General features: G+C 36.1%; 5 protein-coding genes across 6 annotated transcripts; 3 read left to right on the plus strand and 2 right to left on the minus strand.

Annotated features, from left to right (window-relative positions):
• Nucleotides 1-15,076: 15,076 nt before the first annotated feature.
• LOC113313045 lies at nt 15,077-16,360 on the plus strand. The gene has a single exon (XM_026561771.1). The coding sequence runs from the start codon at nt 15,077-15,079 to the stop codon at nt 16,358-16,360; it is 1,284 nt and encodes a 427-aa protein (XP_026417556.1).
• A 1,553-nt stretch (nt 16,361-17,913) lies between these two features.
• On the plus strand, nt 17,914-18,483 carry LOC113313046. Its single transcript, XM_026561773.1, has one exon. The coding sequence runs from the start codon at nt 17,914-17,916 to the stop codon at nt 18,481-18,483; it is 570 nt and encodes a 189-aa protein (XP_026417558.1).
• A 2,865-nt stretch (nt 18,484-21,348) lies between these two features.
• LOC113313635 lies at nt 21,349-24,036 on the minus strand. Of its 2 annotated transcripts, XM_026562430.1 has the most exons (4): nt 23,760-24,036; nt 22,489-22,556; nt 21,836-22,403; nt 21,430-21,718 (listed from the first exon to the last, which is right to left on the minus strand). In XM_026562430.1, the coding sequence occupies exons 1-4, from the start codon at nt 23,854-23,856 to the stop codon at nt 21,678-21,680; spliced, it is 774 nt and encodes a 257-aa protein (XP_026418215.1). In that variant the 5' UTR covers nt 23,857-24,036; the 3' UTR covers nt 21,430-21,677. The 2 variants fall into 2 exon arrangements, with proteins under 2 accessions (XP_026418214.1, XP_026418215.1); XM_026562429.1 differs by having other exon boundaries at nt 21,349-22,403.
• Nucleotides 24,037-49,781: 25,745 nt separating this feature from the next.
• Nucleotides 49,782-52,297, plus strand: LOC113310295 (STOREKEEPER protein-like). The gene is made up of 2 exons (XM_026558915.1): nt 49,782-51,027; nt 52,196-52,297. The coding sequence occupies exon 1, from the start codon at nt 49,881-49,883 to the stop codon at nt 51,024-51,026; it is 1,146 nt and encodes a 381-aa protein (XP_026414700.1). The 5' UTR covers nt 49,782-49,880; the 3' UTR covers nt 51,027; nt 52,196-52,297.
• Nucleotides 52,298-52,302: 5 nt separating this feature from the next.
• LOC113310294 (polyphenol oxidase I, chloroplastic-like) lies at nt 52,303-55,071 on the minus strand. Its single transcript, XM_026558913.1, has 2 exons — nt 54,719-55,071; nt 52,303-54,125 (listed from the first exon to the last, which is right to left on the minus strand). The coding sequence occupies exons 1-2, from the start codon at nt 54,835-54,837 to the stop codon at nt 52,481-52,483; spliced, it is 1,764 nt and encodes a 587-aa protein (XP_026414698.1). The 5' UTR covers nt 54,838-55,071; the 3' UTR covers nt 52,303-52,480.
• Between the last annotated feature and the right edge of the window lie 17,018 nt (nt 55,072-72,089).

Consider the following 72,089-nt stretch of genomic DNA (forward strand, 5'->3'; position numbering starts at 1 on the left):
TATTTATACAAGTCATTGAGCCTAACCCTCGTCTTTCATGGGAAGTGGAGGAAGTGGAGTGATGGAGTATTGGAGTCGTGTTAGTGTCTCACGATCAGTCTTGGCCCACTTTTCCCATCATCACTAACCATCCATGTCTTCCTGACACGTTCTTGTGTTGGCGCGTTGCACGCTGCACATTGTAAACCGCCAGACCAATACCCCAGTAAGTATCCCCCAGTTTGTGACATGCTTGATGTCTCGATTGTGTGGATCGTGGGACCCACAGAAGGTAGCATACGGTGCTAGGTTAAATAACTAAGTTATTTGGGAAATCGATATTTATGAAATATCGTGTACATTTGATGTATGTAATGCATCGCAAACAATCAGCATGCATGAAGCATTATCGTTTCGAAGCATGTCCGGATAAGTCGCGGACTAAGCATCTTAGAATAGGATCATGTCCAACCATCTTCAAGTGATCGTTTGGAGGCTGCGCAGGCAAGCCCTCCCTTGGTCGATCACTCCATGTGGTAGGGTGACGGATGGTGATCACCACGACATCTTATTGGCCACTTAACTCCTAGCTTGGGCTGCCCGACCAAGCTGGTAGAGTTGGACGGAAGAGATGATCTATGACGCTCATCTGCGACCATTGATAGTGTTTTAGGGTTTTGAAGAGGTGTGCAAGCATCACTCTTCAGCTTGGTCGAAACCAAGCATGGGAGGCGTTTTTGGCAGGACCGACCGGACATGCGTGTAGACAGCTTGCCGGTGTGCATGTCCGTACCTCACTGTCTCATGAAGGTGTGATCTAAGCCACTCAATTTGACCGGCAAAGTTGAGTGGTTGAGATCAGTTTGCGGAAGAAATCCATTGCCGCAAAGGAATTGGAGACCACGCAACATGCCTAGTTTGGGCGCATGAATCGAGGCATTCGGCCATGATTGGCCTTGGACGATCGGTCATGCGTGTAGATGGGCCCACGGTGATCATGTTGACATGCTCGAGACCTTTTAAGTCTATATCTACACCCTCCATCCAAGCTTGCGAAGATGGATGCTCATGATCGATTAACGACACATGTAACATGACGCAAACCCGAATTAGGGTTTTGGATCGGTCGTGCGCATGCAACTTCAACCAAACGGTTTGGCAATCTATGCTCCTCCCTTTGGGAGGCCGATTGTGCGGGTTCCACATTGGGTCGGTGGTGAACGTATTTGTACCTGGCTCGTGGTCCTAGGTGTGATCTAAGCCATCCAACCATGCTTCCGAAGTTGGATGGTCACGACTTCTTTGAGACTGTTTTTGACAGCTTTGCGCATACAAACCACTCCGTACTAGCTCGACCATCCTTCTTCAAGGCTGGCGTTTGGTGGTTGTTTGGGAGCATGGCATGTGTTCGACCGACCAGGGCATAAACGGGCCCGCTGGTGGTCATTGTTGTGATAGCCTGCTCCTGCTGAGGATTGTCTAGGCTGGTTGAATCATGGGGCCAACTTGCGTGGTCGTGATTGTTTCTGAGACTGATATGGACAGTCCATATTTCCCTTAGAAAATTAAATATGCTCAATCGGGCAAGTATAACACACCGAGAGATGTAGCATGTACGGGTATTTCGTGCATGCCTCACTATTGACACTTGGAGATTCGTGTTACTCTGCTGAGAGCAACACTCAGTCGTCATGCCGCACCAATAATGAGAGTTCTCCGGGAACAACACAGGAAATACAAGGCTAATCATGCATTAATTAATAACGCTATTAATTCACAGAATATCGGGATTGTTGCTACATGCTCCGTTCTAGGTAAATTTTGTGTATTTAATTCACAAAATATTGGGATTGTTACCACATGATCCATTCTAGGTGATTCAATAAAGCGAAGAAGTATTCATCACTTATCAAATAGCTTTATCTTCTACAAGATGTCAGCGTATTAAATTTGGATTTTATAATTTTAGCCCTGAACTAAAATCCACCATCAACACAACCCTATGCAGTCATAGTGTATTGAGATGAGCATTTGGCTCATCGTCATTGAATTCTTCTTTCTCTCCTTCAAGGGGATTTAGATAGGAATTACACATCATAGTTGAAGAAGGTTTAACAAGAGAGGAACTCGAAATACCTGAGCCAGTTGCTATTCAAGTCTTTTCAATGCCCCGTTTGAGTTTGTTTATGCTGACCTTAAGTTATGTGACTCGATTATTAATATGCATGAAGTCTGGATCAAGAGTCTTGGAACCACATTCTTCTTCAGGGCGAGACAAGGAATTTACCCTTTTTCCTATGCCTTTTTCTCTTTTCAGAGTTATTTAGGAAGTCAGTAGCTCTACTGTTGTTCTTCCTCCTACCTTTGTTGGCGTTTTTTGATCCAACGACACAATCAAGAGAGAACTTGTTACGGTGTCTTGTTTGATTGTAGGAACTGTTATTTCGCCCAACAAAATGAGGGACAGGTTTAATAACTTCTTTAGACACCCATGCAAGAATGTTGTGAAGTTTTTCATTCCTAATCCGAAAACGACATTTCTGCTCAGGATGTCCTTTGTTTCCGCAGTAATAGCAGTTCAAGGGTTTGCCTATCTTTATGCGAGTCGATTTAGAGGGAGAACAATCCTTGCCTTTAGATATATTGGATGCTGCAAGCGGTTTTTCACATGAGGAATTTTCGATATCTTTAACGAAATTGATCTTACTAGTTCTTGGAGCGTCTATTCCTTTATATCCCAGACCACGTGTATCACGATGTTCTTTACATGCTCCAATCATATAAGATAATTTTGTAGAGCTCGAATTGAATCTACTCGGATTCTCTTCCAGTGATTTTACTCTATCAAGAGCAGCAGCAAGGTCAGTTTCCAAGGATTTTTCTTTGGCAAGGAGACTGAGTTCTTTGTCATTAAAACATTTTTGTTGAGAGTCATATCTTGCATCAGCGTCTACAAGTTTTTATTTCAACAAATAGAGATTTCGGAGAAGATTATCACATTCATACCTTTAAGTGTGTAAATCTTCATCACGATCTTTAACGGTAGATTTTAAGAGTCTATACCCACCATCATATCCTTTAAAGAGTTTTCTCAATTTTATGTTTTCTTGACAAAGAGGAGCCATGTATTTACTCAAGCAAGTTGATGAGTTCTTTTCTTTCAAAGCACGATCAAACAGCTTGATATATTGAGCAACTTCCTCATCAACAATTTTTCCCAATCGAATGTAGATTCAGACAAGGGACAAGAGACAGAGGTTTTCTTAGAGGTTTCAGGACTTTGAAACAGACCAGAGTGATTCTGAAATGATGTTGCGTCATTAGAGATAATATCTTCCATCCTCAGATCGCCACAAACACAGACTTGTAAGGTCTTGAATGTGTTTGCCTGCTCTGATACCAATTGAAAAAGCGGGGGTCTAACAACACCACCTAATATTTCGCTTAGCAATCTGTATGGACTAACTCCGAAACACTTTCTAGAGAATCAACTAGACAATCAGACTCAATCTAGGTAAAAGTATCTCAAGGAGTTAATATCTCTCTCTTGTTTTGATTTACTCAAGCTAATAGAAATCAGCGAGTCCTAATCAAACACAAGGAATAACTTGGATGGTACCAAAGACCAATGTCCAAGGATCAATCAATGATAATCAACAACCAAAGGTTGGATTAATCTAATTGATGATCTAAACGCACAATCTGTATTATTTCAATTATAAAGATAAACAATATAATGAAGAAACTGAAATAACACAGACACCAGAAATTTTGTTAACGGGGAAACCGCAAATGCAGAAAAACCTCGGTACCTAGTCCAGATTGAATACACACTGTATTAATCCGCTAAAGATACTACCCTACTCCAAGCTAACTTTGGACTGGACTATAGTTGAACCCCAATCAGTCTCCCACTGATCCAAGGTACATTTGTACTCCTTACGCCTCTGATCCCAGCAGGATATTGCATACTTGATTCCCTTAGCTGATCTCACCCACAACTAAGAGTTGCTACGACCCAAAATCGCAGGCTTTAACAATAAAAAAATATATCTCACACAGATAAGTCTATCAAAGGATCAATCTGTCTCCCACAGAAAAACCCTAAAGTTTTTGTTCCGTCTTTTGATAATAATCAAGGTGAACAGGAACCAATTGATAATCCGGTATTATATTCCTGAATAACATCCTAGATTAATCAATCACCTCACAACAATCTTAATCGTATGGTAACGAAACAAGATGTTGCGGAATCACAAACAATGAGACGAAGATGTTTGTGATTACTTTTTATATCTTGCCTATCGGATAAATCAAACAATCTCAAGCCAATCAATATGATTGTACTGTTACGATAGAAGATGCAAGATCAGATCACACAACTACGATAAAAGTAGTATCGGTCTGGCTTCACAATCCCAATTAAGTCTTTAAGTCGTTAACCTGGTTTTAGAAGAAGAAAACCAAAGGTTAAAGGAGAATCGACTCTAGCACGCAAACTAGTATCATAGGTAAGGTGTGGGGATTAGTTTTGCAGAGTTGCTAGATGTCCCCTTATATAGCCTTTCAAATCAGGGTTTTTCCTTAGTCACAAAGCAATCAATATTCATCGTTAGATGAAACACTGATTTAGATTCAAGGTAATATTTCTCAACCGTTAGATCGAAAACTTATCTTGTTATACACAAATGAATTGCACGCCTCTAGGTTTGTTAACCGTACCCAAACGTGTGCATTGTTGGTTCAACAATAGTTTAACCGAAAGGGTAACGATATGAGCATTTCATACCAACCATGTTCTTCTTCACCATAACTAGCTCAAATGACTCAAATGAACTAGTTAAGAGAGTTTTTCAATTGCAAGGAAATCTTATGTAACTACACAAGACACAATTGAACATAGATGATTTGATTCACTCGAATCGGTTCATGAACTTAAATAGCCACGGTTTGCAAAAACATTCCTTAGTCTTTTAAGATAAGTTCAGAAATCATCTTTAGATATATAACCTTCTCAAGTTCGCAGACTAGGTTCGCGGACTTAAGACACCGGATAGAGTTTACAAACTCCAGCAGAAATTCTCGGGTTTGATAACTTTGCCGGTTCGCGGACTGGGTTCGCGGACTTGGCTCACGCAAGTAGTTTGTCAACTCCAGCAGAAATTCTCGGGTTTGAGAACTTCGGCAGTTCGAGGCCTGAGTTCGCGGACTTGGCACTTACCATACTTCCGGTTCTCTTGATCAACAAAGTTTGAGAACTTCGGTTCAAGGAATCCATTGATTATGTAATCTAAACTCTCATTCCAATCATTGAAACATTCTTAGAGGACGTTATATAGTTGTCACATTATTTCTCATCAAAGCAATTTCCAAAGTGATTGAAACATTCATGACTTTCGTCATTAGGTAAAGATAAACTTGGTCGAAACGAAAAGCTTAAAAACACATATTTCGATATATAGATAGGCGAGGTATACTCGGCTCGAAATATCAAATGTGTATAATCTAGTCTATATATATAGCATACGACTTTTGTCTCAAAGAGTAGGAGATAGAATAGATATATTTTTGAGTGACAGATAAGTTCAAGTCTCCACATACCTTTTTGTCGAGAAGTTCCACCGGTTCCTTGAGTATATCTTCTAATTGTATGATGAATCACCATGAAGTCCTTGAGCTCAACTACACTTACTATCCTAGTCTGAGACTTAGCTATAAGAGACTATAAATCAAGAGTTATAGTTTTGATCACTAACATTGACAAACATGCTTGAGATAGCAACGCATGCGAGTTTGACCGAGCAGTGCTCTAACAAGTCTATTTCTATTTTATCTCCTCTTGAGACAAAAGTCGTATAACTATATAGACCTTACATTATACAAATTTGATATTTCGAGCTGAGTTTAATTCGCTTACATATTTCTCGAAATATGTGTTGGTAAGCTTTCGCTTTAACCAAGTTCATATTTATTCTTGATGAAAGTCAAAAGTTGATCATGTGAAAATCACCTGGTAACATCTTACATGATTTGTGTGAGACGGTCATTTGATGTAGACTCTGAGTGTTTCGTATTGATCTATTGATCACTTGAAAATTGCTTTGAAGCTAATTGTTTGCGTGAGACAACTATTCCCGTCTTCCAAGAATGTTTCAATGATTAAGATGGAGTTTAGAACGATTAATCATTGATTGGATATAACATAGTATGCGTACTTGTATGCTAACTGTTGCAAGTTATTGTAAGTCCGGGAACGATCATATGCATACCCGTCTGCGTACTGGTTTGATAGTTAAAGTCCGGGAACCATAGTATGCATACCGGCTGAGAAGTTCAAGTCCGGGAATTCAACTGAGGTTGGTCATGTACGATATGCGAACCAGTTCGCATACTGGAGAACCCAGACCAAGTCCGGAACTCTAAGTATGCATACCAGTTTGCATACTTGAGTGGGTTAAGTTTTAAAATCGGTGTGTTCATGAACAAATATATTTATATGTTAAGGAATGCAATTTTTTTCAAACCATGGATATAATATTCATGAATTGATTCAAGTGAATCAAAATCTATTTTCTTCAATTGTGTCTTGTATACTTCTAAGAGAATATAAACAATTGAACAACTTCATAACTAGTTTCATTTGAGTCATTTGAACTAGTTATGATTAAGATTAACAAGGTTGATATGAAAGTTTTCGTATGAATAACTTTGGTTAACTATTGTTGAGCCATCTATGTGCACACGTTTGGGTACGGTTACTCATACCTAAATGAAGTCATATTTCATTTGTGTATAATAAGTTAAGTTCGATCAAACGGTTGAAAGATATTAGCTTGACTCTAATAAGGTTTTCATCTAACGGTGAATATTGAATGCTTTGTTACCAAGATAGCATTGATTGCAAACCCTGATTTAAAGACTATATAAGGGAGAACTTTATCAACTGGGAAACCTAATCCCCGCACCTTCTGTGTGATTCTAGTTGCGACTAGATTCGATTCTCCTTTAACCTAGGTTTTTCCTAAAACCATTATAGGTTAACGACTTAAAGACTCCATTCGGATTCTGAAGCCAGACCCAGCTATTTTTTCTGTAGTTGCGTGTTCTAATCTTACTTTGTTCTATCGTGTTGAGTACTATCTTCTCTAAGATTTGCTCGAGATTTAATCTCCTAAAGGTAAGATAAAAAGTAGTCACAAACATCTTCGTCTTATCGTTTGTGATTCCACAATATCTTGTTTCTCTTCCATACGATTATTGTGAGGTGATTGATATTACTAGGATGTTCTTCGGGAATATAAGTCCGATGTATCAATTGGTTCCTGTTCACCTTGATTTATCAAAAGACGTAACAAAAAATCGTAGGTATTTCTATGGGAGACATATTTATCTATTCAATAGACTTCTGTGTGTGAGAAGTATATGTTTATCAAGTCGTCGACTTTGGGTCGTAGCAACTCTTAGTTGAGGGTAAGATCAGCTAAGGAAATCAAGTGCGCAGAATCCGGCGTGGTTCAAGAGGCGTAAGGAACGCGACTGTACCTTAATCAGTGTGAGATTGGATAGGGCTCAACTACATTCCTGTCTGAAGTTAATTGGTAGTAGGCTAGAGTCTGTAGCGACTTAATACAGTATGGTGTTCAAATCTGGACTAGGTCCCAGGGTTTTTCTGCATTTGCGGTTTCCTCGTTAACAAAATTTCTGGTGTCTGTTTTATTTCTTTTCCGCATTATATTTTTATATAATTGAAATATCATAGGTTGTGCGTAGTTCAATCAATTAGATAATCCAACCTTTGGATATTGATATAAATTGATTGATACTTGGATATTGGTCTTTGATACCATCCAAGTTATTTCTTATATTAATCCGGCTCACAGATTTCTATCTGTTCGATTGCAGATTGATTTGAGAAATTGAGATATAACTCTTGGATGTATTTTCCTTGATTTGTCTCGTTGATTCTCTTGGAAATATATTGGAGTTAGTCCATATAGATTCCCTAAATGAAATATTGGGTGTGGTTGTTAGACCCGCGGTTTTTCACTTCTGGCCTAATTGTCTCTCTAATATGGATGGTAGAGCCTATCACGCTCTCAAAAGAATTGTTTCTCTGGAATGTTAAATTCTTTACTGCCTCTCCAGATTGTCAAATTCTCTACTGCCTCTCCAGATTGTCAAATTCTCTACTGTCTCTCTAGAATGTCAAATTCTCTAGCAGTCTTAATTTTCATCTTTTCAGAGAGAAACAGTATGTAAACTCAGCTAAACGAATACCATGTGACTCTAAAATTTTCTCCCTTACCCCCAAACTTAAATCTAACATTTTCCTGAATGTTCTAAAGATGAAATTAAAAGCATAAACAAGGAGAAATTGTTACTACTTAAAGGAAATAAAGAAGGATATTACCAGAGTACCGAAAACATGGGTTACCTCCTAGCAAGTGCGAAGTTTTAAGTCTTTATCCAGACTAGGAAAAGATTATTCACCTCGTAGAATCATATAACAGTAACCAAAATATATGTATATCATCTGAATTAAATAGTATTATCCAAAGAAGAGAAAACTGCAATAAGCCAAGAAGATATCAAACAGACTTTTATCTGTTTTTTCTTTCTTTAAGACAACTACATCTAGTTGCGGTTTAGGTTAAGGATATATAAAAGGGTTTAGATAAAATGTTTTCATGGGTTGGATTACCTCAAAGGCGGGATCATGAAGATTAAGTTGCAGAGTTTGGAAAAACTCAACTAAGAACTTAGAAGCACATAATATTAATTTGAATAATTGGGGATTTTCAAAGTCAATAAGATTTAACTCGCATAGTTGACCACAGTGGTGGTCATTCTTAAGAAAATGTCTTGATTCTATTTTCCTAAGGTAATTAGGTTTAGTCTCAAAACTTAATAATTAACACATATGAAGCTCATACGTTCCCACAATTGGAAGAAACTTTTTTGGTGGGAAAACAAAGTCAATCTTGGTATCGTAGCCTGGGTTAACCACATCAACCAGAGGATTGGTTTTAAACAATTGAGCTTCTTTCTGGACATCATTAGGTCCGGGAAAACGTGTATGAAGATAATCTCGTAAAATGGTTGAGGCACATATGTCAAGTCCCAAGTCAGGGAACTTTCTAAGAGTTTAAGGTAAGGTACAAGGAAAGTGATAATCACCCCCAAACTTAGAATTTTTGGGTGTCTCTAGATAGACTAGTCCAATTTCCCTAATTTCTAAATCATCAAATTTGTTAAAAATGGTCAGTTGATTCTTTTAAGTTATAATCAGGTGAATCCCCACTCATCTCTACGAGTCTATCTTAATCTAAGTCCAGCATTTCTAAATCGCTAGACTCGGAAACGATATTCTCAGGATAAACCCGTACTCCGTCTAAACCATCATCAGCTTCATAACAAGGAAATAATACATCATTCAAAACGGCAGTATCTCTAATCAAATCCTCGTCCTTTGAATATGTAAACAATGATTAAAATTATTTGGATTTGAACTAGAAATAACACTATCATTATGAAGCTCAACTGGAGTAGCAATTTCCTGATCACTGTGCCTATATATCTTAGAATCTTCATCAATACTATCATCATCATAATAATAATATGTAGATGGTCGAACCTTATCTAAAGCAGTGTTTCCAATTCTAACCTCTTCATCTTGATTAGGGTGAAACTGGGAACACCTTATTAGCAATAAAAATTATCCTGAGCAATTTTTTTCTCCTCTCTAACTCAAACCTACTAGTCGACTCAGCTAACTTCCCAAGGTTATCTTCTAAAGAAGGTTCACTCATTATTGTAGGTCTTTCGTCCATATAGCGAAGTCATACCTATGTCACATCTCAGTTTCTAGAGGATGAATATTCAATGTTGTATCTCGTTCCTTCAGTTCTAACTCATTCTGACATGTCATCTCAGCTAACTTCCTAAGATTATTTTTTTAAAGAAGGTTCACTCGTTGCATTTTGTTCCTTCATCCATAACTTAAGCATACGTGTGGGTTCATCTAACTTCCTAAGGGACTGTTCTAGAGGAGAAATATAAGGAGCTTACTTGTATGGCCGGTGCGTCTGTGGATAGTAATTCGTATCACCATGGTATGAACCATAACCTTCAAAAAGGTGGCGTTCCCAACCACTATTCATACTATGGTCATAAAATTAATAATGTCCATGTTGCTCAGTCGGATATTCATGGTACTGGCTATTGTGATACGAAATCTTAATTATAAAGCATTTTAAAACATCACAAACAAGGCTGACTCGACCAAATCAAACCTATTTAATCTATCCTACAACAAGCATGATGGTTCCACCAAGGTTGTTTATCTAGACAACATCTACTCTTCCGAAAGGCAAGTAGTTACAATTTTAGCGAGCCTCTAGGAAAGATCTGAATTAAAGTAAGTCCAAGAGAGACAAGAGAAGCTCAAGAGATTGAGTACCTCTATCTTTGTGGCTAATTTTTCTCGGGTTACAAGGCGACCCTTATCGACTTACAGTAATCTTACTGTTCTTTGAGTCAAGCTAACAAAGTAACCGATACTTAAAAGTCCTTTTGAACGACTTTCCTACAAGATTTACACCCTATCAGTCTCATTCTAGCCAATATTCTAAGGCTTAGGTTCGCGTTAGGTACGTTTTCCCAAGGTGGACAAGAAGGAAACAGTGATGAAATCCGAGTCCTTATCTTATATTGGTTAGGGAAGCAATTTGTAATATAGGCAATGGTTTGTCCTTTCATAACATTGAGGCCTTTTGAGCACAACTGGCTCTATAGTAACGGAAAAATTTACAGCTAAGCATGCTCGGGCGATTGTAATCCAAGGATCGTTGCATGACCTCTTGGGAAGTTGCTAGAGGATTACCCTAGCGAAGCCCGATGAAAACCTCACACTGCCGGATAACCGCAGTGGCTAAGTGGGGACAATATCGGTAGAGCGTCGAGTCATTGCAAGAAGGACATTCCACATAAGGTGTCAGTTCTTTTATGGTCAATCTTTCATAATCTAATACCAACTTAGAACCTACAATGCAAGAATATTTCAACAGCAGACACGCTGCAAGTTGCATTTAGAATCTCATGGTATATGCAAGAAAAAATGCATCTAAATTTTATGGAGTGAAAACATCATGGAACTGTTAGCAGGAAAAAAAGAATATAAAAACTATTCTCTTACGCAGTCATATGGCAACTATGGAGAGAAAGGAATGCAAGAGTATTTGAAGAAAACTGAATATTATGCTCTGATCTACCAAGAGAAGAGAAAGCTTTAATAATTTTATGGTCTTGTAATTCTGCTCTTTTTGAGTCTATATATTTCCTTCTTCCAACATATAAAGGCGGAAATGGAACATTTCATTAGATTAAGAATTTTTTTGTCTTTTATAAATTTTTTTTGTTATTTTCCTAGTTTACCATTTTCTCAATCCAGTACAAATCTTAAATATTTCTAGATCTATGTGTTTCCATCTCATATTTAACTAGAAACTTCATAAATGGGCTTCTAAAAATAGTGGCCAATAAGTAGGGGCTCCGTTAGGGGTGTCTAGAGTATACTAAACGTCTGAGGTACCTTTCCATCAATAAAAAAAAATCTCTAAATCCAATCAATAACAACCTAAAATCAATCATCATCAATGGTAATCCAAATTCAATCATATATCAAGGAGGTGTGGTATAACAGTACATTCAACACTATGGTAGAATTGTGGTTTGCCAGAAATGTTGTGATATATGAAGGTATTCAACCAAATGTAGAGAAATTCAAGCAAAATATCATAAGGTTCACAAAGGAATATATGGTAAGAATAAAAGGTACAATGTGGGGTACTATATATGAGCTACAAATATTTCAATATTTTGGTATCACAGGGATACAAACTCACAACAATAAGGTGAAACAATGTTTCTTCAAATTGCCTGCACAAGATCAAATCCTTATTTGTTGTGATGGTGCCTCCAAAGGCAATCCAGGGAAAACTGGGGGTGGATTCATAGCAAAACTAGCAGTGGTGATTGTATTGGAGTTGCTTCAACTGGTCTTGGGAGTGCTACAAACTATTTGGCTGAGTTTATGGCTCTTATCATGGAAGGTGAATGGGCTGTAAGTAAACAGATGATGGAGGTATGTTTCAGTCTGGATTCAAAGGAAGTATTAATGGCTTTTACAAATGACAGAATTCCATGGATTGTTCAAAACAAATGGGATAAGGATAAAACAATCAATACCATCTATTTCATTCAGATATTCATATAGAGAGACAAACTTCTCTGCTGACAAGATGGCCAAGAAAGGGGTTACGCTCAATAGAGGTGAAGTTATCTAGTATGATGAGAAACGATCCTTCCTAGGGTCTTTGGAGAATGAAGATGGTCTACACTTTAGATTTTCATAAATGTAATATTCCTTTGTTTTAGTTTTGCACTATTAATTGCCTTAAAAAAACCTCTTGGCTCTTTTGTGATCTGGAATTTTGGTAATAAAATTCATGATTTAGAAGAAAAAAAACTAAAAAAGCGAATAACAAGTTTTTGCACAATTTCAATCTAATATTATTTAATTTTAATTCGACAAATCCACTTTTTTGATTAGTTTTTGTGCTTGAAATAAGTTAGAATTACTCAAACTAAATCAAAACATGGGGTTGCACTATCAATCACGGATAAAACGAAGACCAAATTCCTAATTGTGAATATAATTATTGTTATTACCGGCTAGGAAACGAAGAACTCCTAGTCATAGCCCATGCTTTTGAAAATTTATCGCAATTTTTTTAGCTATAAAAAGTTTATTCCCGGCCTTAAATTCAATTACCAACATGTAGAAATTTTTATAGGTTGTTTATTTTCCACTGGATCTGAAATAACTATCTATATCTAGCTAACTTCCTATACAACCCGGTCGTAAATGGGTTATGATTGGGTTATCCCAATTTTTCCCAGATATGGCTAGAAATTCATCATTTTTCTAGCCGCAAGCATTGTCTATGCATGAAAGTACGAACCTAACCGTAAATAGGAATGATTCTTTTTACAAAAAAAAATTGTTGGATTTATCATATAATAATTCACCGATCGCAAATTTCTTACTAGAATCACTCATTTTCATTTAGCGTATCAAATTTTGGATTTTCCATTTTTCTTTTATCCTATTTCTTCGCTCCAATTTTTCTAGTCTAACTTTTCTATCACTAACTATAAACAAAAAAGCAGTAATCTAACAATTAAACTAATGAACGAAAGAACGCTGAGAATGAGAGCTAGACAAGTCTCTAGAGAGGAAGAAAAATCATCACAAGGATTTGATGGAACGCAAGATCTAGAAAGAAGAATCATCCAACTTGATAGAAAATCCTTTTCTATTGAGGTCGAATATTATGGTAATACAAAAGTTATAAGGATTACGGAGAAGAGGTTACAGAGCCTGGCTTTCTTTTCATCTGAAGGTCATTCAGTGGTTGAAGAAGACATTGGATATCATCTTAGAGGAGAAGACTGAAGATTATCAATGGAAGGAAAGAGTAGGGGAAGACGTATACCTGGCACAATTACAAGAGAATAATGAAGGAACTTATTTGAGGGTCTCAAGGTATAAAAGGGGTGTGGAAGGAAAATCTTACAGCATTTGTTTTCCATCTGGAGAAAGAAAACAATGTTGGATGTCTCTCTCTGAAGTATTGATTCACTTCATACCAAGGAAGGAAATTTTGGGGAATGTTGGAAAAATGAATTCAGATGGTGATTATCCGTCTATGCAAAGACAGGGAGAGAAGAAAGGAGTGATTAAAATCTCAAAAAATATTGGATGGGGTAAGATTGTTGGTAAACAAAAGAGGAAGTTTGGTTGGAATAGGTTTCTGAAGATAGATGAAGTTAAAAAGCTAATTGCGGTCGTGCAGTTGGAGAATGCAGAATGGAATCAGATTTGGAAGCTTGTGATCTGGAAAGAAGAAGGGATCATTATCAAGATTTACAAGTGGCAGGGAGCAAATCTGGAGACTCAGACGACTAGAACTAATGCAGAAGATGTAGCAGCAGAGGATAGAGATAAGATCAGAATGAACAAAGAATTTATAATTCCTACAGATTGTATAAGTTCTAAAAAAAAGTGGGTGAAGATTAGAGGGCTACCTCTCAAACTATGGAGCTCGAAAAACTTCGCGACTATATGTGTTGCATTAGGTGGTCTGGTGACAGTCAGCTCTGAAACACTGTCGCTTCAAGCAGATCTAGAGCTCGTTATTTCCGAATATCAATTGATGGAGATGCTCTTAAGATTCCGCAGTTGTAGATACGGTAATAGGAGGAAGGCAAATGTTGCTAACGGTGCAATGGGATTTCAAATACTCAGCACCAGTCAGGTTATCAGCGTCTGGTTAACATTGGAGCTTAAGAGTTTTGATGACAGATTTTTGAAATATGCCGAGAGTTGTAATACACCTCAAACAGATTTTGGAGAAGGATGCATGAGAAAATCGAATAGTAAAGGCTCTAAGGAAAATGTTCACTCCATTAATCGTGGACATATAATAGAAGAGGAAGACGACAGTTGGGTTTTTGTGCCAAGAGGGAGTAGACTACACAGTTCAAATATCTCATCTCCTTCACGAAGTCATGAGAACGGATCTAGATTCAACTCTTTACTGCGGGTGGATGAAAATGGGGTTGAAGAGACAGCCTCTCAACAATCTGGTTCTGGTTCTCGTTTCAGCAGAAATGATAGGGAGGATGAGGTTGTAAACAATCTAGAGGAGGTGCAACACACTAATGAGGAAGATGAGGAAGAATCATTTTACAAGGTAGCGGAATCCTTGGTGCAGGTTTCTTGTAGTTACGGTACTATAAGTCAATCTCACAGACAAACCTTGAAACATAACATGGTTAAAATGGTGTTAAGCTACAGACAACGTTTCAATAATCAAGTAGGTGTTGTTGTGGACATCAATACTGGAGATGGAGAACGATGTAGGGGAGAATGATGTTTTACAGTATGAACAATAGGAGAATCATGTAAATGAAGATGAAGAAGGAGATAATAGTGTGGAGCATATCAGGGCTGCAAGGGAAGAAGTCATATTAAATGGAGTTTAAGATTTTGTGCTTGAACATAAGAGGCATGAATGATTTTGACAAACAAATTTCAGTCAAAAATCTGGTGGCGTCTCAGAAAAGTGCATTTTGCCTACTTCAAGAGACCAAAATACAATACATTAATGACAACTTTGTTCGTCAATTGTGGTATGATGATAATTTCGGTTGGGCTTACATTCCATCAACAGGTAGCAGTGGAAGACTTCTTTCTATATGGTATAGTGCAAGATTTGAGAAGATTGATGAAAGGATTGGTCTAAACAACATTACGGTGGTATTTTTTACAAGGATCAATGGCTTCAGGTGGGCATTGACTAATGTCTACAGCCCGTGTGAGTATGCTGCTAGAACTGACTTTTGGTTAGACATGAATGGGATTACAAGCTGGTGGAACGACCCTCTTTGTATAGCGGGAGATATGAATGCAATGAGATCAAATGCTGAGAGGAACAGAGGTGATGGGGATAGTAGAAACAATGCATTGTTAAATAACTACATTCTGGATAATGAATTGATTGATCAACCTTTGCTTGGGGGTTCGTATACTTGGTCGAATAATCACGATGACCCTATATTGTGTCGTTTAGATCGATTCTTATTCATTCATGCTTTTGAGGAGACTTTCCCTAACGCTCTTCAAGTGGTTTTGACAAGAACCATATCAGATCATAATCCAATCCTTTTAATTTCAGAATCGGTGATGCCTTCTAAATCGTATTTTAAACTAGACAGAATGTGGGTTGAGCATAAGGAGTTTGTGGAGAAGGTTCAACAGTGGTGGGATGTGATGAATTTCAATGGTAGTGCAAGCACACAGTTTTTTCTTAAACTGCAGAATTTGAAGCACTTAATTAAGCCGTGGAGATTGTCTGAATTTGGAAGTGTGGCTAGGGAGAAAGTAGTTCTTACTGGACGCATACATGACCTGAATATTTTAGAGGAAGATGGAGCTTTGTCGAGACAACAGTTAGAAGAAATGACTCAATTTAAGCTGAAGTTGAAAGGTATAGAAACATTGGAAGCTAGAAAGTGGCAGCTAAGGGCTAAGCAAAACGAGTTTAAATGGGGAGATTCGAACACAAGATACTTCGCATTGCCACTGCAAGAAGGAAACGTAATACTATTTCCAAACTTCAAGTTGGTGGGGATGATTGTTTTGATCAAAACATTATCAGGGAAGAACTTCGAAGTTTTTATATTAATCTTTTTACTCAATAAGACGAGGTTAATTCGTACATGGAGAATCTTAATTTTCCAACGGTTAAAGAGGTAGATAAATCTTAGCTTGAGAGGGAGTTCACAAAGACTGAAGTTTGGGATGTAGTAAGGAAAATGGGTTGTAACAAGGTCCCAGGTCCGGATGGGTTTACGGCTGAATTTTTATAGAGTTGTTGGAGCGTGATTAAAGAAGATTTAATGAACCTTATCAAGGATATCCACAGGTTTGGTTCCATAGATTGGCGTTTTAACTGCTCTTTTGTTACTTTAATTCCTAAGAAAGAAGATTTTTGTACCCCAACGTATTTCCGCCCGCTAAGTCTCATAGGCAGTGTATACAAGATTGTTTCTAAGTTGCTTGCAGTAAGGTTGAAGAAGGTAATGCCGGATTTAATTTCGGATTTTCAAGCTAGGTGCTTTCATTCACGAAAAATAAATTCTTGATGGAGTTCTTATCGCAAATGAGTGTGTAGACAGCAGACTGAAGGCTAAGAAACCGGGTATTCTATGCAAGATAGACATGGAGAAGGCTTTTGACAACATAAATTGGCATTCTTTGTTTACAATTCTTCATAAACATGATTTTGGCGCTAAATGGATTTCTTGGATCAAATGGTGTGCTACTTCTCATTTATCTGCGCTAGTTAATGGTAGCTCCACGGAGAAATTCAAACCAAGCAAAGGACTAAGGCAAGGTGACTCTTTATCCCCATACCTTTTTTTGTTAGTTGTGGAGGTTCTTTCCAAGATGATTAATGATGCGGTACAACGAGGCCAACTTACTGGTTTCCAAGTGGTGGGGCATGGTACAATTATCTCTCGTCTTCAATTTGCGGATGATACTCTTATCTTTTTAGATGCAAATGTTGTGGAAGTAAGGAGACTTTTTTTTATCATTTTGGCGGTGTTTGAATCCATCACATGCATGAAGTTAAATTTGGACAAGAGTACAATGATTAGCGTGGGAGCATATGCGGTTATTGAGGCGCTTTCTAAAGAGCTTGGATGCAAGACAGGGAAGTTGCCTTTCAAATACCTAGGAATGCCAATAGGGGAACATTGGAGAAGTACTACAGTTTGGGAGCACGTTTTGATAAGAATGGAGCATATGTTGGCAACTTGGAAGAAAAGAACTTTAAACAAAGCAGGTAGACTCGTTTTGATAAAAAGCTGTCTTGCAAGTTTACCAATTTATTACTTGTCCTTATTTCATTTGTCGGTGAGTGTGGAGAAGCGAATGGTGAAGATTATGAGGAATTTTTTATGGGGTGTTGTGGAGGGAAGAAGAAAGCTTGTGTGGGTTTCTTGGAAAGAGGTTAGTAAGTCTTTTGAGAATGGTGGTCTAGGAGTTAAAAACCTAAGGATTACCAATAAATCTTTACTTGTGAAATGGATTTGGAGATTTTTAAGGAATAAGCATAGCCTTTGGAGGAAGATTGTAAATCAAAAGTTTAAAAGGAACAATGAATTGCTAATGCCGGATGTTGATAATAATCCACAGTGCCGGAATCAATGGAAGAATGTGGTTAATTTGGTTCCCAATATTCATGATTTGGCTGTTTTCACGTAAGGAATGGAAGAGGCACTCGTTTTTGGAAGGATAAATGGATGCAAAGGGGTCGTTTACAAGAAATTTTTCCGGTTGCTTATAAAGCTTCAAGGCATAAGGAAGCTTCTATAGCCGAGATGATTGAGAATGGGAGGTGGAAATGTATTTTCAGGAGGAGTTTAAACGCAAATGAAAGACTGGAGTGGGATTTGTTGTGCCGTGACATCCCTATACCAACTTTGGAAGATGGCGACGATGAGGTAATCATTTTTGAGAACTTTAGTTCCAATAGGTGTTATGAATTACTGTCAGGAGATCAAATCCCGTGTGATTTCAATAGACACCTTTGGAAGACTACAATTCCAAACAAGGTAAGCTTTATACTCTGGGCTTCTTTCCATGATTTTCTTCCAACTAGAGATATGTTGTCTCATAGAGGTATCCAAATAGATGGCGCTTTATGTGTGTTATCTGGAGGCGAAAAAGAAACCACTGACCATATGTTTATGCATTGTTCTTTATGGTATGGGATTATTTCATCAAGGCCTTCAAGATCTCTTGGCCTTTGCCGAGGACGTTGTTTCAGTTGTTTGAAGCATGGAATACGATGTCCTTATTGGAAGAGGTAAAGCGGTTTGGAAAATCATTCATTATGCTATTTGTTGGATTTTGTGGAAGGAGAGGAATGCGAGAGTTTTTGGGGGTCGTCAGAAAAGTACTAATGAGATCGTTGATCTTGTTAAACAATTAGTTGTACTTTGGTCTTTTGATTCGGATATTTTTAAGTTTGTTCTCTAAGTATCATTTGGATTAATTGGGAAGCACTCATGAATGAGTGAGTGACTTGATTGTATTCTCTTTTTCTTTCAACATAACTTTTTTCTTCGAAAAATTAATCTAATTATCAAGCACACTTTAGCCATTGCCGAAAATAAGTGGATAATGGGCTTTTGAAATATAGCAATAGACGACCTCCTCTATTGGATTTCTAAGAGCAACTGCAATGGTGGGAGTATAACCAAAGACCAAAGAGGGAAAAAAGACCAAAATTTGGATTTAGTCCGTGTTGTGACACTCCGGTACAAAACTAAATTTGATGGAGCGTAGATATAATGTTCGTTTGATGAGGGGCGGTGGTATACTATACGCCTGGATGGAGCGGAGGTATTATGCACGCCCGACAACGGGCGGAGACTTTACATGGGCCGGTTTTGGGGCGAACGTATAACATACGCCCCATAACGAGACGGAGATATAGTGTTCGCCTTGTGGGGTAGCAGAAGTAGTCAATCTTCTAGAAATCGATATCTTTATGCAACCAATCAGGCTGACCTTGTTTACCTGTAGTGTTGTGAATGATGGATAATATACATGCACGCAATTTAGTTACTTGACAACGAAAAATCTTTTTTATTTTAAGGATAAACTTCACAATCAAATATGGGATGTGTTGTATGCTCGATTATTAATGTTAGATGTGTGATTCCAAACAATTGGTGACAGGTGATGCCATGTAACCAACACCGACTAGGTTGGAGTTTACAACAGTCTCAATGGGGCGGTGTGTATATCAACGCCTGATGCCATGCGTAAACTTCAGCAACGCCCAATCGGGCGTACATTTCAGCAACACTCCATTGGGGCGTAGTTTATATGCACGCCTCTTCGTGGGACGAAGACTATACATGCGTTTCATGTCAAGCGTAGTTTATATAATCGCACAATAACAAACGAACATTATACCACCGCTCGATTATATTTGGTTTTAGTCTTAGTCCCAGACTAAATATAGTCTGGGATTTGGTTTTAGTCCGGCTTTTAGTCGATAGTGTCCCGTAGTGTCTCGTTTTTTACCAAATATATAGATTTACTCGCCCACTGTGGTTGCTCTAAGAGCGTCCACAGTGGTGCGAGTATAACCAAAGACCAAAGACTAAAAAAAAGACCAAATTTGGGTTTAGTCCGTCATGTGGCGTAGTGGGAAAAGAGTATATTTGGTGGCGCGTTGATAAACATTACGCCTGGGATCAGGCGTTGGTAAAGATAACGCCCGAGTGGGGCGTTGGTATAGTCTACGCTTCAGAAACAAAAAAAATAAAAAAATAATGGGGCGGAGGTATAAAGCCCGCCCCATGCAAGTTTCATAAATTGTGAAGTAGAAATTGGAGTGGGGCGTTAAGTATATGAACGCCCCATTTCGCGCGTTAACTTTATAAACGCCCCATCGGACGTACATTTAATCAACGCCCCGTTTCAGGCGTACATTATATCAACGCCCGATGAATGGCGGAGATTATATCAACGCCCGATGTGTAGCGGAGATTATATCAACGCCCGACTATATTTGGATTTGGTCTTGATCGCAGACCAAACTTGGTCTGGATTTTACTCTTTGATCAAATTTTGATCGATGGTCCGTCCCACTACGCCAGCCCACTCGACTGAAAATTTGGGTTTACTCGTCCATTGCAGTTGCTCTAAGCCCCTGTATTAGACTTTTTTAACTAGATTGTAGTAGTACTCCTACTCCTACATCGAAAGTAAAGCATATATGGAAAAGACAGACTTAAAACTGGAACTTGCCCTATCTAATGGGTCAACCAAACTCCTAAACTCAACAATTATACGTGGGATGGAGGGAGTAATTGGGAGTCTGTTCTATTTCCAACATACCTTGTAACTTCGACTCATATGATGAATTTTAAAATGAATTTCAAATTTTCTTGTCAGAGAAAAAGAAAGAAAGAAGGAAACCGTAGTTTCTTACCTTTCTCTCTTGCTTATAGTATATGTAGTAGTAGCAACAGCAGTCAGTAGAGACTTGTTATATCTTGATCACTTTTCATAGGTTTGTTTGAACTTTAAATGTATATTATGTCTTATGCTTCTGAAATGTTAGTGGGAAACCATGGGGACTTCCTCGGAAGAATAGTGAGTTACTAATGACACCACCATTATTAATAAATAATACTTGGGGATGGTAGGTGATTGTAGATCATTTAAATGTCGGCACAACGTTCAAGCTAAGTTTTAAATCTGTTCTGTCATTGGGTTTCATAAGCTAAGTTTTATGAATTTTACTTCAGTGAAATCGAGTTTTTTTTTCCTTTGGTTGTTATCTGGAATTGGGTTTCGTAAGCATCCTTGTTATTTTTCAAAATTGATGGATTTATTGTGTTATATCTTTGTGCTTGGATTTAAGAAGCATAACAACCTTAACTCCAGTGACGCATTCTAAAAAGAGAATCACTACAATCCCAAGTTGGCATCTCCAAAGCGAAATTACAAGGTTTACTAGGAGGGATGTATGTGCAACACATTTGCTTTCGACTTACTGTTCTAATCTGTATTTGTCATGGCATCTCTTTCTATCCTAAGCCAGTTTCTAAAAGTGTGGTAAAGCATCATGATTTAAGACAAAAACTGGAAACTGGAGTTCTACCAGTAGTATGGACTTATGTACTAATTAGAATGTTCATAATTTAAATGATATCTACCGATGAAGCTTGGAATTTCAATATCAGGAGAAGCTCAAATGAACATGAGTTAGGATCAATTGCAAATGTAGGCAATGATTTTACAGTTGCCAACTGCCAAGCTTCGCTTGATATGGATGCCATGCTTAACATTTAAGTTTGGAACCCAAAAATTCCTCTAAAGGTGTCTTTCCCAATTTGGACTTTATGCTACAAGGGTGCGTCCACATTGGATTTTCTCCTTAGAGCTGGTAAGATCAACCCAACTTAAGCCTTTTCTGTACATCTAAAAAGTAGACTCGCCAGCATCACTTTTAGCGCGGTAACTCCTTGATATAGTTCTGGTGTCATGGCAAAATATTTGTAGTATACACAAGTGGCTTTGTACCTGTTAGATTTCCTTAATCATCATTATCACTGACTTCAAAAACAATTTTTCTTATAAGCGACTTCGGAAACTTGTCAACTGTAGATAGGCAGGCAGAACTCACTGATGTCTTAGTACCTGTTGAAACCCTGATACTATTTGCTGCTACAGCCAACCGTTTACCAACTTCGGTTCTTCCAAATTTCCCCCTCGATGTTTCTTGTTTTGGTTTTGTACACACTGGACCCTGTAGCAACGAAGATGGTGTTTTCATAATATGAGGTGGTCTCTGATCTACATTATTTTTGCTTCTCGGGAACTTTTCTAGGTCAACCGGGCAGCCTGGATGAGCTTCAACATGATTCTTACTGACATTACCTACATCCGGAGACTTCGCCTCTTCATACTCGGGGAAATATCTTGTAATAATACCATTCACTGATACGGGGGTCTCGACTGCTGGCAGAGAAATCCCTTCTTCTCTGGGGTTCGAGTCTACTTTGTTCCCAACGTTACAGCGATGTCCTCGGGGAGTAACTCCAGAATCTTCATTAGATATGTCACCAAATTCACCGGCACAAGGGTAAGAAGAGTTGCTCACCAGATCTGCTTCTATGAGAAGAAACCAGGTTCCCTTCCACCTCTGAAAAGCATTCTTGATTGGCAATGAATCAGGGAGATGATAGAAGAATGATTTCCTTTTCACCTGCGGAAACCGAGAATAACATGAAGTACACTGGAAAAGAAATACAAAATTGAAAATTTAAACCGTCCAAAAGAATTTCTCATACCATCAAACCGGTGATCCTGATTTTTCCAACACTGGGGAAGCATTTCAAGTGTTCCGATATGAACTCTCCTAACAAAAATTGTGACAAGTAACAGATTATACAAGACTGATGATTATGATAATGAACAACTGCACAATCAGTATGCTAGTGGAAGATCTTCACATTTCTAAGAATAAGTTACCGAATCCCCCAACTGAACGTGGTCAAATTTGAGGAACAGAGCGTCACAATGAAGTAAGAAACGGGAACAGATGAGTTCTAGCCTTTTCTCCGCAAAAAGCAGAACACCATAAAAGCAAAATACAAATATGTTTGGTACATGAAAAGAGGTTTAACAGATATCGGTGTGGCTTTTTTGTCCTCAAAAAAGTAAATGTATTAAGGGCACACAAGCTGCGCGGGGGCGCATACAGAAGCACAAAGAAAAAATTAAAGGAATAAAAGTTCCAAGAACATCAGAACGAGTAACTAGACGTACCTAACAAACATTTCTTTAACTGAAGCAAGAATGCTTGCCTCTATGGTCAAGTAAGGCTGTCATCAAGTAAGGCTGTCATCAATCTCCTCTATGGTCAGACCCTCATGATTTTTCATGACATCACTAAACATGACTTGCCGATCTATCTTGGAAGAAGGGAAGCTTAGACCCTATATGGAACCTGCATCCATGAGATTGGATGCCGAAATCTTATTAGGATCAGTAAGAGAATTTGAAGATCAATTCTTCTTTGTACTTAAAGTACCATTATGGAGGAGTCCTGTTACTTTAGACTTTAGGCTCATTTTGGAGTTGAATCCTTGAATTGGCTCAGATAAAGGCGGTTTTGCGATTGCGATAGAGTCAGCGTGGCTAACTTATAACACAAATAACGCTTGTCTTCTGCTAAAATGCTAATTGAATTCCTTAAGACCAATGAATCAGTCTTGATACAGTGAACAATCAGTACATTATGTAAGTAAAATTATCAGACAGCAAGAAAACCCATCACAATGCGTAACTTATGCGAGTGCTGCTAAGCTTCTAGCACCAAAATTGAGAGTATCTACTAGTGCAATAGCATCATGGACGGAAAATTGGAAAACCCTAAATAAGCATCAAAATGGTGTTTTACTGTACATACATCCGAACGAAGGAAATAATCGAGATCATACATTACAAAATCCAGTAAAAAAACAATGTTATCCTGAAACCTAATTGTAATATTTTGTTATTCAATCCATGAAGAAATTAAAATACACAAATAGAAAAAGATGAAAGTCTCCTTACTTACTTTTTAGGTCTTTCACAGAGGCATCGGGAGAGACAGGCATCAGTATGTTGGTTTCTAAGGTCGTATTTATAAAAACAGGAACTTTGACAGACGCCATTGGAGGAGAATAAGAAACTCTGAAATGCTTCTCTGTATATATTTATACTGGCGTTGCCTACAAAGTTTCTCCCGCCCCACGCATATTAACACCCGAACAAACATCCGTCGTAAATCATGGAACGAGGAGGAGCTAATAAGGAGCCAAGGCGGTGCAAGTGGGTCTTCCGACCTTGCACGATTTTTTTTGTTTTTTTTTTTTTTTTAAGTGACAAGAATTTGAATTTGGGTAAAAATATACTAACTGCCTTCCCAAGGGTTACTATTATTATCATTATTTTTTTGTGATTTCTCTCCTGACAACACGGGAACATGGCAGCCCAAAAATCTTAAAAATAAATTTTTGTAACATTAGAGATGAAGCACCATGAAATAATCAACATTTTTTTATTTATTATAGTGTACATATTATTAGGTTAATGGTGGGGAATCAGCCAGCGAATCATCAATTAAAGGGGCATATTGGCGTTGCTGTGGCGATTTTTCTTGCGACGTTGACTAAGTCAATCTGGATTTCTTCTTCGATTTTATGATCAACTGAGAAATTTTATCTTAAATCCATCACTTTAATCATGTTCCTTGCTAATTTATGTTCTGTTTTTATATAATTTTTGTTTTTTTCAATTAGAATCTTTTAAAGAGTTTTGTCGAATTCGTTTTTCCCTAAAACTGATTTCAACCTAATTTAATTCTTTCTTGTTTTCATTTTGATTCATTACTTATTCTTTAATTATGGCTGATTTCTCTGAATACTGATTTAGATTCCTGTTAGTTTCCTCCTTTTGATTTTATTTTGATTTGTTTTCTAACCCCTTCTTTTTCTTCTCCTTATTTTAGGTTATGAGCTGATGGAGGTGCATCCATAGTAATCTGAGGAACATCATCATGAGATTCGATTAATCTACAGAACTGGGTTAGAAGCTATACTCCTTTTATATTGGGTAACTCTCAATTACACTCCATCATGGACTATGGATCTAGGTTTTGACAAAGTTTACTTCGCTTTTGTCAATCATCGATACATCTTACTGAGCTTTAATGAGAAGTCATTCAAAGTATCTTATGAATTTTTGAGATCCTACTTTGAGTAGGGATTTGGTTATGTGATTTTAATTTGGAAAATCTTATCCTTTTTATCTTCCCGGGAATGAATATCTGTGATAAATCAAACATCTTCATGATGATATAGCTAAGATGTTTTAGGGAATCTTCATCTTTAATCAGACCGGGTTTCTTGTTGAAGATGATTTGCTACTGGTTTTCCCTTAAAAGCAGTGTTCTGATTCTCATTATCCCATTATTTTATTTAATTACTTATAAATTAACGGATTAATTATCTTAACCCAAGAACTCTCTCAGTAATGGGCGGCCTGATCAGTTCTTTTTCTACACTTGGCATATTTTCTTAGCAGAGTTTTTTTTCTCTGTTGAGAATATTAGTTTTGATCATTAAGTCTACCTAGCTTTTTAGTATTCAGTTCTCAATGGATAACTCCTCATTAATTGACTTGTCTGCAGCATTACTGCAAGCATGCATTTTTTCTCTTTACTGCATGTCTGGAAATTATCATTCCCTAGATAATCCCAGCATGCTCATATATTATTTCATCATATTTAATCTAAATCTGCTCTCCTTTTCTTCTCACTCCCATTCTCAGTTCCTCAATCCATACATTGTTCTCCATTTCTTTAGTTGTGTTATTTATGGCTATCCCTGCTGCTCAAGTTAGAGCCTTAGACTTAGATGAGGATGTAGAAGAATTTCCTTTTAGATATGATTGCTCTCATTTGTAACAAAACCAACTACTACCACAAAACCTCAGTTAAGCACAATCTTAATAGAATTTGGACAGTTCGTTCTTCTGATTTCAAACTTGCTAAGCCATATGTTCAGGGGATGGGTATTCAAAATCTTTTTGTGGTTATGTTCAAGAAAATAAGGGATAGGGATATTGCATTTGATGCCAGACCAACCCTCATGTTTGGTCAATTGTTTGTTGTCCAACCTCTTGGTGACCTAGAGTCGGTTTTTGATCTTGTCTGGGACAAAACACTAATACTTGTGCAGATTTCCATTCCTTCAGATTTGGTCAATGGTTGAAAGGCGAGGGAAGTTCTGGACGAAATTGGCACCTTTGTTTCTGCTGAATCAGCTGCTGGGAACTACTACAATGCAAAGATTATGGTACCTCTTAATACTCCTCTTACCAGAAAGGTGGTCATTAATACTTCTAAGCGTACCTATATCATGACTGCTTTCTATCCTAGGCTTCCTTATCTTATGTGCAAGGAATGTTTTGTTCTTTATCATGATGATATTCTATGTAAGGAAATTCAATCCAACATATATGTTCGTGCATTGCCTTCTCCCTCTTCTCGAGCTACCCATGTTGTTGTCACTAGAATACCTTCGAAGAAGGGAGATAGCTCGAGTGCATCAGGTTCTTCAAATGCTCGTCCTGAAGGAGTAGCATCTTTTAACTCCTCTAGACCTACTGCTTTCTCGGTTGGTTTGAAACCAGTCAGGGCTCTTGGTAACAGAGTTTCTTCTTCATCCGCTCCTGTTATGTCTTCTGTATTGCCTGCAGTCTCTTCATTAACTATCAAATAGCCACTCAATAAGGTTTCACCTTTTGTTCTTATTACTCCTAGTGTCGGTAACAATAGCTTAAATGTTTCTCCTTTTGATGCCCTCACTTTTGGACTGGATGGACTGGTCCATGATAGGAAAGGAAAAATACCAAGAACTACTTTTGAATCAGAATCTTTTAGCACTACCTCATTTTCATCTTCTTCCTCTTTGAAGATTGTAGCTCTTTGGCTTGTTATTAGCTCTCTGCCTCTGTTTAATCCTCCCTCAGACACTGCATTCAATGTGGGAAGTTTAGGAGTCACGTCTAGTTATGGCTCTCCAGAGGAAAATATTTTCTGATCTACTTATTGCACCTCATTCTCCCAAGTTGTATTTGCTACTACTGGTCTCTCTATTAACTCTGCTTCTGAAATGAACTACCCATCTGAAATTTTTATGAGTGCAAATCTAGAATGCAACTTTGGAAACCCTAATAACCAGATCAGTGATCTTAAGGAGGATGTTATTCTTGAGCCCATGCCGTTATCTATGCTTCCACCGGAACCAGTTGTTGCTGAAGAAGATTTTAACAAAGATATCAATCTCATGATGACTGACCCTCTTGTTTTGTATGTTGATTCCTCCTCAGCTCATAACCTTGTAAGTCTTCTTTCATTTTATATTATATTTCGCTTTACTTATTTGTTTGCTGCAATTCTAGCACTTTTCTCCCACTCCTGTTTGCTCCTTTGTTTTTTGTTGTTTCCTTTCCTAGTTAATCATGAAATTTTTAGTTTGGAATATGAATGGTTGTTGTTCGGATAAAAAATGGCTGCATCTTTCTAGTTTGTTTAGGAAATTTCATTTTGATGTTATTTGTCTCATTGAAACTATGGTAGATAATGACATTGTGAAAAAATATTGTCATCACCTTCCTTTCGATTCGTGGTTTTTTGTTCCCCCATCTGGAAAGTCAGGTGGTCTAGCTCTGAGTTTTTTTGAGAAGTCTAATATTGAGGTTATCATTCTTCACATAATATGATCCATATAATATGTGATATTACTCCAAGAATTAAAAACTGCCTGATTTCCTTTGTTTATGGTGCTCTGAATGTTGTTAGAATGAAAGCGCAATGGAATGTTTTAGATGGTATTAGTGATGATGTTAATAGGCTATGGATGATGTTAGGAGATTTCAACTTTTTTATGCATGCTTCTGAAAAACAAGGTGGTATAGCAGCTAACTCTCTAGTGCCTGATTTCATTAGAGCAAAGATGATAGAGCTTAACTTTAATGAAATCTTCTCTTTTGGTAATCCTTTCACCTGGTGCAATAGAAGGTTCAAAAATCCTGCTGAGCTGATCTTTGAAAAGCTTGATAGAGGGTTTATGAATGATAAATGGGTATCTTTTCTGCCTCAGACTAGGGTCAATAACTTGGGTAGAGTTTATTCAGACCACAATCCTATCCTTGCAAATTGTTTTCACTTTGAAAAAAATCATTACATTCCCTATAAATTCTTCAAGTGTTGGCAACTGAGTCCTGATTTTAAAGATGTCTTGTCCTCTTCTTGGTCTAAGAGAGTTAAGGGTTCTCCTAGTTTTTTCGTAGCTGGGAAGCTCCGAAATGTTAAATATGATCTTAGCAGATGGAATGTTAATTCGTTCCGTCACATTAAAAATATTATTTATAAACTCAATGCTGAAATAGAAAATCTCCAATCTTTACCATTCACTCCAGTTATTGGTAATTTTATCTTAAATTATTCAAAGCAGCTTGACTTCTGGTATGAGATCGAAAACTCTTTCTATAAGCAAAAATCTAGGATTAATTATTTTGTCCATTATGACAAGAACACTCAGTTCTTTCATAATTCTTTTAATCTCAAAAATATGTATAATACCATCCATACAGTTAAAGATAAGAAAGGTAACTGGTTAGAATCTAGAGATCAAATTGTTGCTCTTTTTGAAACTCATTTTAAAAAGGTTTATCATTCTTCGCATCCTTGTTCTGCTGACATCCAAGATGTTCTAAAAGATGTTCAGCCAATCATTTCTGAGGAAGTCAACCTGTCCCTTGTGGTTATTCCTTCTCCGGAGGAAATATTGTTCACCATCAAATCTATGGAGCCATGGAAGTCTCCAGGCCCGGATGGTTTCCCCGCAAGATTTTTCCGTGATAATTGGGATATAGTTTCTGCCCAGGTAATTGAGCATATTCAAAACTTTTTCAAAACTAAGTACTTGCTTAAACAGTTGAACTACACTTTCATTTCCTTAATTCCTAAAGTTTCTAATCCTTCCTCGCCTAATGAATTTAGACCTATTAGTTTAGCAAATTCTGTTCACAAAATTATTTCAAAGATATTAACCAATAGGCTCAAACCACTGCTAGATTCCCTCATTTCTCCCTTTCAGTCGGCGTTTGTTTCTAATAGGCAAATTCAGGATAACATCATAATAAGTCATGAAATTCTGCATTCGTTCAAAAGAATAAAAAAAAAGAACTAAAAAGGGTTATATGGCTATTAAACTTGATCTGTCGAAGGCCTTCGATAGATTAGAATGGCCATTTATCATTGCGGTTTTTCAAAAACTTGGTTTCTATAGTGATTAGTGCCAGCTGATGCTTCAATGCATCAGTACTGTCTCTTACTCGATTCTTGTTAATGGTTCTCTGGGACAAGTTTTTTCACCTTGTAGAGGGATCAGACAAGGTGACTGTCTTTCTCCCTATATCTTCATCCTTTGTATGGAAGTCCTGTCTCAGATATTATTAAAAGCAGAATCGGATAAACTCACTCAAGGTTTCAAACTTAGAGCCAATAGCCCTTCCATCACGCATCTTTTCTTTGCAGACGATTGTATGTTTTTCTCTAAAGCTTCTTTACTGTATGCAAAAAATCTGTTGCATATTTTAACTAAGTTTGCAAAAGCTTCGGGTCAGACTATCAATCTTGAAAAGTCTAGATTCTTTACTAGTGCAAACATGCATCACAAACACATTAAAATTCTTTCTAGGACCTTAGATATAAAGTTTCTGTCAAGCACAGAAAAATACTTAGGAAGCCCCCTGTTTGTTAATAGAGACAAGTCGAAATCTTTTACGTTTCTGATTGATAAGTTATATGCTAGACTTGGTAACATGAAGAAGACAAATCTTAATGGTGCTGGTAGAACTGTTGTCACTCGTCATGTTTTGTCGAGCCTTGCAGTGTATCATATGTCTGTTTTTCCCCTTCCAAAAAAGCTTACTTCTAAGTTTGATTCCATTCAGAGGACTTTTTGGTGGGCTAAGAAAAACCCCCATAAGGCTGTTTATTTTCGATCTTGGTCAGACATTGGTAAATCTAAAAAATGTGGTGGTCTGGGTATAAGGAATTCTTATGCTCTGAATAGGGTACTCATATCAAAAATAGCTTGGAGAATTATTCAATTTCCTGGTCATTTGATTTCAAAATTCCTAAAAGATAAATATTTTCCTAACCAAAACTTATTAGAAATAGATAAGGTTGTTGACACCTCTTCTTGGATTTGGAAAGGCATTGTAAATAGTCTAAGCTTTTTAAAATCCGATGTTGTCTTTAAAATTAACAACGGTAACTCTACTAGAATTTGGACTTCTATTTAGCTACCATGTTCTTCTTCCCCTTCTTTATCTATTAATGCTAATTATAATGAGTACACCTTTTTTAGTGAGCTTATAGATCCTTATCTTAATACATGTAAGCTCTATACTCTGAATTCATTATTTTGTCTTGAAGATGTTATCAAGATTCGTTCAATTTGTCCGAATTCTTCTCTTGAGGACAAAGTTATATGGGCACACACTAAAGATGGTATTTTTACAATTAAGTCTGCTTATAAAGTGTATTCAAATGAATTTGCTACTGTTGAAGAGTCTTATTTTTGGACCAAAGTCTGGTCACTGAACTGTCTGCCAAAAATTAAGTTTTTATCTGGAAGGTTTTTGCTAGTATGTTGCCAGTTAATTCCACTATGAATGTTTACAACAACACTATGGATCCATCATGTCCTCTCTGCAATGATGAATCTGAAACAGTCCTTCATCTCTTTTTTCATTGTAATGTGGCGTCCCATATCTGGTTTGCTTTATCTCATTAACATCTGATATCTTTTGATTTTCTGTGGCCTGATGATTATTTTCTAAAATGGTTTGATATAAGGCCGGGTCAGTTACCTTACCCTGTTGGCTGGCCTAGTGTTGGTGCAGTTATTATGTGGTGTATATGGAAACTGCATTGTGAAGTAGTCTTTCAAAAGGCTGTGATAAACCTTGACAGTGTTATCCTCAACTCTAAAAGAATGTTGAATACTTATATTCATCCTCCTCTTCCGACTGTTGTTCGTGTGGAAAATAAAACTCCTATCTCTGAAGTTGATCATATACTTTTCATTGATGGTTCTTATAAAAATTTTAATATGGGAGCTGGTCTGATTTTATGTGATGTTGCAGAAAGAATAATTTCTTGTAATTCGAACTTTGGACTTGCTCCTGGTGCAGTTAGTGCTGAAGCAATGGCAATGTTTTGGGCTGTATCCTGGGAAGTGGAGCTGAACTTATCTAAAGTTATTCTTGTTAGTGACTGTCTGTAAGTGGTAGATTTTGTGAATGGAGTCAGTCACTCGGACGGGTGGAGATGCAACGATATTCTTCAAGACTGTTGCTGCATTATCTCTAGTAGTTCTGTTTTTAAGCTTGTCTATATTAAGTGTGCTATGAATAAATTTGATGACCGGATTGCACGCCGGGATAGGAAGTTATGTGTTAAAGCTACTTGGTCTTCATGTCCTATTTTTTTGAACTACCTTGAGAGGGAACTGATTGTGAATGCTTGTAACTTCCTTCTTTGTCAATGAAAAGTTTGTTTCTTAGCAAAAAAAACATATTATTAGGTTTAGATATAATTATTTGATGTGTTCATAAGTATAAATATCCATAAATATTTAGATTTTATGTATAAAAATAAAAATTTTGCATATAAAAATATACGCTAAAATTATAGGACGTATCCCCTCTTAGAATATCTCAAAGTATCTTATGTTCTCTTTGTAACTTTAATTCTATTTAACCCACTAATCTAACCCACCTTCAAACCCACCGCATACGTGGCAAGACTTTTCTACTTTTCATTTTTTTCTCTTTCTTGCTGACGTGTTTATTTTTATCTTTTACTCCCTCTTTGCTACGAACACCAGAAAGAGATCAGAATAGCATAGGCTTTCCATTTTCTATACTTCTCTATTATAATGAGTTCCATTTTTGATTGAATAGATGGAAGAAATCAGAAACCAGAATTTTCCCCCTAGTTCGTCCAATTTAATGCTGAAAAAGAAGATCAAGACAAAAATCTTTCATTTGTCATCCAAAATTTCAATCATCGGATCCATGAAACCAAGGTATTTAGTCTTAAACAGATGAGTGTTGCATCTAAGTTCAAGAGTATAATTTTTAATTTTAAAATCCGTGAATTTACTATTTCTTAATTGATAAAGGTTCTTACCATTGATTTTGATAGAAGATTATTTTGTTTAGGTTTTGAAAATTGAATGGAATTATTGTCTTTGTAATTAAAAAAAAATGATACTTTAAATGGAGTATCTGAGACGTATCCCCAGGTATCCTCAAGTATCTGATACTAATACGGCGTCGACATGGATATGTCAGCAATCTTGAAGTATTTGTGCTTCATAGTTATGCGTTTAAAGATTGATATGTCCAAAGCATTCAGTAGAGTTGAATAACCACTCATCATTGATGTTCCAAAATCTTTTAGATTTTCAAAATATTGGTGTGAGCTTATTCACTAGTGCATCAATACTACCAGCATTTTCATAATGCTAAATGGATCCCCTTGCAAAGCCTATAGACCAACTAGGGGTCTGAGACAGGGTGACCCCTCTGACTCCAAACCTTTTTATAATATGCATGGGGTCTTTTTCTAGATACCCTAATCCATGCTGAGAATTATCAGCTCATCCGTGGATTCAAGGTCACTAAAGATGCGCTCAGTATCATTCATCTTCTCTTTCCAGACGACTACCTTGTTTTCGCCAAATCTTTTCACATTGATGCTGAGAACCTAATGGCCTTGATAAAAGACTTTAACCTGTATCTGTCCAGGTCATAAATTTTGAGAAATCTGGTTGTTTTTTTTAATAATAATTTTGATCTTAGCCTTGTTGTCTCTCTTATCAGGAAACTTAATGTTAATAATATGTCCCTAAATGAAAAATATTTGGATATTTCTCTTTTCATCACTAAGTCCAAAACAGATTCTTTATCCATATTACTAGTCAATTTGACAAGAGAGTAGCAAAATAGTCAGGTAAAAACATTAACCAAGATGGAAGGTATGTTCTTGTCGATCATGTGCTCAAGGCTTCTCTAGTATATCACATTAACACTTTCTCTATTCCTGATAAAGTTATTCACCAGACGAAACAATCCCAAAGGGATTTATGGTGGGAGAAAACAGACCTGGTGGCTTATACTTGAAACCTTGGGGAAAAATTTGTACCCACAAATTTTAAGGGGGTCTTGGTTTTAAAAATATTCTACATGTTAATGTAGCTTTACTCACTAAAACTGCATGGAATTAAATCCATTATCCGAATGATCTTTGTTTTAAGATTTTAAAATGTAAGTATTTCATAGATTGTTTTCCACTGCATTACTTTCTGAGTAGGGACTGTTCTTGGGTTTAAAGAAGCATCTGCAGATGTTTAGATTTTATTCTCTATACTGCTGTTTGGGATCTCAGAGATGGCAATATAATTTTGCTTTTAGAAACAATTGGATTCCCAATGGTTCTTAGCCTTTACGTGATGCCTACCCAAATCCAAATTTCTTAGTATCAAATATGAAGACACTAACAGCTGGAATCTTGAACTAGTTAATGCTTATCTCAGTCCCTAAAATGCTCAATTCATACAGGGTACTAGAATTCCTCTTTCTGGCCATGACAGATTAATAAGGCCATTCACTAAAAATGGTCAATTTTCTGTCAAAACTGCACATTGTAATAGCATTTCTCGGTCGAACTCACAAGTGTTGCTATCTCAAGCTTGTTATCAATTTTAGTTGATCAAAACTATATCTTGATTTCTAGTCAACATTTAATCAAGTCGCAGATTAGGATAATGTGCGTAGTTGAGTATCATATATCACTACGTTCTACCGTTTGAAACCGAAGATCAACAGGAGCTCTGGAGAAATTTTGCAAAAAAAGGTAAGTGAAGACTGAACCACTTATTTCTAAAGTTTTCACCTTTTTATCTATGAGACATATTGTCGCGCGACTAAATCAGACACTCATGCATAATAGAAATTCGAGTCAAGTTTATCTTGATTAATCATTCTCGAAATATGCTAAGCTTAAGAGCGTTTTTCATACTTGATGAATTTGGTTAAGAACAATTTATCGTTTATGACCAAAATTACGATTAATCATTTGAAAATATCTTGGAACAGTGATATGTGGCATTGATTTTATTCGGAAATATTTCAAATCGATTATTAGAGAGATATAGAACTAATTTAAATCTGGATACATGACCGTATGCATACCAATTCACATACTGGGAGAACTGTTATAATTCCGGAGTCGCAGTACATGTACCAAGTATGCAAAAAGTCTGTTGACTCGCGAACCAAAAAGGTACACATACCTAGTATGCAAACTAGAAAAGATCTGTTGGTTTCTAAACCGAGAAGGTACACATACCCAGTATGCAAACCATAAAGGATCTATGTATATCTGAACCTTTTTTTGCCTTAAGGGTATACACAACCGATACACATACTACGTGAAAAAGCGGGGGTCTAACAACACCACCCAATATTTCGCTTAGCAATCTGTATGGACTAACTCCGAAACACTTTCTAGAGAATCAACTAGACAGTCAGACTCAATCTAGGTAAAAGTATCTCAAGGAGTTAATATCTCTCTCTTGTTTTGATTTACTCAAGCTAATAGAAATCAACGAGTCTTTAATCAAAAACAAGGAATAACTTGGACGGTACCAAAGACCAATGTCCAAGGATCAATCAATGTTAATCAACAACCAAAGGTTGGATTATACTAATTGATGATCTAAACGCACAACCTGTATTATTTCAATTATAAAGATAAATCAATATAATGCGGAAACTGAAATAACACAGACACCAGAAATTTTGTTAACGAGGAAACCGCAAAAGCAGAAAAACCCAGGGACCTAGTCCAGATTGAATACACATTGTATTAAGCCGCTACAGACACTAGCCTACTCTAATCTAACTTCGGATTGGACTATAATTGAACCCCAATCAGTCTCCCACTGATCCAAGGTACAATTTTAATCCCTACGCCTCTGATCCCAGCAGGATACTGCGCACTTGATTCCCTTAGCTGATCTCACCCACAACTAAGAGTTGCTACGACCCAAAATCGCAGGTTTTGACAATAAACAAATTTGTCTCACATAGACAAGTTTATCAATGGATCAATCTGTCTCCCACGGAAAAACCCTAAAGTTTTTGTTCCGTCTTTTTATAATAATCAAGGAGAACAGGAACCAATTGATAATTCGGTCTTATATTCCCGAAGAACAGCCTAGATTAATCAACCACCTCACAACAATCTTAATCGTATGGTAGCGAAACAAGATGTTGCGGAATCACAAACAATGAGACGAAGATGTTTGTGATTACTTTTTATATCTTGCCTATCGGAGAAATCAATCTCAATCCAATCAAAATGATTGTACTCGTATGATAGAAGATGCAAGATCAGATCACACAACTACGATAAAAGTAGTATCGGTCTGGCTTCACAATTCCAATTAAGTCTTCAAGTCGTTTAACCTGGTTTTAGAAGAAGAAAACCAAAGGTTAAAGGAGAACCGACTCTAGCACGCAAACTAGTAGCACACGTAAGGTGTGGGGATTAGTTTTGCAAAGTTGCTAGATGTCCCCTTATATAGTCTTTCAAATCAGGGTTTTGCCTTGGTAACAAAGCAATCAATATTTACCATTAGATGAAAACCTGATTTAGATTCAAGCTAATATTTCTCAACTGTTAGATCGAAAACTTAGCTTGTTATACACAAATGAAATGCACGCTTCTAGGTTTGTTAACCGTACCCAAACGTGTACATTGTTGGTTCAACAATAGTCAACCAAAAGGTTAGCCATATGAGCATTTCATATCAACCATGTTCTTCTTCACCATAACTAGTTCAAATGACTCAATTGAACTAGTTAGAGAGTTGTTCAATTGCAAGGAAATCTTATGTAACTACACAAGACACAATTGAAGCAAAGATGATTTGATTCACTTGAATCGGTTCATGAACTTTTATAGCCACGGTTTGCAAATAGCATTCCTTAGTCTTTTTTAAGTTTAAGTTCAGAAATCATTTTCAGATATATAACCTTCTCAAGTTCGCACACTAGGTTCGCGGACTTAAGCAACCGGGCAGAGTTTACAAACTACAGCAGAAAATCTCGGCAAAGACTTTCCGCCGGTTCGCGGACTGGTACTCACGCAACTAGTTTTTCAACTTCAGCAGAATTTCTCGGGATGAGAATTTAGGCAGTTCGCGGACTGGGTTCGCGGACTTGGCAACAAGCCATTCTTCCGGTTTCTCTTGACCAACAAAGTTCGCAAACTTTGGTTCAAGGAATAGGACTTATACATAAATGTGTTTCCACAACAATGTTTATGTCCACCATTGTTTATATAATCTAAACTCTCATTCCAATCATTGAAACATTCTTAGAGGACGTTATATAGTTGTTACACCATTTCTCTTCAAAGCAATTTTCAAAGTGATTGAAACATATCATGACTTTCATCACTAGGTAAAGATAAACTTGGTCGAAGCGAAAAGCTTACCAGAACATATTTCGAGATATAGATAGGCGAGGTATACTCGGCTCGAAACACCAAATGTGTATAATCATAGTCTATATATATAGCATACGACTTTTTGTCTCAAAGAGTAGGAGATAGAATAGATAGACTTTTGGGTGACAGACAAGTTCAAGTCTCCACATACCTTTTTGTCGATAAGTTCCACCGGTTCCTTGAGTAGATCTTCGTCTTGCATGATGAATCTCCATGGAGTCCTTGAGCTCAACTACACTTACTATCCTAGTCCGAGACTTAGCTATAGTAGACTAGAAATCAAGACTTATAGTTTTGATCACTAACATTGACAAACATGCTTGAGATAACAACGCATGCGAGTTCGACCGAGCAATGCTCTAACAATCTCCCCCTTTGCCAATTTTAGTGACAAAACTATCAATACATATGGAATACAAAAAAAGATAATGAAACTTTAGTAGCTCCTATTCCACATGTCTAATCTTCAACATTCCTCGAAATCTTCGTCACTTCGAAGTACTCCAATGATCCCAAAGGTTGTAAGTTTAGCACCATCGTTGTTGAAGATCCTTAGATATAACGATGAGAAAGCATCGGTCTCGATCATTGTTATACAGTGTCATAGTATTGTTGCACAGTGTCAAAGTTCAATTGTATTACAACTTCAACAATAATTCTATGGTGATATGTATCACTCCCTCTTAGTCAATACTCCATCTCACATGGAAACCACTCCCCGTTACACAATGATCCGAAAACCATATGTATTTGTAGTGTGAACTACATATTAATTCTCCCCCTTTTGTGAATAAAATTGGAAAAGGTATAAGAACGGATCATAATGAAATTTCCGTAAGAGATATTTCATGACTGAGAGAAAGAAACACACATCATCTTTATTTACATGCAATCATATAGCCGAAGCTAACAACATTCATCAAGGAGTTTAAAGATACAAGTTAACCCCTCTAAAACTCCACATCCGCATACCCCTCAAGATATGACCATTAAGCACAAGTTCAAAAGAACTCTCCCCCATTTGATGTCATTCCCAAAAGAACAACAACGAGCGACCTTAATTTCAAGAGAAAAGAAGGATTTTTATTGGACACCAAAACCATATGAATGATTTTTATATCCAAAACTCAATCAAATTAACCATAAGTAAACTCATGATTAATTTAATCGGAATACATAATCAATTAAACACAAAAAGTGATCAATTTAATTGATTGTGCTCAACATAAGTAAACTTACGGAGCAACGACTAAGTTAACCATACAAGAGAGTGATTGGCTTAATCGTTCATATACTCAACACAAGAAAAACTTATGGAGTAATAACTAAATAACCAAACAAGATGATTAATTTAGTTCTAAATGCTCAACATAAAGTACCTTACAGAACAACCAACAAAGCTAATCAAAAAATAATCAACTTGGTTGTATCGTGCTCAACATAAGACACATTACGGAGCCTCACAGTATTACATAAAATATGGATCAGTGAAGATCAATACTGTGGAAAACACAAGGATTCATTCTATCTTCAATTATTATATGCATAACAATAATTAATAGACATAATCCTTGATTACAAAATATTTTGACCTATCTTCCATCAAAAATTGACAATATAGGCTTAACTTTTGTAATTGTCAAAAGTCTATTCATCCTTAAATCAATACATGAATACCGATCATGAACGACTTTACTTTTGACAAAATATGGGACAACATAGTTCACGGAAGTAAACACCAATATCCCATAACAAGTTGCAATATAACAAATCATAAAGATTAAATACTGCAAAACATCATCCTCCAAACAGTTTTAGAATTTTAAACCAAAAACCTAAAACACAAGAAGATGAAAATAATAATAGTTATGTGTAGTCACAATCATCGCTATTCAAAGCACTAGTTATTCTTCCAACTAATCCAAAAATAAGACATATTAGGCAACAAAAATACACGTTACTCATCTTCTTCCTCATTGGAGATACTCCAAGATGCTTTAATTGTGTTCAATTCTTCCTCGAGCTCGGGAAACTTTGTTGCAACCAAAGACAATTGTTCTTGAACACACTTCACTCTTGAATCAACCTTACATACACCTTTATGAATTTTTTGAAGAAGGCTCATGGTAGTAGGGTCATTAAAATCAAGAGAAGCGATTATTTGTTGCTTGCAAGCATTTTCCCTTATGCGCCTAAAGGTACACGGACGAACCGGTTTGGGGACCCCAAGAGAGTTTCCAATTGAATCACACCCACGATCACGGAAAATTTGACTAATTAAGCAAGGTTAACCCAACATCTTGACGGGTGAAGTCATCGAAATCATTTGAAAGATAATGAAACCACAAATATCGAGACTTGAAATACCCGAATCAAGGAAATAGACCAATTCCGCAAACTCGTGACTTCACCAAGAATTTTCAATTGTGGAGGGACAAATATTGGGAATACCAAGTTTTCAAAAAGCCATCAAAGCAATACTAAGATCATTAGTAGGGAACTTTTCTTGATTCCAAACGACTTTCCTACCACAAAGCCCATCCGAGATATCATCACAAGATGGACGTTCATCACTTGGTCTAGGAAGCCGTACGTTCCTCAACGGGATTTTGGTAATCCTTGAAATTAATTCTCTATCAACAAGAAACCTTTCTCTACCAATCATGGATTTGAATTCCATCTTGTTGCAGTCAACATCATGAATATTGGCATAGAAAATCCTTGTAAGAGAATCAAATCCTTGACCGAGACCATCAAAGATATTTCCAAGCTTGAATTTTTTAAAGCATACCAAATCCTCTTCATGCCCACTAAAGAAATTCAATTTCTTTTCTAGAATGAAACCTTTTGAAGCAATCTTATCAAACATTCTAGCACAAGAATCATCCACAAACCTAATTCTAAGAGAGTTTTGGTCACAAGGATAATTCAAGCTAGAGGATTTGAGTTTTTAGAACTCCTTTTAGTGCTCCTAGGATTCATCATGGGACTAGAAAAATTAAAGGATCTAGAGAAAATTGCTTACTTGGATTGAATCTTGAACACCCTTTCTTTCAATTTCTCCAATGAAGCTTCAATTGAGGAAACACACAATACCCTAGAGGTTCACATACGCGGACGGGTGATGAAGAAGACTAGGGTGCGCGAACTTCTTCTTTATAAGACCACAAATGGGCTTGGACCCGTTCATGAACCGAGACCCACACAAGAAAGATGTGATTTCCTTAGCCATTTGCACATTAAAGGTTATGCATTCTGTGACAATACACATGTGAGCGACAATGGATGCAATAGAAAGCTAAAATTGACGTTTAAACACAATAATAAAATTGTACACAACTCAAACCATTTCTTGCCCCATTCCAAGATATATACAAATGGGGAAATGCCAACATTGTTACCAAGAGGCATAATGCGCAGAAGAGTTCTCATGCGACATTTCTGGTTGATATGTGTGACAGTCCCTGTAGTATAATCAAAGTAATGATGATAGTCAGGGCAGTTAGAGCATTCTATCCTTCGTTTGTTCTGGATAGAAGGAGGATACCTCCGATTTCTGAGTTGGATAGTATTAACAGATTTAACACATACAGAACCCTTTTCGGAACAATTCTTAGACTTAACAGATTTAAGTTTTTCTAAGAATTTAAAAACACCTTCGAACGCTTTGAATAGATCTTTATCAATTGATCCATTACGTTAGTATTCCTCAAAGAGATCAAGAGTTAATCTAGTGAGGTTCCATATCCTTGAGCGTATTGAGCACTTTCTCAATCTTTCCTTCTTTTTAATTTTTCCTTCTGATTGATTCTAAACATCTAAATCTTCCCTTTTAGATGACGTAAGATTATCATGAGAAACCAGACGTTTTAGCCATAATAATCGTTGAACAATCTTTAAGGATTTCTGGCGTGCGTTACAGATGCCAAGAGCAATTTTTCCAAATAAATTTCTCAAAGGAAAATTTATAGGGAACGAACAAACACAAACTTATTAGGTTTACGGTGTTTGCCTTCTCTGATACCAATTGAAAAAGCGGGGGTCTAACAACACCACTCAATATTTCCCTTAGCAATCTGTATGGACTAACTCCGAAACACTTTCTAGAAAATCAACTAGAAAGTCAGACTCAATCTAGGTAAAAGTATCTCAAGGAGTTGATATATCTCTCTTGTTTTGATTTACTCAAGCTAATAGAAATCAGCGAGTCTTTAATCAAACACAAGGAATAACTTGGACGGTACCAAAGACCAATGTCCAAGGATCAATCAATGTTAATCAACAACCAAAGTTTGGATTACACTAATTGATGATCTAAACGCACAACCTGTATTATTTCAATTATAAAGATAAATCAATAATGCGGAAACTGAAATAACACAAACACCAGAAATTTTGTTAACGAGGAAACCGTAAATGCAGAAAAACCCCGGGACCTAGTCCAGATTGAATACACACTGTATTAAGCCGCTACAGACACTAGCCTACTCCAAGCTAACTTCAGACTGGACTATAGTTGAACCCCAATCAGTCTCCCACTGATCCCAACAGGATACTGCGTACTTGATTCCCTTAGATGATCTCCCACAACTAAGAGTTGCTACGACCCAAAATCGCAGGCTTTGACAATAAGAAAATCTGTCTCACACAGATAACTCTACCAAAGGATCAATCTGTCTCCCACAGAAAAACCCTAAAGTTTTTGTTCCGTCTTTTGATAATAATCAAGGAGAACAGGAACCAATTGATAATCCGGTCATATATTCCCGAAGAACAGTCTAGATTAATCAATCACCTCACAATAATCTTAATCGTATGGTTGCGAAACAAGATGATTCGGAATCAAAAACAATGAGACGAAGATGTTTGTGATTACTTTTTATATCTTTCCTATCGGAGATATCAATCTCAAGCCAATCAATATGATTGTACTCGTACGATAGAAGATGCAAGATCAGATCACACAACTACGATAAAAGTAGTATCGGTCTGGCTTCACAATCCCAATGAAGTCTTCAAGTCGTTTAACCTGGTTTTAGAAGAAGAAAACCAAAGGTTAAAGGAGAACCGACTCTAGCACGCAAACTAGTAGCACACGTAAGGTGTGGAGATTAGTTTTTCAGAGTTGCTAGATGTCCCCTTATATAGTCTTTCAAATCAGGGTTTGCCTTGGTAACAAAGCAATCAATATCCACCGTTAGATGAAAATCTGATTTAGATTCAAGCTAATATTTCTCAACCGTTAGATCGAAAACTTAGCTTGTGATACACAAATGAAATGCACGCTTCTAGGTTTGTTAACCGTACCCAAACGTGTACATTGTTGGTTCAACAATAGTCAACCAAAAGGTTAGCCATATGAGCATTTCATATCAACCATGTTCTTCTTCACCATAACTAGTCCAAATGACTCAATGGATCTAGTTAAAGAGTTGTTCAATTGCAAGGAAATCTTATGTAACTACACAAGACACAATTGAAGCAAAGATAATTTGATTCACTTGAATCGGTTCATGAACTTTTATAGCCACGGTTTGCAAATAGCATTCCTTAGTCTTTTTAAGTTTAAGTTCAGAAATCATCTTCAGATATATAACCTTCTCAAGTTCGCACACTAGGTTCGCGGACTTAAGCAACCGGGCAGAGTTTACAAACTCCAACAGAAAATATCGGCAAAGACTTTCCGCCGGTTCGCGGACAGGGTTCACGGACTGGTACTCACGCAACTAGTTTGTCAACTTCAGCTAAATTTCTCGGGATGAGAAGTTCGTCAGTTCGCGGACTGGGTTCGCGGACTTGGAGACAAGCCATTCTTCAGGTTTCTCTTGATCAACAAAGTTCGCAAACTTTGGTTCAAGGAATAAGACTTATACATAAATGTGTTTCCACAACAATATTTATGTCCACCATTGGTTATGTAATCTAAACTCTCATTCCAATCATTGAAACAATCTTAGAGGACGTTATATAGTTGTTACACCATTTCTCGTCAAAGCAATTTCAAAGTGATTGAAACATATCATGACCTTCGTCACTAGGTAAAGATAAACTTGGTCGAAGCGAAAAGATTACCAGCATCTATTTCGAGATATAAATAGGCGAGGTATACTCGGCTCGAAATACCAAATGTGTATAATCATAGTCTATATATATAGCATACGAATTTTTGTCTCAAAGAGTAGGAGATAGAATAGATAGACTTTTGAGTGACAGACAAGTTCAAGTCTCCACATACCTTTTTGTCGAGAAGTTCCACCGGTTCCTTGAGTAGATCTTCGTCTTGTATGATGAATCTCCATGGAGTCCTTGAGCTCAACCACACTTACTATCCTAGTCCGAGACTTAGATATAGTAGACTAGAAATCAAGACTTATAGTTTTGATCACTAACATTGTCAAACATGCTTGAGATAGCAACGCATGCGAGTTCGACCGAGCAATGCTCCAACACTATGACAAAAATATTCACGAACAAGTATACAGTACAAGTACAGGTACACATACTTATCCAGCCGAATATTTTCAGATACATTAGAATTATTTTTATGAGATAATCGGCATTTGAACAACTCTCTAGGAACATATGTAGACATGATTGATCACATTTGTGACTCAAGATTAAAGTTTTAAAGTGTTATATGAAAATGGTTAAACTTATCGTTCAATTGATTAGTTTCAGCTAACCGTTTATGAACAAGTCATTACGCACGGTACGGTAACTAGAGTGTAACTCTGTTATGTTAATCTCAAGTCAATTTTTTCAACTAACGGTATTTATTGATTGCTTGATTCACCTAAGATTAAATATAAAACAACCTTAATCTTGAAAGTTTATATAAGGAGATCCTCAAACAACTGGGATATTTGAATCTCTGATATTATTCTTGTGTGTCCTAGTTGTAAACTAGAATCGTTCTCTCCTTAAAATCATTTTAGGGTCAAGCGACTAAAAAGATTTCACCTAGGGATTCGTGAAGCCAGGTCCGACTATCGTTATCTTGATAATTTATGTATCCTGATATTGCTATTGCTGGTTGAGCCTTGCTCCATCTAGCAAGATAGATATAAATCACAAATTTTCTTCGTCTCGGACTTTGTGATTCCGCATGTTTATACTTATGAGGTGAATAATAATCTAGGCTGCTCTTTGGTAGTCATAAGACCGAATTTTTAGGTTAGTTAGACTTTGTCTATTGCAATTTATTTCTAACCTCACCTTGATCTTTGATCAGAACAACAATCACATATAGACTTATATGTGGGAGGAAGATTGGTTTAAAGTCTTCAATTAAGTTGAAGCAACTCTTACTATGTCAGCTAAGGGAATCAATTACGCGGAGTCCTGCTGGGATTCAAGAAGCGTAAAGAGCGCCACTATAACTGAATCGGTGTGACGATTTATTTCGGTCTCAACTACATTCCAGTACGAAGTTCTAACCGTAGGCTAGAGTCTGTAGCGTCTTAATACAGTTTGGTGTTCAAATCTGGACTAGGTCTCGGGGTTTTCTGCACTTGAGGTTTCCTCGTTAACAAAATTTCTGGTGTCTTTGTTATTTCTTTTTCGCATTATATTGTTTATCTTTATAATTGAAATATCACAGGTTATACGTTAAAATCAATTCAAGTAGATAAGTCCATCAAAATTATTGGATACGACTTGATTGATCTTGGATATTGATCTTTTGGATCGTGCAAGTACTCTCAAGAAATAATTAGGTTCACAAACTTGTCTCTGTTACATTCTGACTGTGAGAGAAATAGATATAAGATCTTCGTATAATCCCTGATTGAGATTCATTAAGTTGTAACACTCGGTATTGTATTTGAGTTTAGTCCATACATGTTGCCTAAGAAAAAGTTGGTGGTGTATTTTGGTACCACCGCGTTTTCACATATAAAGTATTGTCTAGCCAATTTGAGTACATTCTTAATCCCCGAAATGTAAACCCTTTATATAAGTCTCGGCGGAAGCTTCCAGTGCTCCCTAAAGTCCAGATTTACATATGGAAATGTTATAAGAATATTTTTCCTGAGAAATAATTTATTTGTAGATTTAATAATTCTCATGGTATAAATTTCAATTTGTGTGGAATTGTAGTGTATGAAACTGCAGAGCATCTGATCTTACATTGTCCTTTTGTTCAAGCAGTTTGGTCATTAACTAGCTCCTTATTATAACTTAGTCTCACAAGTTAGGGATTCGACACGGAACTTAAAAGAGTGGGTTGGGCAGTGGTTATCTTCTGATATCCTCAAAGATAAAGCGCTTGTTGTTTTTTCCATTGCATGGAACATATGTAAATGCAAATGTTCATTTTTCAAGGAAGAAATCTAAATTATTTCACTACTACGAGACTAGCACTCAAGCTTGTAAATGATGTTGATACTTATCTTAGATCTGATTCTGCTGCAAATATGTCTGCTAACATTTCAACTATTGAAAATGATTTAAATCCCATAGTAGCTTCATTACCAGACGACTGCATTATTATATACAATGATGCCTCTTTTGACATTAATACTTGGTTTGATTATGAATGAATGACACTGGCTGCAAAGTCATCCCATGGGTATCTAGGAACACTGAAAAAGCTGAATGCTTAGCGTTGCTGGAAGCTAGTATTTGGGCGAACGAAAGGAACAACATCAAAGTATGCTTCATCAATGATACTCAATTAGTAATAACCAACTATTCTGGTATAAAAAAACAATTATAGATGACTGCAAGTTGATTCACAACAATTTTTCATTCTCTAGAGTAATTTCTAGAAAAAAATTCAACAATCATACTGATTTCGTAGCTAAATCCAGGGTGAATGGCTGATCCCTTCCTTCCTATCATAACACTCGTGGTTTCTTTTGGTTTAATAATATTTTTCTTAGCAAAAAAACACGCATTTTAAAAGGTTATTTTTGGTCAGTTTAGTGCTAATAGATCAAGCTGAACCCTGCATTTACATAGGTGGACCAAATTGATGTGGACCAAACAATAACTTCCCCATTTTTCGTAAAAAACCGACTTACGGGATGATAATTTTAGTTCTGAGAAACCGTTTCACATGATTTCGAATCTAGTATAGGACAAAACCTTGCCAAAACATATGCAGCCCTACCCGTGATCCATCAAATTTGGATTATTTTTGCTTATTCTCGTAGGCCGTAGTATTTTCCCTAAAACATCAAAATTATCTCAATTTAAATCGGCTTTCTCTTAGAGACAGATTTTAAACCCGAAAACCTCTCGTTCTCCATAAACCTTGAACCCTAATTTCTTACAATGACTCTTAAGAACCATTCTCCTTTACCAGAGAATCCACCTTCAATTTCATCTTCTTCTGCTTCTGAAGATGAAAGAGAGGTCGAAGAGGAAGTAGTTAACAACAAAAAAGAAGAAAGCGACGACAACGAATAAGAAGAAGAAGAAGAAGAAGAAGAAGGAGATGACGATGAAGAAACTGAGAAATCAAGATTCTGTGTTGTTCCAAACTCTAAACCTAAATCAAGATTCTGTGTTGTTCCAAACTCTAAACCTAAATCTAAAGATTCTATTTTTGCTTATTCTCGTAGGTCGTAGTATTTTCCCAAAAACATCAAAATTCTCTCAATTTAAATCGGCTTTCTCTTAGAGACAGATTTTAAACCCGAAAACCTCTCGTTCTCCATAAACCTTGAACCCTAATTTCTTACAATGACTCTTAAGAACCATTCTCCTTTACCAGAGAATCCACCTTCAATTTCATCTTCTTCTGCTTCTGAAGATGAAAGAGAGGTCGAAGAGGAAGTAGTTAACAACAAAAAAGAAGAAAGCGACGACAACGAAGAAGAAGAAGAAGAAGAAGAAGGAGATGACGATGAAGAAACTGAGAAATCAAGATTCTGTGTTGTTCCAAACTCTAAACCTAAATCTAAATATGCTAAAGAAGAAGAAGAAACCTCTGATGATGATTCGGAATCTGATGAACAAATCCCAATTGAAAAGGAAGAGGCAGTCAAGAAACCCGAACAAACTTCCATTCCGGTCAAACGTCCGGTTGCCAAACGACATGTTGAGGCAGAGAAATCCTCGAAACGGAGGAAGAAGAACAATGATTCTAATGCTGGAGAAGAGTCTGAGAAGAAAACAACGAAGGTATTGCCGCATGACTAAAGCAGACACTAATGCATAATAGAAATTCGAGTCAAGTTTATCTTGATTAATCATTCTCGAAATATGCTAAGCTTAAAGACATTTTTCATACTTGATGAATTTGGTTAAAAACAATTTATTGTTTATGACCTAAATTATGATTAATCATTTGAAAATATCTTGGAACAGTGATATGTGTCATTGATTTTATTCGGAAATATTTCAAATCGATTATTAGAGAGATATAGAACTACTGTAAATCTGGATACATGACCGTATGCATACCAATTCACATACTGGGGGAACTGTTATAAGTCCGGAGTCGCAGTACATGTACCAAGTATACGTATCAGCGTAGTTATAGTTAGGAAACAACTTTTTGGTACGCATACCATAAAAAAGTCTGTTGACTCGCGAACCAAGAAGGTACACATACCTAGTATGCAAACTAGAAAAGATCTGTTGGTTTCTAAACCGAAAAGGTACAAATACCTAGTATGCAAACCATAAAGGATATATGTATATCTGAACCCGTTTTTGCCTTAAGGGTATACACAACCGATACTCGTACTATGACAAAAATATTCACGAACAAGTATACAGTACAAGTACCAGGTACACGTATTTATCCAGTCGAATATTTTCAGATGCATCAAAATTATTTATATAAGATAATCGGCATTTGAACAACTCTCTAGAAACATATGTAGACATGATTGATCACATTTGTGACTCAAAATTAAAGTTTTAAAGTGTTATATGAAAATGGTTAAACTTATCGTTCAATTGATTAGTTTCAGCTAACCGTTTATGAACAAGTCATTACGCACGGTTCGGTAATGGTTCATCCTAACTAGAGTGTATACTCTGTTATGTTAATCTCAAGTCAATTTTTTCATCTAACGGTGTTTATTGATTGCTTGATTCACCTAAGATTAAATATAAAACAACCTTGATCTTGAAAGTTTATATAAGGAGATCCTCAAACAACTGGGATCTTTGAATCCCTGACACTATTCTTGCATGTCCTAGTTGTAAACTAGAATTGTTCTCTCCTTAAAATCGTTTTAGGGTCAAGCGACTAAAAAGATTTCACCTAGGGATTCGTGAAGCCAGGTCCGACTATCGTTATCTTGATAATTTTTGTATCCTGATCTTGCTATTGCTGGTTGAGCCTTGCTCCATCTATCAAGATAGATATAAATCACAAAGTTTCTTCGTGTCATACTTTGTGATTCCACATGTTTATACTTATGAGGTGAATAATAATCTAGGTTGCTCTTTGGGAGTTATAAGACCGGATTTTGAGGCTTGCTAACTTTTTCTAATGCAATTTATTTTCAATCTCACCTTGATCTTTGAACAGAATGAAAATCACATATAGACTTATCTGTGGGAGGAAGATTGGTTTAAAGTCTTCAATTAAGTTGAAGCAACTCTTACGATGTCAGCTAAGGGAATCAATTACGCGGAGTCCCACTGGTATTCAAGAAGCGTAAGGAGCGCGACTGTAACTGAATTGGTGTGACGATTTATTTCGGTCTCGACTACATTCCAGTCCGAAGTTCTAACCGCAGGCTAGAGTCTGTAGCGGCTTAATACAATTTGGTGTTCAAATCTGGACTAGGTCTCGGGGTTTTTCTGCACTTGCAGTTTCCTCGTTAACAAAATTTCTAGTGTCTTTGTTATTTATTTTTCGCATTATATTGTTTATCTTTATAATTGAAACATAACAGGTTATACGTTAAAATCAATTCAAGTAGATAAGTCCATCAAAATTGTTGGATACAACTTGATTGATCTTGGATATTGATCTTTGGGATCGTCCAAGTACTCTCAAGAAATAATTAGGTTCACGAACTTGTCTCTGTAACATCTGATTGTGAGAGAAATAGATATAAGATCTTCATATAATCCCTGATTGAGATTCATTAAGTTGTAATACTCGGAATTGTATTTGAATTTAGTCCATACATGTTGCCTAAGAAAAAGTTGGTGGTGTATTTTGGTACGCCGCGTTTTCACATATAAAGTATTGTCTAGCCAATTTGAGTACATTCTTAATCCCCAGAAATGTAAACGCTTTATATAAGTCTCTGCGGAAGCTTCTAGTGCTCCCTAAAGTCCAGATTTACGTATGGAAATGTTATGAAAATATTTTGCTTGTGAAATCAATTATTTGTAGATTTAATAATTCTCATGGTATAAATTGCAATATGTGTGGAAATGTAGTGTCTGAAACTGCAGAGCATCTGACCTTACATTGTCCTGTTGTTCAAGCAGTTTGGTCGTTAACTCCTTATTATAACTTAGTCTCACAAGTTAGGGATTCAACATGGAACTTAAAAAAGTGGGTTGGGCAGTGGTTATCTTCTGATATCCTTAAAGATAAAGCGGTTGTTGTTTTTTTCCATCGCATGGAGCATATGTAAATGCAAATGTTCATTTTTCAAGGAAGAAATTTAAATTATTTCACTACTGCGAGACTAGCACTCAAGCTTGTAACTGATGCTGATACTTATCTTAGATCTGATTTTGCTGCAAATATGCCTGCTAACATTCAACTATTGAAAATGATTTAAATCCCATAGTAGCTTCATTACCAGACGACTGCATTATTATATACAATGATGCCTCTTTTGACATTATTACTTGGTTTGATTATGAATGAATGACACTGGCTGCAAAGTCATCCCATGGGTATCTAGGAACACTGAAAAAGCTGAATGCTTAGCGTTGCTGGAAGCTAGTATTTGGGCGAACGAAAGGAACAACATAAAGGATGCTTCATCAGTGATGCTCAATTAATAATAACCAGCTATTCTGGTATAAAAAAACAATTATAGATGACTGCAAGTTGATTCACAACAATTTTTCATTCTCTAGAGTAATTTCTATAAATAAATTTCAACAATCATAATGATTTCGTAGCTAAATTCAGGATGAATTGGTGATCCCTTCCTTCATGTCATAACACTCATAGTTTCTTTTGGTTTAATAATATTTTTCTTAACAAAAAAAACACGCATTTTTAAAGGTTATTTTTGGTCAGTTTAGTGCTAATGGATCAAGTTGAACCCTGCATTTTCATCAATGGACCAAATTGACGTGGACCAAACAATAACTTCCTCATTTTTCTTAAAAACCCGACTTACGGGATGCATAATTTTAGCTCTGAGAAACCGTTTCACATGATTTCGGATCTAGTATAGGCCAAAACCTTGCCAAACCATATGCAGCCCTACCCGTGATCCATCAAATTTGGATTATTTTTGCCAACTCTCGTAGGCCGTAGTATTTTGACCTAAAACATCAAAATTCTCTCAATTTAAATCGGCTTTCTCTCAGAGACAGATTTTGAACCCTAAAACCTCTCGTTCTCCATAAACCTTGAACCCTAATTTTCTTACAATGACTCTTAAGAACCATTTTCCTTTACCAGAGAATCCACCTTCTGTTTCATCTTCTTCTGCTTCTGAAGATGAAAGAGAGGTCGAAGAGGAAGTAGTTAACGACAAAGAAGAAGAAAGCGACGACATCGAAGAAGAAGAAGAAGAAGAAGAAGAAGACGGAGATGACGATGAAGAAACTGAGAAATCAAGATTCTGTGTTGTTCCAAACTCTAAACCTAAATCTAAAGATGCTGTAGAAGAAGAAGAAGAAAACTCTGATGATGATTCGGAATCTGATGAACAAATCCCAATTGAAAAGGAAGAGGCAGTCAAGAAACCCGAACACACTTCCATTCCGGTCAAACGTCCGGTTGCCAAACGACAGGTTGAGGCAGAGAAATCCTCGAAACGGAGGAAGAAGAACAATGATTCTAATGCTGGAGAAGAGTCTGAGAAGAAAACAGCGAGGGTATGGACTGAAGAAGGTGAGATTGTTCTTCTGAAAGGAATGATTGATTACATGAAGCAAGGTAAAAACCCTAATTCTGATTCAAATGGTTTTTATGAATTTATTAAGGGCTCTATTAATGTTGATGTTACTAAAGAGCAATTGTCTAGTAAAATTAGACATGCCAAAGGGAGATATCGGCAGAATGAAGCCAAAGAGAAGAGTGGGGAAGTCTTGACATTTACCAAATCCCATTTTGAGAAATGCTATGAGTTGTCAAAGTCAATATGGGGTGCTGAGAATAAACCAGAAAATGATGGTAAAGAGAAAAAGGGAAAAGAAACAATTGAGGTGGATGGTGCTACAAACGGTAAGAGTAAGAAGAAAAAAGCTAGTACAGATGCAAGTGTTTCGGAGAAACGGGAAGAAGGTGTTAAGGTAGGTGATGTTGATGGTAAATTGAAAGCAACAGTTGAAAAGGAAGATGTAGAGGTTTGTGGATTGATTGAATTGGCTCAGCATATGGCACCTCCGGGTTTGAAAAGTTTTCTAAATAAGAGAGCTTTTCAATTGGTTGAACCTTCGAAGAGGAAGGCATTTGAAAAGAGGTGGAAGGACGTACAGGTTGCAGAGGGGGAGTTGTTCTTGAGAAGGATAGATTTGGTTCGTGAATTCTCATCGAAGGCGTTGGAGGCACTGAAGTCTCAAACTTCTTAAGGTTTTCTTTTGACTCACTCGATTATAAGCTGTTTTTTTGTCTTCTTAATAGCATATAGGTGGGGGAGGTACAGTGCTGAATGTTATGTCTATTGAGAAGATTCGGGGTTTTAGTTTTATGTTGCTATAGGAGTATGGTTCAGAATTTTCTGCCAGTTAATATTTGCATATGTTCATAGTTTATACATTACATTTTTCTTAGCATATTGACCAAACTTATGGTAGAAATTCTGTTTTGTCTTGTCTCATCTCCCTTAGCCAATTTGTGTGTTTGAGGCACTGAAGTCACCAGCTTCTTAAGTTTTTTTTTTGACTCACTCATTGTATGCTGGTTTTTGTCTTCTTAGTAGCATAGGTGGGAGGGGTTCAGTGTTGAATGCTATGTCTATTGATAAGATTCGGGGTTTTTGTTTTATGTTGTTATAGGAGTATGGTTTATCATTTTATGCCACTTAATATCTGCAGATGTTCATGGTTAGTTGATTTTTTTTCTTATCATATCAACCAAGCTTACGGTAGAAATTCTGTTTTGCTTTGTCTCATCTCCCTTGGCCAGTTTGTTGTATTTCTTACATAGACATAGACTATTGTCCTGTTAATTTATAGGAAGTAGAGATTTAGTGCAGTATGAGGTAAAAATAAAGAGAAGCCGTAGATATATGCTAGAACTAGATTCATATTTCCAACAATCACACATGTACCAATTACTGAAATATAGGAATATCAAAAACTTGAGATTAGAAGAAAGGGTGTGCCAAAGGTACTAGTGAGGATTCTAGAATGATCCTCGTGTGTGCATCTTTATGACCTAAATAGTAATCCATGAGTTAATCAAGCTATTAAGTCTATCGATATAGTGTGATAAAAGCGATGATGCTGTTAGGAAGTAATAAATGACTTGCAGCATATCAAGTTTGGCATCAAATATGTTGGAAACAGTTTTTATTAACTTCTCTTTCAGCTGGAACTGAAACATCAGAGACTAAGCCAGTAACTTTAAAACCTTTTCCCTCCAATCTTTGTAACCTTGAGAGACATTTTTTGCAGTGTCATCTGTCATGGTTTTGCTGTTTACCCTTTTCTGCAACTGTGTTTAATTAGATAAGGTTAAGAACTACCACAAATCATTCAACCTCTCTTTTTTAATCTGTGTTCATTATTTTGTGCAGCTAATAACCTCGCATTTAGAAGGTCAATGTCATAGAATATATGTGGGAGTTACAACCACTAAACCTTGCTCTAAAATTGCATTTTCTAGTTGGGTTTCTTAGATTTCTCATTTTATCGTGTTCAAACATTTTATGATTTGTTTTAGTACAGATTTACATCTCTTTAGCCACTACTCACTACAACTGGGTAACAAAAGAAGGCTTGTCGCCACTACTTTTTATTTAAGTATAGCTGTCAAACAATAACAAATCAATATCAAAAAAATATTAACAAGATTCAACTCATCATTTCATGTATTCAATCCGAACTCCATCAACAGTTGTATTGACGCCAGTCCCGCCTCTTGGTACTAATGTGACCCAAACGGTCTCATCGCCGTCTGCCTCGAGGTCTTCCAACAGCTCAGTGATACCCACCTTAAAAGTTGTCTTCCTCTTCACTACCAAATCTCCTTTATTCAACACTATCCTTACTCCTCTCTTCATGTTCACAAATGTTCCTGCAAACTCTCTTGATTCCGGACCAATCATTGTCTCATCAACAGCATTTACATAAACGTCGAACTTGACATAAGCATCCTTACTGATGTCAATTCCATAAACAACTATAATCTCTTCTTCTTGTTCTTTCTCGATCTTACTCCTGTGTGTCTTTGGTCTGCGAAGTTTCACTCTTATTGTGGTATCAAGCCTCTTACCGTTCAATCCAAAATCTGGTGAAACAATAGCCTGGTTGGAGATATCCAAGAATGGGTTCTGATTCTCTCTCATTTTTAATACCTGACGAGCAATCTTCGGTGGTACAGAAGGTTTAGGTCTTGCGTTAAGCCATACATTCTCGACGTTCTCGTAAGCATATCTAAGCTTAGAACTGTCAAGAACGTCCCTGATTTTGATTCTGACAAGCTGTGACTTCTCATTGTGGAAGTAGAAAGTAGAATCTAACCATTCCGGATCTTCAATCGCTGGCTTGTTGCCCCGAAGCTCGTTCCAAACGTTCCAAAGGCGATCGATGTTTGAATGATGTGCATAGAAAATTGGATCTCTTGCGGCTGAATAAAAGGCTCCCAAATCTTCTCTTTCAGTGTTCAAGTTACTGCCAACCCAAGTGTGCAATGCATTATGTGGTGCCAGTTCAATAGTCCCCGGTCCATCGCAAAACCCGTCCTCGCCGGCTTTGTAAGCACAACCCATGAACAGTTCAGTCTTTTTAGCGCCAGAAACCATTTGATTGTACATAAAAGCTACATTAGTGGAAATTTGATCTTCCGGTCCTAATCCTCTTTCGAAGTAATCGTAGTTAATATCAGCAACTTGTGGTGGAAGGTGAGAACTGTCTCGCTGCGTATCAACCATCGATCCATTCAAGTACATATCAGGAATAAACATGCCCTCAGGCGAATCCCAGTTCCAGAACGGTAGTGCGAAATTCTCGTCCCCGATCAAACTTCCAAGAATTCGTTCATGAAAGTAAATCATCATTCTATGCCATGGGAAAAACATCCATGATCTATGAATTTTGAGCAGAGAGTTGGAGTTCTGTTGATTGTAAGCACCAGTGCAGTATATGCAATGCATATTAGCTTGGCGCATGTAGCTGCGTGGATCGTCGTAAGGTAGGGATTTCATGATGGCTATGGCTTTGTTGTACTTGGCGATGTAATCTGCATCAACCATGTGAGCTGGTTTCCTAACTCTAATTGGTTCTGAAATGTCTGGAAATTTGAAATCAATAATGGGTTCTAATGATTCACGTTTTGGTGGACAACAATAAACCGGCCGATCAGCATCGGAAAGTGACTTATGACATGTCGTAAGGTTTGGAGTTAAGATGACATGTTTTGGTCTAATCTCTTCATTTATGGCATTTGCGTCTTCCATTGCAACCCATGTTTCATCGAAAAATCCAAGGATTGTTGCCTTCAGACCACTGGAACATAACAAAAAATAAAAATAAATAAATCAAACAGCCAAAAGGTAGAAAATTAGGAAGGGTTTAAGTGTTAATTAGTCCTCATTGACATTACCAACCACTTTCCAATCACATGGAGTTTACCAACTCCCATGAAATTTGGTGAACTTTTTTTTGTTTTTAATTTCTTATCATGGTAGTATATATATATATATATATATATTTTTTTTTTTTTGCTCGGTTCATGGTATTATATCTGTCTGTATATTCAAAACAGATCTAACAAAAATAAAGTCTTACTACAATTCAGAATGTAAATATGAAAACAGAACAATGACCAGATCTAATTCGTTTTTGCCTAATAAAAACAACTAGTACCATTTAAGTCAAACTAAGCATACCAATGGTCACTTGTGAAGATTTTCAAAATAAAAATCATGCAGTGAATTTTCTGATATATACTATATAAACAGATCTTAAAGAGAATATTAAGTTTCACTTTTAGATTTTAGAACACTTGATAAATGATTGAATGGTGAAGAAACCTAAACAAGATTAATTTATGATGATGAAAAACTAAAGAAACAAGATAAAATACACATATACAGTACCTTATGAAAGAAATGGCTTGAACTTGTTGCTCTGAATCTTTCACAAAGAAATCTGAAGAAGATAATCCAACTAAGATGAAAGCCAAGAGAACCAAAGAGACCCATCTCTTTGCTTCCATGGCTACTTCCTCTCCCTGCTCAGTGCTCTTTCTCTATCTATCTATCTATATATATATATATATATCTAGTGGACACTGGCTAGTACTGGAGTTTGTGATGATTACTCCCTGCTTTTCTTACAGAAAATCAAGGCACTAATGAAGTGCACTGAAATTTTTTCTTAGAAGGAGAGAAGAGAGAGAGGCTTAGAAATGCTGAGTTTTAATGGAGCAACAGAGAGGGTGTATATATAGAGTACACAGAAGCCTCCTATACAGGGAGGGAGAGACTTTCACAATGTAAGTTCTAGAAACTTTAAAACACGTTTGTTTATTACATTTGACAAAAAAAATACGAAGAACATAATTCTGGCTACATGTTAAAAGAAAAGCTTACCAACTTCATATATTCAGAAATTCTATTGCCACAATTATTATTTTTTGAAATTGCCAAACAGTGACCCCACCTGATACCGTAATTTTGCCAGGTTGGACTAAATTATTTCAAACTTTTGAATTGTTTATTTTCTGATAATAAAAAGTTCAACTTTTGAACGAGGATCGGAAGAAGATATGAGAATCTTGTACACTGCGTGGATACCAGGAAGGAAAGTGGAGGAACATGATAACTGTGCGGTTAGAATTTCAAACCTAAAAGCTTTTTTTTGCTAGCTCGTGGGTTTGACAATTGATATAGCGTGCAGCCATGTACGTACATTTTACGAGGATGGCTGCTATAAGAGAATTTTAATTTTGGTCATTCCTAAATCTTTCTAGGCATACAAATCAATAGTCTTAACTTGGGTGACATTATAAGGGGTATTCTATGGACAGTTCAACACCTATATGCCCTTAAATTTTCTAAATTACTAATCTATCCCTAACCCTAATACAAAAACTTAATACAAAAAACACTAAATCAATTTTCTAGTTTTCTAGTCTTCTTCTTCCTTCCCTCCTCTGCCTCCCTCACTTCATATCGCATCGCATTGCCGTGAAACTGATAATAGTCGATTCATGAAAAATTGATCGTCGATTAAACTCTACTATATAATGGGTCGTCGTAAAACTGTAACACGTTCTAATAGATCAATTGAAGCACCAACTGAAGATGGAGATGTAGAACAAAGTGAAATTCAACCAAAATTCGAACCGGAAGAACAAAGTGAAGAACCAACCTGAAATGAGAATAAGAAAGTAAGTTTTTACAAACCCATCTCGTATTTGATGTTTTTGATTGGTATAATAGGTTTAATAGTCAAAAATTAGGGTCTTGCGACGGTTACAGGGTAGGGCTCGGCTTAAAAGTACTCTCAGATTTGCGCCGAACTGTTCTTGAAACTGAACTCTGAAAATGCATATGAACAGTTCAGCTTAAAAGTTTAGATGAGATTTGAGCCGAACTTTGTTAAATAGAAGCCTTGTATTTAGGATCGGCTTATTCCATACAATTAGATTTGAGCCGAACATGTATTTGTAGAATTTCATAGATTGTTCAAGTGTATAGGCTCAGCGTATCCTATGATATTATTATGCGTCGAACATATGTTACAATTCCTAAGTATAGATTCGGCTTATTCGATACTATTTGTTTTGAGCCGAATATGTGTTGTTAGAATTCATTATTTTTGCAAGTGTAGAGGTTCGACTCATTTTATGAAATCATTATGCGACGAATAGTTGTTTTAATTCGTAAATATGGATTCGGTTTATTCGATAATAGTAGTTTTGTGCCGAATATATATGTTCGGCTTGGAAGTATTTTGTGCATATAAGCCGAACTACTCTCTGTAAATGATAATCAAATACATATTTCATATAGTTTGTATTCCTTTGTTGTTCGAAGTATTAGGCTTATAAGTTTTATGCTTATGTCAGGAACAATGCAGCTAAAAAGAAAAAGAAGATGGAGGTAACACCTTCTACTTCTAAAACTCCCGATCCTCGAGGAGGAGGTAAGAAAAAATTGGGAGCGAACCGTAGAGGAACTGACATAGAAGAAGTAGATGAACAAGGAAGAGTTGGAATACAAGAAGAAGGAATTTATGATGATGAAGAAGTTGATGAACAAGGAAGAGTTGGAATACAAGAAGAAGAAATTTATTCCGGGCTATTCAGGATGTTGTTCGGCTTACTATGAAACTTTCATATAAGCCGAACTAGTGTCTAGCAAAAGGGTTGGAATTAAAAATTATAGGTTCGGTGCATGATGTAAACAGATTCAGTGAGCCGAACCGTTCATCATTTGGTTGATTCGGCGCATAGATGTGAGCCGAACCTCAACCTGGTTCGCCGAACCCTGAAGCAAAAATTTAAACTTTTGATAATTTCGAGCTATAGAAGTGAGATTGTGCATAAGATAGAAGTGTACCTGCGTATTAGAGGCACTGGGTTCCTCATATATGTACTCATCATCTGGATTTGGCTCATAAAAATCATCATCTTGAGTTTGTGTTTGAGTTTGAGCTTGAGTTTGTGTAAAATCATTCTCACAATCTAAGAAATCAGCCATTTGGGAATCATTGTTGTAGTTGATATGTATTTTCCTAGGTTTTTTATATGAATTATGACCCTCCTCATCCTCCATTGAATCAAGAATTAAAATTTTCTCACTTTCTCCTTCTTTCTCTCCTTCTTAACCAAAACTTTGATTTTCCCCCCCAAATTTTTTCATCTAAACAACCTTTATAATTCTGAAAATTATCTTAATCACTAAACAAAATATGTAATCACTAATCCAGATTACTAACACTAATACGTAAAGGATAGATTTGCCATTAAAAGAATTTGGGTTAAGGGGATATCTGATTTTGTTATTTCACAACCTTTTTTGTCTTTATTCAGTATGCCTAAAATCAGCGTTCCTATAAGAGGGCAACTAGTCCAGCCAACTGCAGTCGCACATGATTGCCAAAGGCTGCTTGTTTAGCAGTTAATGGAATCATTAAAAAAGTAATCAAGTGTGTCAAATCAAAGCATGCGTTAAGGTTTTAACTACTATGACGCAACACAAAAGAAATGAAAAATAAAGTCGACCAGTTCGGGTTCATGTTTAGATTTTTGTAACCTAGCGAGATTGGGGTATACCCAGATTAATTGGGGTATAACAATTTTAAACCCATCCAAGATGGTGTGTTAAAGGGTGTCTAAAAAACGTTAAAAGACCAAATTTCCCTCACTATTAATTCATGAATTCAACCTTAAAACTAAAACCTATCAAAACAATCTTCAAAATCTCTTTAAAACTCAAACCATACATGATGAAATAAAAAAAAAAATAGATCAAAAGCATACGGGTCAAAAAAAAAAAGTAGAATCACAACGAAACATAAAGAAAGCATACGGGTTTTGAGATTGAGTATGAGTTTGTACCCAATCTCAAATCCCTTATAATTCCACATTTTTATCAAAAGTCGGCAGGGTATTTTTTTTGTCAACTAGTCGGCAAGGTATTTTTTTTGTTGATCTTGCCGACTTTTCATCTGTGAAATTAGCATTTACAGGGTCGTCACGGTATTCATCCTCATACCTTGACGACTATAGTTTAGTTGGCAGGTTATGAAATTAATACTTTGGCGAATGATCATGCATTTGTAAACACCTTTCTCTGTATGTCAAAAATCTAAAGTCGGCAGGGTTTTTTTGTCGAACCTGTCGGCTGTTTGTGGTCGTTATCTTCCAACATTGTCGACCCTGTCGACTTATCATACTTTCAGTTTCAGAAGTTTGCATTTCTTCTCAAATTTTGAGTATGAAATCACTCATCAACTTGATAATCCCATTTTTATAAAATTTGAGTAGTGTGGTTTCGTTTCCGTTACAAATAAAGGAAAAAAAAAATCTCAAAAATCCTCCCACATAATCCATGAATTCAATCTAACTAAAACCCAATTTCAAAATTTTAATCAACTAATTAACCTAACCAGATGTATTAGTCTTAATTAAGTAAGGGTAAATTAGTCATTTTTAAAAATATATGGCTAAGGGACATTGAGTTTTACCTCTAAATGACCCGATTTTGTCTTATTAGGTATACCCTAATTAATCTGGGAAATACCTCAATCTCGCTAGGTTTTGTAAGCCATGTGACCTATATATATATATATATATTTATTTTTTTTCTGATGCCCTAGACTAGTGGTTCCTAGACTACATCCGAACTCCTTAAATTGGAATGGAATCTAGCAATTACATGGTTCGAACCCCTACCTTCGCAGGGAAAGAGCATGCTAATCACCAAACCACCTGGTGATTGGCCATTTGATCATTTGACAGCTACGTAAATATGGTGATTTTGTCACGTCGACCGGAGGGAAACCTGCTATGAGTCGTACTATTTTTTTTCCCTATTCATTTTTATAACCTTGTTTCCAAAAATTGATACAGGAAAATAATACTACTAGCATTTGTAATGTCACTCTGGTATATTATTCGTATATTCCAGGGTGACAAGCAATCAACGGTATTTATCACTCATCATCCCTTAACGGTAGAGGGGTTCCAATAATAAACATTTTGATTCGAACGTAGATTGACACCGCCATGCCATCACTTTCCAATTGTTTCCCTCTCCAAGACATGTGTAACACGCGCTTCTATGTTTGGTGACGTGCTTAGCTACTACTACTAGAAATAATTTACGAGCATAGAATCTCGTCTCGACAGATTACATGTGTTGCACGAATTTCTTTGTTCGTTAGCTGGCATAGCTAAACGCAATCACGAGAATAAATATTACTCCTAGCATTTTGTGGAAATCAAATCTGTAGCGTGTAGAGTCTGTCGACCAAGAAGAGATGATTGAGATCTTCTTCTTATTTGCTTGATTTATAAAATTTGATTTCCAATTCTTCTTTTAAATCTCACCGTCAGAATCAGAGACGCCAAAATGAGAGCAGGCATTATGAGAAAGAGAAAGAAAAATAAAAAATAAAGACGTGGGTTAGTTGTCATAAACACCCTTAATTGCACCTCATTATTACCAAAAGTATAACAAAGAAAAAAAAAGGATAAGGGCAGGGTCATAATTTCCTTCCCACTAACTTAACCGGAGATCCAAAACCATCCAAAAACATGAAAGTTACCACCAATGGATTTCTCAACCTAAAACGTGTGAACAAAATCAATAAACCAAAAATTTTCACTCTCTCTCTCTTCGACCTTATTTCTCCTAATATTGAAGTGATCTACCGAACCAATAGTAAGGCCGAAGACAATCGATGAGAAAACCTAGATTCGCTTAAATCCTTATAAAATTATGCTAAAACGATCGCAAAATATACTAAGAAAACTAAATCTAGTAAAAAAAATGGCGAAGAAAAAAAAATTGGACAAGAAGAATAACAGAAGAAGAGATCACTCTCAAATCTATACTGGCCTCATAGTGCACCAATTCGCCTTATCAGGTTGCTTATGACCAATGTAGTCAATTTCGGATCTTGATCCATCTCGGTTGGGACTAAGATGCTGAGATAACTTTATTTCGGGGAGATCCTCGATGAAATCTCGAATTTTTTATTTTCAAAATTTATCATTATATGTATGACGAGCATTTTGCACATTTTACGTATGAGTTTTTTATGATTGAATTTAATTTTTATTACTACATTTTCATGTGTAATACTTTTCTCGGCGATCTCTCTGCCGCATCTCGGGTGGAATGTCGGCCATCTTGCGACTTTTTTTGGTCAAATCTTGTCTCGCTGAGATTAAGAAACTTGTCTTGGCCATCGACCAAAACCGAGATGACTGCCGAGATTAACTATATTGCTTATGACGTCCAAGCATTCAAACTCTCCCAACTGCTACATAAATAACCAACGATAAAGTGTATCAGATTTGCTGAATCCTTTTCAAAGCAAACATTAGTCTATTGTCGAGTTCTCACCATTCAGGCAGCCATTAGCATTGCCCAGGTCTCTGCCAACTAGTTTATTGTGAAGTGGAACTATTGTATGTTATTTTATCCACGGTGGATAACAGTTGATGCGCAGAAGAAAATTGTATTGTTATATTCGGATTGTAACTATTGAATTATGACTATGTTTTCAGTACATGGCATGACTCGGTATCTCACTGCACGGGTTAAAAAAATAAATTAAGGAAAATAAATTTATTATACAGAAAAGAGCTGAGTTTTCAGTGTTATCATATTCAGATTATATTCACTTCTCGACTCCTACTCTCTCTTCTTTTTTCCTTCTCTAGAGCGATTTCAGGTGAGAGAGCAACATCTTTTCGGCGAGCGTTAAAACTGCTCAAATATGCTTGGGTCTTCACGGATCTCTGTAGAACTGAGCAGTAATAGTCTTAGTTTAGTTAGTTCTTTCATCTTTAGGTTAATTTCAGTAGATATAGTTAGGGTTTTTCAAGTTTGTTTGTGGTTTAAGATGTTTCATCCTCTATGTCTTCCGACATGTTTATGGGCTTCCATAGCGTTTTTTTTCTGCGTCTCTAAGACATTTCTCTATGAATTTAGAAGCAATTCTTCTTTGTGTTATAAAATGTAGAAGTATATCAACAACGATATTTCCTGGCCACATAATCTTCTTCGACATTAATATATTGGGAAAAATACTCCTCTTTCAATAGATCTTATCTTTCTCTAGAAGATAAATATCAAAATGGTTGGACTACGATCCTAGAAACCATTCTTCTCCGATTTATTGGTTATTTTCATGCTTGTAATTGGTCTTGTTCCCATATCCAACTCTTTTTCTGGTTGGAAGAGCGCTAGGGTTTGTACTGATTCTAGTGTGTTGTTTCTTTCACTTGATGATGTACTTAATCTTCTCCATATGACTTGATTTCTTTTAATGAATATGGAGTTTTTTTTAAGAAAAAAAAAAGTCGATTCGTAACCTGGCCAAATTGGGGTATACCCAGATTAATTGGGGTATATCCAATTCTAATTGTACTCTTTTGTAGGGTTAAGGGGTGTCCAAATAGGATAAATTTATCTAAATACCCTCACCAAATTCTTTTTCTTCCCAACCTAAAAAACAATTTACTCCCTTTCCCAACCTAAAAACCACTGCTTTTAATCTCCCATCCTTCTTTTTTCCTTTTCCATCATTTCATCTCAAGAAAACTCGTCGATTAAAAAGTAGCTAGCCCCTTGGTTTTACCAAACTTAAATGAGTCCATTTTCCTTCCCAACCTAACGACCAATACTTTATTTTGTTGTGTGATTGTCAAAATAAGGTCGAATTGTTGATTTGCAGTTATATAGTCGTCAGGGTATTTCTTTACCGAAATTAACGACTTTTCAAGCTTTATTTTGGTCGTCATCTTCTTGGGATGAATATCGTGACGACTTTTCAATTTTGAAAATACATTCACAGGTCGTCACGATATTCATCTTAACACTTTGCCGACTAGTGTTGAAGTAATTAAGGTCGTCATGTTTTGAAAACTTGAACCTTGCCGACCAATAACTGCCATAAAACAGTTTTTATTTTTACATTTTTGCAATTAGTCGGCATGGTTGGGAAAACCACCTTGATGACTATAGTTTAGTCAGCATTTTAAGAAATTAATACCTTGCTGACCTATTAAGCATTTATAATACATTTCTCCGTATGTGAAGACTCTTTTATTCGGCATCATGATTCATTACCAATATGCTGGCTAATGGTGGTCGTTATCTTCCTTATTTGTCGACTTTGCCGATTTTTCATACTTTCAGTTCTGAAAATATTAGTCGTTATTGAAAAAACGGGGGTATAACGATCACACCCAATAATCTGTTTGCCAATATGTATAGATTAACTCCAATATAATTATGAGAGCACCAGCTTATAAAGAAAGATCAACCAATACAGATATCAAAGAGTTATATCTCAATTTCTCAATACAATGTGCAATAGAACTAATATAAATATGTGAGCCTGATTGATATGAGAAATAACTTGGATGGTACCAAAGACCAATGCCCAAGTGTCAATCAATTTATATCCAACAACCAAAGGTCGGATTTACCAATTGATTGAACTGCGCACAACATGTGATATTTCAATTATATAAAAAAAAATATAATGCGGAAAAGAAATAACACAAACACCAGAAGTTTTGTTAACGAGGAAACCGCAAATGCAGAAGAAACCCCAGGACCTAGTCCAGATTTGAACACCACGCCGTATTAAGCCACTACAGATACTAGCCTACTACAAGTTAACTTCGGACTGAAATGTAGTTGATACCTAACCAAGTCTCACACCGATTAAGGTATAGTCACGTTCCTTACGCCTCTAAAACCACCCCGGATTCTGCCCACTTGATTTCCTTAGCTGATCTCACCTACAACTAAGAGTTGCTACGACTAAAATTCGAGGATTTATAAACAAATCTGTCTCCCACAGATAAGTCTATTCTGATTGATAAATTTGTCTCTCACAGAGGTACCTACAAATATTTTTTTCCGTCTTTTGATAAATCAAGGTGAACATGAACCAATTGATAATCCGGTTTTATACTCCTGAAGAGCATCCTAGAAATATCAATCCCCTCATAATAACTTAACTATATGGTACCAAAAGAATTTATTGTGGAGTCACAAAGAATGAGACGGAGAGCTTCCTGATTACTTTATATACCTTACCTATCAGAGATAAATCTCGAGCAAATCTTAGAAAAGATAGTACTCAATACGATAGAACAATTAAGATAAGAATACACAACTACAGAGAAAATAGTTGGATCTGGCTTCACGAATCCCAAATGAAGTCTTCAAGTCGTTAACCTATAATGGTTTTGGAAAAACCTAGGTTAAAGGAGAATCGACTCTAGTCGCAACTAGGACACAGGAAAGTGTCGGGATTAGGTTTTCCAGTTGCTATAGTTCTCCCTTATATGGTCTTTCAAATAAGGGTTTGCTTTCAATCAAAGCTAAGATAGCTTAGTAACAAATCATTCAGTATTCACCGTTAGATGAAATCTTGATATAAGATTCTATCTAAGTTTGCTTAAAACCAAAGCAATATCTCTCCACCGTTAGATAGTCTTAGCATATTACACACAAATGAAATATACCTTCATTTAGATATGGTTAACCATACCTAAACGTGTATATTGAGTTTGCTCAATAACAGTTAACCGAAGTTAGCCATATGAACACTTTTGTCTTAACCACATTCATCTAAAAATTTTAGATAAAATACGATGATCAATCAATCATTAAATATAATCAAATGAATCTAATTGTGTTTCAGATAGAGTTGTTCAATTGTTCACTATCTCATAGAAATATATATGAACCAATTAAAACAAAATCAGATTGATTCGTAATGGTACAAAGTACTTATATAAGAATCAATTCATGAACATTAAGCCACAGTTTGCAAAGATTGCATTCCTTAATTTACTAATGTATTTTTCATAAGTATGAAAACATACTTAAACGATTTTAGAACTTTAACCACTAAGTTTGCAAACAGGTATGCAAACTATAGTTTCCGGACTTTGGTCATGTCCAGCCGTTTGCAAACAGGTATGCAAACAACAGTTCCGGACCTAACTCATGTAGAACTGTTCGCATACTAGTATGCAAACTTGGTTCCTGGACTTTAACAGTTAAAACCGTTCGCATAATAGGTAAAGCAAATAAGGTTCCTGGACCTGAATCATACCAAAACAATTTGCATACTAGGTACGCATATTGTGTTGTATCCAGACAAAGTTTTTGTCCTAAACTCCCATTTGAATCATTGAAACATCCTTAGAAGACAACAATCGTTGTCTCACACAAACCATTAGCTTGTAAGTAATTTTCAAGTTATCGAGTGATCAATACGAAACTTTCCGAGTCGACATCAAATGATTGTCTCACACAAATCATGTAAGATGTTTCAAGTCAATTTCCACATGATCATATTTTAACTTATTATTTAGTTTCCAACAAATAGATTGTTTCCAACTAAACTCGTCAAGAATATGATAAACGTGGCTAAAGAAAAAAGCTTTCAAATCGTATTTCGAGAAATAAAAAAGCGAGATAAACTCGGCTCGAAATATCAAATGTGTATAATATAAAAGTCTATATGGCTATACGACTTAGTCTCACTAGGAGATATAATAGAATAGAATTCTGAGTGATACATAAGTTTTAGTCTCCATATACCTTTTGTTGATGAAGTTCTTCCAAGCTCTCCTTAGTAGATCTTCGTCTTCAATCGATGAACGCCGTAAAGTCTAAAGCTCAACTACACATTCTATCCTAATCCGAGACATAGCTGTAAGTAAACTAAAATTAAATCAAGACTTATAGTTTTGATCAACTAAACCTGACAAACAAGCTTGAGATAGCAACACTTGCGAGTTCGACTGAGCAATGCTCTAACAGTCTCCCCCTTTGTCAATTTTAGTGACAGAACTATCAATACATATGGATTACAAAATAAATAAACTTTGTAGATTCTCATCCAACATGCTTGATTTCCTTGGTTCTTCAACATTCCTTGAATTCTTCGGCACTTCAAGTACTCCACTGATTCTGAACGTGTTCAACTTAGCATCATTGTTTGTTGAAGATCCGTAGCCATAAAAATAATAAAATAGTTGTTCTCAATTATTGTTATATAGTGTCATAGTATTATTACACAACATCAAAGTCCAATTGTATCACAACTTTGACAATAATACTATGGTGATATGTATCACTCCCACTTAGTCAATACTTCATCACACAATGAAAACCACTCCCTTTTACATAATGATCCGTAAACCATATGTATTTAGTGTGAACTGCAAAATAATTCTCCCCCTTTTTGTCAATATAAATTGGCAAAGGTACGAAAACTATGGAATCATAATGAAATTTTCAAAGAGATAATTCATGACTAAAAGAGAACATATCAACTTTGTTTCGATGATTTCACATATTCGAAACTTAGTGTATTCATCAAGGAGTTTATAAAGATACAAGAAAACTCCTAGAATATTCCACAGCCGCACTCCCCACAAAAATTTGGCAATTAAGCACAAGTTCAATTAAGAACTCTCCCCCATAAAATGTCATTCCCGAAAGAACAACAAGAGCGGCCTTACTTTTACAAGAAAAGAAGAATTTCTTTGGACATTAACAAATTACATGAACCATGAATATGTATCCAGGAAACTCGAATAAATTAACCACAAGAAGACCTTATTGATTAATTTAATCGGAAATGCTCAATATAATAAAACTTACGGATCCATATAGTACTTTCACATAAAAGTGGATCAGGGAAAGATCAATATTGATGAATATTCAAAATTTCAATCTATATTTTATCAATATTTGCATAAGACATAATAGACTTAACTTTTGAGCATATATGAGATAATCATAGTTCACGGACGTAAACACACATATCCCATACCATATTTTTGCAATATATAAAACCAATAAAGATTAATACTGCAAAATCATCTTCCAAATAACTTAGAATTTAAATAAATAAATCCAAAAACATTGCAAGATGAAAAGCGTTGGCAATATCTATGTGTAATCACAATATTTGTTATTCCAAACCCTAGTTATCCTTCTTAAACACAAGAATAAATTCTCACAAGAAGTTTCTTAGACAAAATAAAACCAAATCTTAAAAACAAACCGAAAAACTTAGACATAATCAGCAACCAGACATCGAACAAGAGCAAGTTCATCAGTTGCTTCCTTCAGCTCAGTTTTCAGAATGACAAGGTTCTTTGTTTCAATTTCAAGTTGATCACGAACAACCCCAAAATCTCGAAGAAGATTTCCAACCAATTAAGATGACATCTGAACAGGTTGATTGTCTTCAAGATCGCATGCATAGAAACAGGTTATGATGAGAGGATCTTTATGAAACTCAATCACCTTTCCATCTTCAAGTTTGTCTTCCTTTTTGCATCCATTCATCGTGCAGTTCATGATATCACAAGAGAATTCTTCAGGTTACAGAACTTATATATATCTAAGAAGGAAAAACAATCTTAGATATATATATATATATATATATGTATGTATATATATATATGTATGTATGTATGTATGTATGTATGTTTTTCATAGGGAGAAAACCCTAGGGTCACATAACACATTTTCCAAACATGCCGGTGTTGGAACCATACGTTCAAATATGGAACTAGCGCACGAACTGTCTGTGGTTATGCACCAAAATTCAGAACCAAGGGGCCAATGGAGCCTATTTTAGAAACATGTTTTGACAAAGGATCAAAAACAAGTTCTTAACTTATGACAAAATACCTTAGCTCAATTGAATTTAGAGCAAAAAATATTTGTTGATAAACAACAAATCAACTGTCTAAAAGGAAAGACAAAAAGAAGCTTTTCAGAGCAAGCAACAAAGAGTATTATCTCAAGAGTTATTGATCATTTATATTACCAAGTGTAATAATTAACCGGAGCAAGGCTCAATAATAAGATGATCATTATTTTTATTTATTTTTTATTTTTTAAAAGAAAAACAAACAGATACAACAAAGACCACTTTATCAAGAAGAAGATATTTTCTTGAGAATCAATTGCATCCTCACATGGTATCAAAGAGGACGCACAACTCTAAGTAGTCAAGTAGTAACATGATGAGCATTTTGCTCATCAAGGGAGTTGACATTATCTCATTTTCCTTCAATATCAGAGAAGTCAATAGATTTAGTCTCAAGAGAATCAATAAAAGGAGGACAAGAGATACCTGATGTTGTTGCCTTCCTTGCCTTCTTAATGCTGTGCTTGAGTCTATTTATACTAATATTGAGTACCGAAACCCGGTTATTAATATGAACGTATTCAGGAACGGTTGACACTTTTGATCCAAGACTTACTTCAGCCATGGAAGAAGCATTTAAAGTTTTTTTTCTTTCGTAGAAATACCTTTCTACTCATTGGATCATTAAAATAGTCACACATCCTTATAACATTATTCTTTTTACAATTATAAAGGTTTTATGTTATTTTTACAGGCAAGAATTGGCTCGTCGCAACACTTTCTTTGTCTGAAGGTTAGACATTTAAAACCAGTAATATGAGAAACAGGTTTAATTACTTCCTTAGACATCCAAATAAGAGTGTTATGAATTTTTTCATTTCGCAAATGAAAACGACATCTCCTTTCAAGGTGACCCTTGTTTCCGCAATAATAACAACTGAATGAAATACTATTAATTGTTCTCATATGAGCTGTCTTTGGAGGTTGACTACCCTTGTTTGAAACTTCTACCGCTCAAGGTAATTTTTCACTTTTGCCATCAGTGAAATTTTTGTGCTGGAAATTGCTATTAGTACAAACAAAATCAATCTTACTACTACTAGGAGCGTCTATTCCTTCATAGCCCAAACCTCGTGTATCACGATGTTTCCTAATGCTCCCAACATAGTGGATAATTTTGTTGAGATAAGGTTAAACTTTTTCAGGTTTTCTTCCAGAAACTTGACCTTGTTATGAGCATCAGTTAGGTCAGCCTCCAGTTGCTTTTCTCGTGAGGGAAAAACTTTTTCTCTGTCATTAAACAACTTTGTTGAGAGTTACATCTTGCTTCAGATTCTGCAAGTTCTTCTTTCAACACAAAGAGATTTCGACGAAGATTTTGACATTCAGAATTCTTTGAACACACATCTTCTTCACGATCTTTAAGAAGGGATTGCAAGAGATTATATCCACAATCGTAACCCTTTAAGAGTTTTCTCATTTTCTTGTTTTTTAGACAGAGAGGAGTCAGAAACTCAGTCAAGCAAGATATTGAATTCGTTTTCTTTATGAGATGGTCAAAAAGCTTGATATATTGCGAGACTTCCTCATCAACATATTTTCCATCATCTAAATCACTTTCATCCGAAAGATCATCCAACTGTTCATCTAGGCGTGTTTCCTAGTTATACACAGTTTCAGCCAATGGAGAGGACGTGAGAGATTACTCAGGAGAAACAAAGCTTTGAACCAAGTCAGAACGTTTCTGAACTGGTGATACGTTGTTTGAGATAACACTTCTTTCCATAGAGTCAGATTACTACAAACACAGACTTATGAGGTCTTTAACGTGTTTGCCTGCTCTGATACCAATTGAAAAAGCGGGGGTATAACAACCACACCTAATAATTCGTTTGAAAATCTATATGGACTAACTCCAATATAATTCCGAGAGCACCAGCTTATAAAGCAAGCTCAACCAAGAAAGATATCGAAGATTTATATCTCATTTTCTCAATATAATCTGCAATCGAACGTATAGAAATCAGGGAGCCTGATTGATATGAGAAATAACTTGGACAGTACCAAAGACCAATGTCCAAGTGTCAATCAATATTTGTCGTCCTGTAGACTTTTCATACTTTAAGTACATAAAGTGTTGATTTGTTCTGTGATTTTAAGTAAGATGAAACCATTATACAGCTATGCAATCCCATTTTAGTAGTGTTTGACTAGTGTGGTTTTTTATCCTAAAAAACTTTAAACAAAATCCATAAAATCAATCTAACTAAAACATGATTTCAATTCAACTAATTAATCTAAACAAATTAATTAAATTGAACAAGGTTTATAAGTGCTAATTAAACAAAGATAATTTTGCCATTTAGAAAATAAACAGTTAAGGGGTGTTCTCTTTTACTTCAAAATGACCCGGATTTTGTATCATTAGATATACCCCAATTTTACCAGGATTTATAATAGTAATAATATTTTCATGACCCTTTTTATTTTGTACTTTTTCTTATCACATGCATTCCAGAATCCAGACTTCTAGCATATTATTTCAACTAATACTACATATTAACCTAGCTAATTGGGGCATATGCCACTTAATTGTGGCCTATAGCTACATGACAAAATAGGGTCACTAACAAGTAATTTCTAGAAACCCCTTAACCACTATTTTTGTTAATACCTAATATACCCTTATTAAATTAGTGATGATTAATTAAGTTAGTATTAGTTAAATTAATTAGTGTTTGAGTTTGATTATAGTGTTAGGATTAGAGTATAAATTCATTTCCTCTTTTAAGGTTTGGAGGGAAAGAAGAAGAAGAGGGAAAAAGAAAAAGTTAGGGTTTGTGATTTTTGTTAGCAAAATGAAACTTTATAGTGATGATGAAGACTCTAGTAGTGATGAAGAAGTGGGTGCATCATATTATCATGATTTTGATCCTACCGAATTAGATATTTTTTTGAAAGAAGAAGAGGATGTCAATCAAAGAATGCTTGAGGATATTATTCAAGCACAAGAACAAATTCGTCGAGAAGAAGAAGGTGATAATGCTTCTAATAAACAAGTATGAGTTATAACGATCTACAAACATGCATTTGCACGTCTTGATCGCCCAAAAAGGAAAAAAAATTCAAAATAGTTTTCCAGAATCGGTTTATTCGATAACATCACATAAACCGATTCTGTGTAAAATCCCCAAATTGGTTATCATAATCTGTTTTTGTTCATCACCATATAAACCGATTGTAATAAATTTTTGGGGAGTTGGGTACGTGACCAAAATCGGTTTATGTTGGTGATGTTCATATTCCGATTCCTTAAATTGAATAATCACGTAAGTGGACAATCAGTTTATTTCGTGTATATGTAATCCGATTCCTAAAGTTCCAGGAGAAATGTAAACAACAATCGGATTATATGACACGAGACGTGAACCGATTGTGGACTTTGAAATTTTTTAGACAAATCTTTAATCGGTCTTTATAGTTGCACATATAACCCGATTGTGGAAAATTGGTTTAATCGACTGTAACATATAAACCGATTTTGAATCATCAACTTGTTGATATTTGTTGTAGATTGTTGAGGCGTTCGACGAAGATCATCCCAAACCCGTAGGTGTTGATACCCCTGCCCACTGTTTCACCGATTTGGAATGGGTAGATAGAAACGATGCAAAGCAATGGTCTATAGACAAGGGAATACAGATCAAATGCGCCTTAGTTTTAGGTCGTCATTCAAGTTAAGATCGTTTGGAAAATGTTTGTGAGAGAGGTGGAAAGCAAGAAATTCACTGGGCAAAGGAAAGACTGTACGTGAAGAAGACGACAAGGGAATACATTACTAAATCAAAGAAGTATGGTTGCCTGTTTAAGATTATAGTTAATAGACCCAAGAGACCCGATGGTATACAAGTTCTCTAAAGTGATGAATGCTTGTCACAATCATGATGATCCGGAATCTCTTGTTGGACACGCGTCCGTTTGTGGGTTGAAACCACATCAATTGGAAACGGTGAGGTTGATGAAAGCGTGTAAACCAAGTGACATCCTTAGGAAGATTAAGGAGGATGATAAGGATAACTTGTCCACTTTGAGGTAAATTTACACGGCAAGAGCAGCCTTTAGGAGGAGGTCATGGGATGGTAGAGCAGTTATGGAACAATCTCAATGGTTAGCCGATCAACACGGATACACAATGAGGAAGCAAGTATTGGAAGGCAAAGTGACTCGTATTTAAATGAGGTCTCGGAGCTCACCAAGGAGTGGCTTAAAAAATACGATGCCAACATGAGGCGATGGGAGGAATTGATCGAGCCGGATCAATTCGAGGGTCTCCATTTGTTGGAATGAGTATTTTCCTTATGTTAAAAACTTGATCTGTCGGATGCTTATATTTTATCGCTTTCTTATATTGTATTTTGCAAACTTGAACCAAGCTTAATGAATGAAAGCGGTTTTGTTTTTTTTTGGGAAACTTTGACTCATGAAATTTGTTCCAGAATCGAACTTTAAGTTTATTTATAAAGTCCGATTCTTGAAGTAGTTTGTTGCAGCTTTTTCAGAATCGATTTATATGGAGTATAATGTAATCCGATTATTGGATACAAAGATTTTTAACTAAACAATCGGATTACACATGGTCCAAAATGATCCGAACATGAATCAAGAATCGGTTGATTTATGTATTAACGTAATCCGATTATAGTTGATGTTCATCATATCAACTCAGAATCGGGGTATGTAGGTTCACAGTAAAATCCGATTAGCTTCAAAATCGGATTACCATGGTTTATATATAAACCAATTCTGGGTGATTTTCAGATACCTTGATGAGCGAATTTCAAAGTTTTAGAGGTAAATCATTGTAGAGTGTCTCTTAGAAGGAAGGGGTTAAAGGGATTTAACTCAATCACTTGAATTGTCCGTTTTTGGGTTGTTTTTTTTTTTTTTGTAAACCAAAAGGAAATTAGATTATAATTGTTGTTCGTGATTGATTAGGATTTAGTTTTAATTTTAGTGGAAGTTGAGTTTTGATTAATAATTTTTATATTTGTTAATTAAGTTATGATTTTGTATTTGTGTTAGAAT

This window comes from Papaver somniferum, chromosome 9 (genome assembly GCF_003573695.1).
Source record: "Papaver somniferum cultivar HN1 chromosome 9, ASM357369v1, whole genome shotgun sequence".
NCBI classification, from domain to species: Eukaryota; Viridiplantae; Streptophyta; class Magnoliopsida; order Ranunculales; family Papaveraceae; genus Papaver; species Papaver somniferum.

Bases quoted from the DNA above. Each gene is read 5' to 3' on its own strand.
- LOC113313045 (XM_026561771.1), top strand. From the start codon at position 15,077: ATGGAGTTTAAGATTTTGTGCTTGAACATAAGAGGCATGAATGATTTT.
- LOC113313046 (XM_026561773.1), top strand. From the start codon at position 17,914: ATGCAAAGGGGTCGTTTACAAGAAATTTTTCCGGTTGCTTATAAAGCT.
- LOC113313635 (XM_026562429.1), bottom strand. From the start codon at position 23,856: ATGGCGTCTGTCAAAGTTCCTGTTTTTATAAATACGACCTTAGAAACC. The intron at 22,557-23,759 runs GTAAGTAAGGAG...AATTTTTGTTAG, and splicing joins CTCTGTGAAAGACCTAAAAA to GAGAGTTCATATCGGAACAC. The intron at 22,404-22,488 runs GTATGAGAAATT...CGGTTTCCGCAG, and splicing joins TCAGGATCACCGGTTTGATG to GTGAAAAGGAAATCATTCTT.
- LOC113310295 (XM_026558915.1), top strand. From the start codon at position 49,881: ATGACTCTTAAGAACCATTTTCCTTTACCAGAGAATCCACCTTCTGTT.
- LOC113310294 (XM_026558913.1), bottom strand. From the start codon at position 54,837: ATGGAAGCAAAGAGATGGGTCTCTTTGGTTCTCTTGGCTTTCATCTTA. The intron at 54,126-54,718 runs GTACTGTATATG...GTTATGTTCCAG, and splicing joins CAAGCCATTTCTTTCATAAG to TGGTCTGAAGGCAACAATCC.